The sequence below is a fragment of the Calliopsis andreniformis genome, chromosome 9, assembly GCF_051401765.1.
Source record: "Calliopsis andreniformis isolate RMS-2024a chromosome 9, iyCalAndr_principal, whole genome shotgun sequence".
Classification (NCBI taxonomy): Eukaryota; Metazoa; Arthropoda; class Insecta; order Hymenoptera; family Andrenidae; genus Calliopsis; species Calliopsis andreniformis.
The window spans coordinates 19,051,423-19,121,928 of NC_135070.1; the positions used below are offsets into that span (position 1 = coordinate 19,051,423).

A 70,506-nucleotide genomic window follows, 5' to 3' on the forward strand; every position below is an offset into this window, starting at 1 on the left:
AACTTAAGGAGCAGGGACGATCCCCGAGGGGGGACCATTGATAGAAGAGAGCGAAGACGTGCGATCGTTTATAGGCTCGGTTCTTCCCCCATATTACGCTAATAATAATACCTACACAAACTTCTATGCAAATATGATTACACTGCGCAAGTTTACGCAACCTAATCGCTCCAATTGGCCGTTTAGGACGCTAATATTTTGTTTACGATTGCTGTAACGCGGGCTATTATACGCGCACCTAGACAGCTAATTGCAGGTCACTTTTAATTGCACACTCAAGGAACTTCGCTACATGGCGAAAGAGCCGTAACCGATCGCGTGCATTGCTGCTGACACCATAGCGAATGGTGCTCGTATGAGAGATCCCAGGTTCCGATCGGTAGCGAAGAACGCGTCTGGCTGCCACACGAGCACCACTACTTGTTATCCTTGCAATTTTTCATCCCTGCAACCAGCCCGCGCTTCATCCCCGCCGTCAATCGAACCTTAATTCTTTCTTTGGCCATGAATGAAAACGCTAATAAAACACTGTCGCGTATATCGGTGGTCAATAATACCTCGACGCAGTCGAGCGGCGCACTTTCATTTTCATCGCAACGCAACGCCGACGTTTCCCCTGTGTCGCGTTTCAAGCGTGCGACAGAGCGCGTGGGCGGCGGGTCTTTAACGGAACCGCACGTGGAACATTGTATAATACACGCGCAACCAGCTCGACTGTCAAGGAGATACTGGACGGAAGCGGGGAACGGAGAATGTTAGCTGCAGCTATGTTTTCGAGCACCGCTTACAGGCTGATTATTATTAGGCTATTGTTTGGGAGGAGGATACATTTGCGATGCGCCTGGTGGGTGGATAGAATATAGTGGAGCTGTGGGAAGGGTAGGTTAGTTATTTTTAATATGTAAATTTCGGGCAGCTTAAGGATTTGATGAAATTCAAGAGGTTCCTCATGTTTTAATTCAATTTATATTTCTATTTGTGTAGACAGTAGGAAAAAGTTAATGTCAAGCACCTATTTAAAGTCAAGTCCTATATACCTATTTCCTCTGACAATCCTGAACTTTTTGAAATTCATAAAAAATTATCTAATCTTTTTGTTAGTACAATTTTTCTCCTATCTTTTATATTTCAAACAAGACTGATAAAAATAAAATTAACAGACATCTAAGAATAAACAGAAATAATCGAGTTAATAGAGTAGGTAAATACATTGACTGGCCTCAACCGCTTCGTTCATGATGACACTTTGAATTAATCTATCTCGCGTCATGGCGTACCGATAAGAGTGTCCATATATTATCTACGAAAGCAACGGGCTCTCCGAATTCCGCAATATCTGTACGGTATGACGTTTTTCTTGCATCATCTCCGAAGTGTCAATACTCAGAACATAGCTTTCGTGAAATATCAATTTGAGTCGTGACAAATGGTCACAATTAAAGAGAAGTGCAGGCGATCCTGGCAGAATTGCACGCGATCGTGCATCAAAAGAACGACGTCCACAAGGTAGTCATTCGAGCGGACGTCGTCGATAAAAATCGTTTTGCAACATTCGCTATCGAGTGGCCCCTATGGGCAAACTTTAACTCATTCCTCTCTTCCTCCATTTATTATGATTTCTCCCTATACCGCCTACGTAACCGAAAACAGCAGAATTGCTCGTCCAACGAAAGTCACCAGCGACGAACACGTAAGGTCTGACACAAAAAAACAAGAATCTGGTTATATGTAACTTCTTTTACTTACAAAATTAATTCAGTTAATTATGGCCGCCTTTGGAACACATGTGTTTCCTTGCTATACGCATGCTCACGGCTCACTGCCAACAGGCTTATAAAAACGGATATTAAAGTCCCCTTTTTAGCTTAAAAAGCATCTCTGCGCTTCGATACACCCACATTCCCTAGATATGTATATCACAGTTCCCTATAATTTTTCTGTTTTTCTAAGATTAAATCTGTACTCGAGCACACTTTTTTTACCGCAAGTAAAAATAGAAGCAAGAAATCGTCTTGACTAATCCAGACCTACAGAGAATTAATTTTATACTCTATCCGTGAAGCAGCCAAACGAAGGGGACTGCACCGATTATAATTGGCTTAATGGCGAAGCTAAAAGGTGTAACCAGATCGTCGTTTTTGTGGTCACGTAAACGACAGACAATTTTTGGCTCCGAAAGACGAAGTCGTCTTCTCGGCTGGCTGGACCAGGACGCTCCTCCTGGCCGTTCCTCGTCCCTCCTTCTACCTGTTTCTCCTCTCTTCCTCTGTGTCTCCTGCTCTTCCTGTCTGTCTGTCCTCTTCTGCGCTTCCCTCTCTCAGCGCGTTTCTCTCTTTCCACCCCTCCCTCTCTCTTTCTCTCTGGCTGCCTCCCACCAGATAGATCAGAGAACGATGGGCGATTAGCGCCGCGTGTGAAAGGGAAAGCGAGCGGTCGGCTTCACGGAGGAGGACGATCGACCCGGCGCACGATTCGAAACGACTCTCTCCTCCGTACGTAATGTATTCGTCGTCTCTCCTTCGCCCACTCCTCTCTTGTTAGCCCTCTTCTTCTCTCCGACAGACCATCTGTCCGCGTCTCTCTCCCTTTTTTCCTTCGAACCGCGTAAACCCCCCCCTGACAACCGACCGCGCCACCCTGATCGCAGTCCAACTTTTTAGAGGATGATTTAATTGCCAAGTTACCGCGAAGCCCCTTTCTTCTGTCGTTTTCGATGAACCGACGATGTGGGTCACGACTCGCTGTGCAGAACTGCTTGTTTTTCTTGAGCTTCGCCATATATTTTCGAAATGGGCTCCTCGAAGGATAGGAAGCTTCTGCTCGTGCTATGATACTTTACTTTCTCCCTTCTTTCGGTCATTTTTAAGGAAATCTCGGTGGTCTTAGGTTACTGATGGTGATGGAAGGTAATTAATATTCTGGGCGTAGAATAGTTGCTATATTTCTTGCAATTGTTCTTTCTGCTTCTTCTCAGTTAGGAGTTTATAGCGACTAAGTATGGCATTGAGGTTCAGATACTCCTATGGTGGAATATTTTATGCGACCTTCCTCTGGAACGTGCTAAAATCTGCCGCTTAAAGTCAATAGTAGTCATTAGCAACTACCATGAGTACCATAGGCACTCATTTTATCCCTCATAATTAAATCATTAAATTAACTCGATATTATACTCTGTAAAGTAGATCCATAAGTGAGCTTCCAGATCGATAGCTGAGCATTCTAGCTGGTAATTAGCTCTGAATGCCGCGAATACTCCACAATTACGAAGATTGTACTTTCTTCGAAGCACGTGCCGATCATTGCAAAGAATTTGAAGTGCGCGTAGCATTCTCGAAACACGCAGAGACAGCTGTCCCTCGCATTGTTGCGGCACCTCGTTTCTACGATTTCCAATATCGACATCGATGATCGATCGAGCATTCAGGTTCGTCCTGGAAGAGGCACAAAGAGGAGCTCGCGAGTTTCATGCGTACGTCCACGCTAAGAGACTGTTTCCGCGTTGCTATGCTAATGAGAGAGCGTCGAGGACCGAGACCATCCTTGGACGATCTCGAACTGAGGAGGACTCCAGCCCCGAATTTGTCCATAGAATCGAATTCCGAATGCAAGAGTCGACGACAAATGTTCGCTCATAAATAATGAACAGAATGAAACCAAAATTGGACAACAAACATGATTTGGTTTTAAATGAATTATTAATATTTCGTCGCCTAGTTCCAAGTAAAATCTGTAAAATAGATACCATTTCCGGTAGTTAATTCTTTATTCCTTGGTGTTATTCATGAACGGAAGCTGCGGCGAGTATTAGAAATAGAATGAAAAAGAAATCTCACTAAAAAAAAAATCCTTCGTGCATTCATTTATCGACCTTAATTAATGTATCATTCATAATGTTTTATGAATGATTATATCGTATTGTAGGATCTAAATTTATGATGTATCAAATTTACATTAGATTACGACCTCAATGTAGGTCTACGTTTCGATTCAGTCTAGGTACCATCACAATTGCACATGCATGTCAATAGAAATCACTTGCTGCTACATTCTTTTCTCCTAGATGTAACTGATTATCTTAATAATGCGTTTGTAACTATGTCACTAGAGACCAGTAAGCTACATGCTCAGGCTTCCACTAATTCAACTTCACGTGCTAACGACTTCTCTCTACAAAATGAAAGTGGGTCCATCATGAAACCAACCACCGCTTTACAGCTCAAAATCGGAGATCTATACATAAACCTTGCCACAGTACTCCGCCTACACCCATGAAACAAACCCGAAATAAAGTCTCGCATCCCATCAGCTGTATTCTATCCGAACGATTCAATCTACTCTAAAAGTAGGAAGTCCTCAATAATTCACGCCTCCGTATCGGAAATCCCCTTCCCCGCGCAGTAGCTCAGCGAGCCCATCTTCGCGAAGTGAAACCGAGGAGAAAACAGTCTTAAACTCGCTTCTACACACACCTACGCGGCCGTGTGTCAGCGCAAGAAGGCGAAATATGCGATTGAAATCGCGACATCAATTGTTCATTACGATCTCCTCTCGCGACCCTAAGCTTTTAACCTACAATACAGCGGGTTCACAGTTCCCTCGGCGTTCACCGACGGTTTACGTCGGATCTATCGACGATTTTCTATCGATGAGAACGGCTTCCCGATCGGCAGCGCCGCGGTCACGATTATAACGCCATATAGAGAATCGACGGTTCGTCGTGGGGTCACACGCGGGGTCGTTCGCGGATTGTACCAGCGTCCCATCCTCGCCCCCACCTTCCGTGATCCAGGAGGAAGATGGAAAAGGGGAATAGCCCTGTGGGAGACTCGATGCACGACCCGCGACGACCACCGTCGGGTCCGCGCAAAGTCGTTAACGAGTCGCCTCGTTATCTCTAGCCGTGGACTCGAGCGCGCGCGAGAACGCCTGCTTAGGCGCGCAGCACTTCGAGTCGCTAGGGGGACTACGAAAAACAGGGGGGCCAGGGGGAGAGAAAGGAAGGAATCGTGAGGAGGGAGGGGAGGAAGGAAAGAGAAAGAGACGCTGTTGAACACGATGCTGGAGAACCGCGGGAAGGTCGTCCCCCTTCAGCCTTCGAAGACACACAGGTACTTTCTCCCATAGTTTTTCGGTGTGTCGTCTCTTTTGCATGCTCCCTGCACCGTGCCACGACGCCTCCGCTCTACGCCGACTGCCTGGACGGTCCTGTGCTTGTACCAAGATTGTTTATGCCCCCTTGGACAGCGGTACGACTTGAGACGACTCGAGACGAGGTGATCCTTGTTTAGGTGGCTCAATGGTCCGTGCACACGTGGAGAAACTACTGGTTGGTTGGTCGGAAAAATAGAAGGATCGAGAATTTATCGTCAGCTGAAGGGTACTGTTATGAACGTTACGATTTCGCGACCTGTAAACTCGATGAGGAAGAAGCAACTGGGGAGTCTGACCATGAATGTTACATTCTACTTAATCTGGGATATTAGGCAGAAAGTGATCGTAATGGAAAAGAATTTCAGACTATCACAGAGGCATCGAATTTCGCAGAGGAGTATCAGTCATCGAATCGTTAACATATTATTTATGTAACACGAATTTCTCGTTACGCAAGACGGTGACTTCTGCGTGTGGGAGTGCACGCTGCCATTCCTAAACATTTCTTCTTTTCTAATTAACCCCAATTCCACCGTGTTTCAAGTGAAAAATCATCGACAAAGAAATTGTAGAGACTCGTAAAGGTTCTCTCAGCAAACATCCAGGAAAAAAGAATCCTAGCGTACAAGAATCCAAGAGTCGCGTGACTAAATCGTAGAGATTTGTCTATGTGTGAGTTTTGACCAAAGGAGGGTTTTAAGTTTCCGTTACGCCACTGTGTAATTTCGCTGATTTACGATCCACTCGAGACTATCGCCCCTGCGTTCGATCATCTAGCGGAGAACAAAAGGATCTGCGACCGGTCGCTGCCACCAGCGCGCAGGGGGAAAATGGCAGAAGGCCCGTTAACGGTTGCGTGAAATCGCAGATATATAGGTTTATCGTACACGCGGACGAGGCCTAGGAAGACGCGGAGAGCCGAAGGAGAGCCGAAGGAGAGCCGAAGGAGAGACAAGATGCGATCTCCTCGGTGGTGACTCGCGGATGCACGTAATACGGGTTTCATCGTGTTTGACTGATGACTAATGCTGAACCGGCGCAGCCGAGCACCGCTCGGTCGAGTCTACAAAGTCGTTAACAACATTGCTTGGCCTTGGTCAGGAATAGTTAACGGGCTGAACATTTTTTTAGATTACGTATCTACTTCCTGCTAACCACATTGTGACTCCTGCGCGCGGTTTGTCATTGTCTTGAACGTTTATCTAGCGAACACCGCAGATTCATAATTGTCTGATTCTTTTCCTTTCGTACGCGAAATTTTAGACCTTTAACTTTCTTTCCTAGCAGTTCTTGACCCTACCGATTACGTTTTCACGCGGCTAGTAACCTTGGAGAACGATTTGTCGAGGTTTGCTCTTTGACTCTGAAGAAGCATGAAGTTTGACTTTTTTAGGTGACTTTTTTGAACCTATAAATGATTGTACATCCTGCAAAAAACACTCAGTTCTCAAAATACGTGCTACCAGAGCAACTGCATCAGCATTTCCATTCTCCTAATTTCGCTTACAGTTTTCCATTCGATAGCTCGTCTAACAGTTAGAGATACGCAATATTCCACTACTGGATACCCAGTACGGAGTGCACGTCGCTTGATTTCGCAATGAGCGTGTCAACGTTTATCGATTTAACGTATATAACAGCGTTTTAAATGTTCGCGTCGCAAATAGTTCAAAGCAGCCTCCGCTCGGAGCCAGACCGACCAGGGCCTTGCATTAAGTAATATTAGTTGCTGCTCTTGCCAATTACTTACATTAAGTAATCGTAAGAGATTCCATGTGCACCGACTTCTGATCGTGCCGACGCAGAGACAAGCAGTAATTATGCGTTTACGAGGACGCGCGTATCCACCACTTTCGCCTCTCTAATTACGGCGGAAGATAATCTTTAGCGAGCTCGGATTAGAATCTAATGGGACGTACAGGAAATTCATGGACGATCGACTCATCGATTGTTAATCCATCGTTTACACGCTGCGTATCTGCCACCGACATCGCGATGGATTATTGTAAAATCACTGTTTACGTCTGCGTGGATCGGACTACAAAGTCTGCTATAACGATCTAAGTATGTACAATGGCAGTAGAAGAAGTCTAAGTAGAACAGACAAGTCCCTTCTAATTAATTTCAAGTCCCAATTTTCCAAGTAGCATTAAATTCAGTTCCTCTGTTTTTCCTCAATTTTATGCGAGATAGATCAATACTTTTCGGTACACTGTATATATGTACCTATCACTTGAAACGAAGTGACCAATAGAGGCTCATATCTAACGATTAATTTATGTACTTCGTAAGCTATATAAAGATATATGTCGCCCTGTCGCGACACTGGTACTACCCAGTTAAGTACCTTGTTCGGGAAGTGATGAAAAAATCAGCAAGAACGACAGGATATCGAGAGCAGCGAACGAAATCACAATTCACCCTGATTCATTCGCGACATTTCCCCCTGGTGTACAAGCTATCAGATCCAGTCGATATCGGAATAGTACTATATCACTATTTTCGTATCGAAAAGCGACTGGGAACACATAAACCCTGGTTAGTCCGTCGATAAATTATATTCCTCTGATCGCGAGCGTGTCTTTAACGCCAAGCTACGTTTTTTCCGTTTTAAACGCTCGTTCACCGCTAAAATCTCCTCGAGAGGAACGGCCACGGTTTCTCCTACGCTTCTGAAGCATTCTCGTCGCAAGTCCTCGATCGGTTCTCTCCTTTTCTCCGGAATTAGGTATCCTCAGCGAACGGTGCACGACCTCGCTGTCCTGCACGTATAGGTCGTTTCACCTGTCACCTGCGCAGAAACGAAGGAGAGAGGACGATCGCTGCGGGCGACGAAGGAAAGGACGCGCGGACACCAAGATCGACCGGAATCGGGGATGCCTCGGCTACCTCGCTCGTTCCTCTCTTCCTTGCTCAATGTTTCTCGCGTGATCGCGCTGGAAAGACTTCCAATTATCTTTTTTAATAAGCTAGTAAAAGTATCCAATAACACCAAAACAAAGAAGTATCGTGTTTATTGTTTTTCTTCAATTAAAGCTGTTTCTACTTAAACCTTCCAAAGATCAACTTGGAAAGAAGGTCAAATAAAGCAAATATTTATACGAACTTTTCCCACTGTTATCTCGATTCTCTTCTACACCTCTGTCTCCACTTTTCCAGGCATGTAAAATTCTAAACCACAGTCCTTTTACTTATCCACTATAAAAAGGTAGCAAAGTAGGAGTATCATATATCGACTGCCCACTTAGAGCAGCCATCGAGGACAGCAGAAAATAGCCACGTCCACTTATAGAAGTACAATTCCTAAACGCTGTTGGCCAGATGCGACTAAACCACTGCCTAGCTAAAATCCATCCCTAAAACGTTTCGGAGCCGTGAAGTGCGGCATCGATGAAAAATTCACGCGGTTCAAATGGAAGCATGGTGATTTCCATTTGGAGAAGAATTTCCATCCTGGTGCACGGAGGCTGAACGGAACACAAGCTCGCGTTTCACGGCAAGTTCGGTGCCGGGGTAAGACCTATTCTCCGGTATTTCGATATCGTGTTCGCGAGGTTGCTTGCGTGGGACTGGGTGGAAGATCGCGGTGATTAATGGCGATTAAACGGAGAAAGAGAGAGCTCCGGTATACGGCACGAGACCGCGAGCGTGTGTGCGCGCAGAAAACGGCTCTAGGAGCAACAACATCCAGCGTCGCACCCTTGCGTGGCCCGCGAAATCACTCTACGCGGTATGCGTATTGTATGGTAATACCGCCCGTGTACCTACTCCAATATTTATTCCCCGCAGTTATAACGCGCTTTTACCACGACCGACGCCATCTATCTTATCCAGCCGCCGAGGGCTCTTCTCCTTGATCTATAGATCCGACCGTCCGTCTGTGAGAACGTCCCCCCAGTTCCACGATATTTATGCACGTTTCGATTTCGTTGCACGTGCTGCCTGGCAATCTTTTCGATCGGACTTTTGGCCAACATTTTATATCGATATTTAAATATAGATACGGAAGGCACGATGAGAAAATGGGGCTACCTAAGTCGTGGAGAAGGGTTGAGCTTTTAGGTGTTTCGGTTTTTGTTCATGGGCGTTGAGGTAGGTTTGAAAGATCCGGGATTTAGGTATGGAAACTAAGATGTAGTTATGTGGTTCTTAGAATGGCTGGAAAGACAAAGACAGTAGAGTTATTAACCCTGTTTATGAATAAGAGATCCTGTTTGAAGAATTTCAAAGTGTGGGTCTGTCACTTCAGAAAGATCTGTGTGGATCGTAAATTCATGACTGTCTGATTATATCGTAACATGTTAACGAGTAATTCTTGGATTGAAGAACATAACACTAAAGATTATAGAAGTATATGCTAGACGATGTTCAATAGAGTACTATTAAAAATACACCTCCAGTCCAATTGTAATAAAATCCATAAGAATTTTCAAAACGACTACGATTTTTTTTCACGTAGATGCCTACCATGCAAAGAGGGAACATGCCACAAGTCTATCTTTTCCAGCCCACATGCCTAAGAGGCTCTTACAAGCTCTTAAGAGGCGAAAGAATGCGTTATCATCCATAAACGGTACTCCACACCGAACACGTGTTCAAGGGTGCATCCTCAATACTCCCACGACGACATGGTCGCCTCTGAACTCGTAAGTCCTCAAAGGAATGCTGGGGATGCACCGCGTGCTGTGGCGCAGCTGCGCATCTTCGCAGAAAAATCCTCCGCTCAGTAAATGGGAAAAAACGAAGGCTCGTTGTAATATCCCCAATAATGACCCGTCATTCGCGAGGCTTTCCCAACCCGTGCGTGCTGGAAACTCGAATCGCGTGGCCGATGCGTCGAGGATAATCGGCTGAGTGGAAGCGAGCATCGCGTCGTCCCAGGCGACCCAATCCGCGCGTCTGTCCGCGACGCTAGATCCTGTTGGCCCGTCTTTTACAGGAACGAACGAACGGCTGCATCGCGGGTGCGAGCGCGCGACAGAGACGGAGAGTGCTGGCAGAGAAGGAAGCGAAAAAATCACAGAGACAGACAGAGCGGCGAGAAAACGAGGCGGAGAGAGAGGGCAGGAGGAGAGGAGTGAAAAGACAACGAGAGATCAGCGTGGAGCAGCTCTCGAGCCGAGAGGTGAGAGGATGGGGGACAGGAGGTGAAGGGCCAGGAGGGGAGTGGGTGAGCCAACCTCTGACCCGGCGAGGGGCGGCGGGGACCTTGCGGCAACCGTGCCATGCCGGCATAGCTCAGGCATAGCTCAGGCATAGGCATAGGCATAGGCTTAGCGCGGCATAAACTAGCGTGCTCGCCGCGACTCGCCCGCCTTTCACTTCGAAGACGAAGGCGAACGTATATAGACAGGACCCGCCGTGGGGAGTGCCTCGCGCTATTATCATATTATGGCCAATTCACCGATGCCGTACGACGACGCCGGCGTCGTTGTCAATCCTGCGCCCTGAAAAATACCCTCGAACCTCCCCTGTCTACTGCCCACCGTAGATACAATCAATCACCTGCGACGCAACGCACTATCACCGAGGGAAATAAACTAGTATTACGAGAAAGATTAATAGGAAAACTGATGAGGAAACTCTCGGGTGGGACTTAAACCAAGCTTCCCGATCATTCTCACACTATTAACTCCTGAGAGAAGGTACTGCGTGGGAAAACAGTGGATTCATTCTTGCCGAAAATGTATCGAAGAAACCAGCCTCCGAGGATAGAAGGCCTCTAGCCTAGGAGCTCCTTTTAGATAGAAGGAGAGGAAACGGTACAGAGGGTCGATTATGCGGCGCTAATCGCGACGTTACTCGCGCGAGGGCTCGCCGATAGCGTGATACAGAGGTCGCGAGCGGTGCACAGCGCGCGCTCGACCCCGGTGCTTACCGGTACTACTCGTGGCGAGGACACGGACGGTCGGCGATGATAGTACAGAGAGTACCGCACGGTGTCGAACGCCTGGTCGTGGCTCCCAGGACCAGAACGGGACGAATAGCGTGGCTAGAGTGTCAGAGGGAGTGAGAGAGGGAGAGGCGAGGACAGAGAGTACCGGTGAGAGTGCACGGCCGTAACGTACGGTACGATACGGTCGTGCCGGCATGCCCGTAGGTCGACCCGCAACGCGACGTGTAATTATCATCTCCCAAGGGCCTATCCCACGCTATCCAAGTTAAGTGGGACACAAACGATTACTGCGTGAACGATTAGAGACGGCCAGCTATAACGGGGGTGAGCTGGGACTGGTCTCGCTGGAAAGGCACCACTCGCGGATCATTCTACTGACCGTGCCAGACTGTCTGGCTCTCGACGTTTTTCAGTGGAAGCGGAATGGGTCTGCTATGGACAGACGGTTCAGACATCGATCGACGATGGCACATCATTTTTCTGGAAGATGCTATTCCTTATTTTCTAGGAATAGTTCTTTGGGATTTAACGGGTATTTAAAAGGTAGAAAGGAGTTTTCTCAGAAACTCCGTCTATTGGTGGCACGTTTGTAAGAGATTGAAGAGATTTATGCAATTTACTGGCATTCTTCGCGATATTGGGTTCTGATTGCAACTAGTTCCGAGCTATCTTTGAGGGAGCTTCTACCCAGTGTACTGAGAGAAAGGATTTGATTGGTGTAGATAAGAGTTTCTTAAAATTCGAGTGCGATATCAAAATTAGTGGTAAATAAGGGATTTATCTGGAGCTGATAAATTCAATAGCAAACAATTATGAGGGAAGCAGAAGTAGTGGGAGGAAGAATAATTCGCTACTTTCGCGACTTAACGACGTCCCTGTTTTCAAACGGGCGATGCGCCCATCCTGTTAAAAGCTTAATTAACTGATTAGATTCCAGATAACCGCGAACCCGGTCACGATGCGAATCCGTGCTTCTAAGACGAGATGCACGAACACCCGGAAATGGCGCGGCGGCTTGAAACGGCTCAGAGGGAATCGAAATGAAGCCCGATTGCGAAACGCCGGCGTAACCCCGTTCGTTGCGTTCCCTGAAAAACTTGCGAGCCTATCTGCCCGCTGATGCAACGCCGCTACGTGCTATTTATTTTCACCTGGCAAAAGTAACACGCGATCGAAAGCCGACCGAACAATAAGATCGTTTAAAGAACGAAGCGCAACAACGGAGGGCGGATCGAAACGCGGGCCGAACAATGTGTGAGCGCGTTCGCCACTTAACGGTTCTAGGAACACCGTCCCCAATGGGACTTTCGAAGTCTCTAAACTCTGTAAATTTACGTAACCTCATCGATGATAGGCGTACCTAGACCACCGAGATCTGACGTGTTGATAATCGACACGGAAAGAAATCGAGGAGGCACTCCCACGCGCGTGAAACGACAGTGACATTGACCAGTTTCGTAGCTATGGTACTCACGCGAAATTGTGTAACACAGTGATCCCGTTTCGAGGGTCGATGCACTTTTTGAGGGACCAGAACCGGGAAGGCACTTCTCCCTTTTCATTCGAAGTCATTTATTTTTCACAAAAATGTATGACTGAAGAAAACAGATCTTTCGATCTGGTGAAATGAATCTATTGACCCACAAAAGCGGTAGTAAATTGAAAGAAGCGAAAGAATTTGAAGAAATGCGATCGGAGGATAAGACAATTGCCCCCGAGTTGCAAAATACACGTTCGACGCTCTGCCTTTCGTGAAAGTCTTTCGAGCTCGCGTTTGACACGAATATCGTGTCTAATTACAAGCCACAGTGGTTCGAGACGATTGTTAAAGAACTGTGATACGTTTAGAGCCGACGATCGCGCGGCTACGGTAGGTGGGAACCGTCGAGCAGAGTCGTGCTCGACGTTGGTGGCCGCCACCCGGCGCAACAAACTCCAGTCACCAGATTTCCTTGTGTCCCGTTCATTTATACTATCTATTGTTATTTGTACACGTATCTACAAATTATTGAACCCAGTTGCAAGGGGATTTTCGTCGTGCGAAACCGAAGACACCTATAGGCAAGGGAAAAGATATGAAAAAGGATAGCTGTTTTAGAGAGAGGAAGCCCATTGTGACGCAATCTTACTTATGATTTATTTTGGAGTATTTTAGAAACAATTAATCTTTTTTGTTTCACCACCTCTAAATATCAGAGCAAGCGCAGTATAGCCATTAAAAATTCATGCGATAGTCGGACAATTGTCTAATAAAAACACCGAAAAGGTTTTAAATATGAGTTTGCTTCGGATTAAAGAAACATTAAGCAAAGGGGAGCAATTGATTTGTCGCCTGATATATACGAAATGAAGAACCCGAAATACCCAGACTTTCCTGTTTTTGGCTGATGTAACTGCGCTATCTTAATCCATCTATTCACACAACCATCCTCTGCATCTGTCGACTTTCATCGGTTCGTCTACTGATAAGCAAATGACCACCAATGGCCATTAATAGGCTAGTCGAAGGAGACGTGATTTATTTTCATGATGCAGCTTTGTAAAATATTATCACTTTTTTAATAACCATTAAAAAGCAAACGAACATGAATGGAAACTTCCTACGACCGATTATTTAATTTTTACTATCTCCTCGATGTCAACCGCATCTCGAATCCAAACGTAAAAACAAGTTAATGCCGTCATCATGCATCCATTCACTTTTCGTTTCGCTGAATAGAAACTTTTGCTAAATAAAATACAAACTGTTTCTTACGACTCGAGAACGTCTCTTAAAATGAAATATTGTTACAAAATGTCTTACGCCACTTTTGAATATGCACGTAACAGGTGAACTCAGAAATGGAAAAAGGGAAAAATGATGTTGATCGCGCAACGATTCCACTTTCGTTTCGCGTATCGTAGACGCGTCCTTCTCTCTCGCTCAAGGAAATGGAATATCGGAGCATCCCATGGCGAGAAGGGGTCGCGGCGATGCACGTGGTGCGCCGCGCTACAACCGTAGGCAACTCGCGTCCTTTTTCCCGCAGCGCACGAAAGTTAGAGACAATAGGTACGTGGGCGCAGCATCGCGAACCCTAACCTTAGGTGATCCCATATTCCGTTCTCTGCCTTCTCTCCCGTTCAACGCTCTCCTCTCCGTCTCTCTTCCCTCCGATTCCCTTTGCCCCTTCTGCCCTCCTCCTGCCCGCTCTCTTCTTTACGCGAGTGCTGTGCTGGGTCGTAGAGCGAAGCTATCCTCCTCCTCCTCTCCCCCTCGCCGGCTGGTTGCGCCTTACCTCACCTGCACCTTCTCAGGTATTTCTCTTTATCTCCGTAGTGGCGAGAGTGCCGCTTGCGAAATCCCAGAAGTCTGCGCACGCTGCGCTATGCAGCCGCCTCGTGGCGTGCCACCGATGCAACCGAGGGAGGGAGCTATCAGGGCCGACGATCGGAACCCTCGGAAAACTCTGCTGTATTAGGTTTCGAGGCGAATCCATCACACCTCTGATGAATTTCCATGAGAAACGGTGATACAGCACTGCAGGCGTTGAAAGATTTACAATTACGCTGATGTTTGGTCTCTTCCGTAGGTTCTTCTATGGTCCACATGGTTCGTCTTTGATCTTCTGTTTGGTCCTGATCACTTTTTTTATGGTCTCACTATAACATACTGTTAAATCTTAAAGAAGTTGGGGAATATTCCTCGAGTTCTCTTCGTACAGGGATTTTATTACTATCAACATTGTTAGCAACACGTCTACAAGGTGTCTGAAGGGAACAGGTATTCTCTACTTATCTTTCGGACCAACCTCTCTAGAATCTAAAAACCACTTCTCAGCCATACGCAGTGTACACAGAAAAGTGGTCATCTGATATTCCCACTTGCTCAAGTCAAAAAACCCGCTTCCAAGTTAGTGGAGTCCAAGACGAACGACTGTCTCAAGATGTTCTCCCCTTGATTCTTCAACGTTTCTCGAGGTGATAAAGAAGCCTTGGTTTTCGTGTTTGAAAAATCCCTGCACGATTCTCGGAACGAGGGATGTTGCAGTGACAAGGTACCAGGGATTCCACTTCAGTCGGGCGAGTCACGACCAGACATTGTTGCAAATGCGACGGGGGTTATCGTGTCAATCGGCGGAGGAACTTTAGCCGCGTATTTGTCACGGAGTCGCATCACGGCCAATTTCTCCTAGGTAGTCATGAATTCCTAATGCAGGCTAAATTCAGTCGTGTTGCTGCTTCGGTTTCTTTCTCCCCCCTTCACCCCTTGTTACGTAACCGAGCCTGTTAACCATCTTGGAGACCGCTCGAGACGCCTTATTTAGAATATTTCGTAGCCGCGGTAATTCGATTATCGCTGATCGACCGCGTAATCGCGAGGTATAACAAAGGGTGGCCAGCCTCCGACTGGGAATACCAACCACGAGAAAGCACTGTTGCGTATTAGATTTCAGGTTGGGAATACTTCGAACGGACATTCTCAGACAAAGGAGCCTAGAACCACACGGCGGCAAAAGTCAAGCACCTTATACAATGCACGACTATTTCCAATTTCCACAGGTCAAACGCGTAAGCTACCATTCTTTTGCTCTTCTGTTCCACCAGAGATCTATCGGGAGCAGCTCGTTTCACGCTTCATTACGCCGCAAACCGTCCCCAAATTTTAGTTCTCACAAGCGTGATCAGTGCTTACGCAAATGCCATCGACTGAACGACCCGAACTGCTCGAAGATTTGCGGGGGTGTCTGGATCGAGACGAATCGATGATCCACCGGTCGATCACCGTTACGTTCCGCTACAATGCAATTGTGCAAAGGTAACGATCGGTTCTCTTTCCGCGTGTGGAATGCCGCGGAGAAGGTGCATTCTGAGCGCACCCACCGACCCGCGCGAACAGCAACGCGTCGCGCGACGCGAGAGGGACAATGATACACAGGCACGATATAGAAATCGCGGCGAGTACGCGAATGATTGTGCGGATCGGTGGTGAGATTGCCATTGCCGTCGCAGAAGAAGGAGCGAGGATGATCGCGATAAAGAAACAATCGAACCGCGTCCCGCCCACGGGTCCGCCAACATTCAATTGTGCCTTTTCCCTCTCGTTCCCCTGTTCTCTCCTGCTCGGACCCGTAGACACGTCGTGCTTCTCTTAACGGTACAACCCCCGCAGAGAATGGCCTCGCGGACTCATTGTTCCAGACGATTCGAATGATTTTTAACCCGAGTAGAGGTAATCCTGTTTCTTTCTCTGATCACCTGCTAATTCGCTGCGTGGATACCGAAGAATGTAGACGAGAAAATGATGACTGTTTATAGGCAAAAGAGAAATAGGGAGGAGGAAGTAAAACCAGATCGAACGTGAACGAGAAAGGATGCCCTGTACTATGGGGCGAGATGCAATTTCTGGCTAGGTGGATTACCCGTGTTACACAACCTGGAAGCTGGGCTGGATGATCGAGTGCAGTGGAAGATTGTCATCGTGGCGTGCTCCTCATTTCACTTTACCTGGCAGACGTAATAACAGGGAGAGTGGAAGAGGAAGACTATGAATCGACGTTTGCGAGCATGAGAGGGATGCATGGGTACTCTGTACTTTTCTTTTGCGGCCTTTATTTGTACTTCGCGCCACTCTGAGACCTTTCGACCGAAAAAACAGACTCCTCGGCTTCGGTACTCATTACTCAGCCGTCAGCTTATAAACCACTGGCTGATTGTCTCTATTCTACACTCTGTTCAATCCTCATGAATTACAAACAGCATCCACTGGCTGTTAAACTTTCACGGAGAGCCTATCCATCACATCCCTCCTCGACGTCTTCCACGACACGAGAAACGCGTAGACTGTTCGCGTGAGCTACACCCTTACGACCACCCATGGTCTTCAGCATCCCCTATTTCTCTTTCAGCGACGATAGAACGGGTGACGTCGATAGGCAAACGAAGGGGAACGTTCCTTTCGGCCTTCTACTTGTTCTTCATCATTATCATCATCCTCTTCGTCCCCGTCGTCTCACCCCGACTGCTCTTCCGCCGCGAAGAGACTTTCGAAATCGACTAGTCGCGTTCGATTCGTGCCACTCGCTCGCTGCTCACGGAGCATCGGCGTTTTCCGCGACGTGCAAAGGTCACCGCAACAGGCCTAGCGCGGCTTAGCTACGCTCTCGGGAAAGAAGACGCGAGTCACCGGCGCGTACTCTTACGAGGGGAGGTCAGGTAAGGTAACTGGTAACCCGGCTCTTCCCTCTTGCCTCTCACCTTCGCGTTTTATGTTGCAAACTAGTACTCGTCTTTAGTAATACCCGATGGGTACCTAGCGCGCGAGCTTCTAGAAGCCTTCGGCCGCTGGGACGCGACTGGAAACGCGTCTGTATCCCTAATCCGCGATTCCTATCGTTACCCGAGTGACCCTAGGCCCCTATCTGACCTAGCATCGACGTCCCACCGACGATGTCTTAATTCTCCACCGAGAAAGCTGTCCTATGGTACACAGAAAACTGAGGGAACCTTTATTCTTGCCTCACCGAAGCCTAGGTGTTCGAGGAGGATGAACCAACGACACCTGCTAACGAGATTCTTCTGTGTTCGAGAACAACAGAGATCCTGAACGATTCGTGACGACGCTCGCTGGGCTTCACTCTCCCCTCGACCATCGTGCTTTCCGCCTATCGAGGCAACGATGGTCCCGAGAAGGAAAAAAATGCGAAGAAACGGCGCGATATCAGGATGCAATCATCGCTCGTTGAAGCGACGATGAATCTGCATTATTCAGAGGCACGGTGAACAGAATACACCGTGGCAAGGAGCCTCTTGTACTTACACCGAGGGGTCGGGGCACCGTCATCCTCATCCTAGGCTACATCCTATCAACCTTGCAACCCCCCGCTGGCCGAACGCCTTTTTCGATACCGATTATTGCGCCGATCGCACGTTCTTGATATAAACAGCGGTTACGATAGGCGCATTGATGTGGTTAGAACGCGTGGGAACGCCTCACAGATATGTCTGAGGTGTTTCTTTTCATTCATTCCCACGTTTCCGCCAGGTTAAATTGACGAATATCACCCATGGCCCACGAATCACAAATATTTCTGCGAAAGCAAGACGAGCTATTGCGAGCATCATAGACGAAGAAGAAGAATATAAATTACATTACAACGTAAGGATCGATTAGTATCATCCTTGTATTTTTATGGAGTACAACAAAAAACTTAAGAACTCTAACTCATACTGGGTAATTAAATGAAGCTTGAATGTCGCGAGTTAGTATATCACAGAGAGATTTATACGGAAATTCACGCACAGCGATATACACGTAAAATATGAAACGCGGGTAGCGTGTAGGATTGGTGATACCGGTGCAACAACTTTCTAGAGTGTGGTGGAGCCCAAAAAAGAGCAACCGACACACCGATGACGGTGGGTGCACACACCGGCTACCTGCTGACTGCTGGAAACGATTTCTTTGAGAATATCTAGGCGTTACGCAATCGGGGCCTCGATTGTGCATATTCAGCGTTTACAATGCGAACGGGACGGTCAGAATCGATTTCATAGGGAATTGCTCGCGGAGGCATGTCGGGGGCCAGGGCATACCGATCTGTCCGCGATTTTTCTGACCCGCAAGGATTCGATTTGCGTGACGTAATACTCGCGGCAGAATCTCCACGCCGTGCGGCTTTTTTCGAACGGCGGCCACGATACACCCGCTTGCTTTCACGCGCGATTCGAGCCACTCGTTTCGAGATCACCCTTTCCCCTTTGCTACCGTGACTTTATCGGTCCCGCAGCTCGATTATATAATTGACTCTGGAAGCTCGAAAGCCAAAGATTTTAGACAAAATTGGAAAAAATCGGTGGAAAAAAGTCGCGACAAATTGAAGAAAAACGTTACACTTATTTTTTGTAGATTTCTTTCTTTTTTTTTTTTTTTTTTAAACAAAAAGGCGTAATGTGGAGGGTTTACTGAAACTACTTGCATGAGATATACGTAGAGGGAAAGTGCTGAATAAAAAGACAAAGCAAGTAGTGCAATATGAAATGTTATCGGGACGGTAGTGATCACGTCCTTTATTGTTTTGTACAATAGAATAATTCGTGAGAATTTTAATGCTAAGATGAACACCGATAAATCAAACAGTACTTGAGATTACATCCATGGTTATTTCTTCTATAGGGGTCTCTTGTGGAAAATGCCAGTTCCTGCACGCGGCCGTCGATTATTGATTAATCGAGTTGTTGACTCGTCGTTTGCAGAGTGAACTTCATCGAATGGTTTTCCGACCGAATAGGTAAAACGCGTAGGTAGATCGTGGTGCATGCTTTATAGGGTAGGGACACAGGTGTTTCCTTTGAGGCACACTTCCTCCTTTATATAGTACGATTACGAAGGTATAACTAAGTTAAAGGTACTGTCGATCAAGCCTTCGCGATGTATCGTCATATCGACGAGGCCTCTCAGCTCGTTCAATTCTCTAAGAAAGACACAAACTGAGTGAGCTTGTGCAGCTGGTCCTCCGTAAGGCAAACCTCGTTGTCGAGTTTACTCTCTTCCTTCTCGATTTTGCACGGCTGTACCATCGTTCCCTCGATGGTCCAACCTCTTTCAACGGCGACCTGACGTGCTTCCTCCAATGTTAATCCCGTCATCGACGCGAACACGGTTAAACCCAATGACGAGTACGCCTTGGATATTAAGGTGATCGCTCTTTCACGAACATTCTCTAAAAAGGTGACATTATTTAAAAGTTGAAAGATCGATACCCCGACTAAAAATGACTCGAAAATGGATAATAATAACCTTCCATACAAGTCACCGAATTAAAAAAGAAAAAGAACAATTTTAGAAATAAGGTAGAGCATAGACGAGACTTCTCTAATAAATATCTCTATAATCTTTTTAAGATATATTCATAAATTATGTATCTTTCTGAAAGAAGACTCACATAGATAGATTTAATCATACATATTCGAATCACTTTTTAAGGAAGATGCATCTTAAGTATGTTGAAGCATCCTTTATACCGTGCAATACCTTTTAGAGCAGCCATAATATCGGAAACATCTTCACTCCATTCTGCGTTAAGGGCAACGTGAACAGCAGGCCAGTCCCGTTGCCACATGCGTTGACCCACAACCCATATTTGTCCAAGTTCCGCATTTCCGGTTTTTAGATCCGATGGTATGCGCTTCCATAAGTATTTAGCGTTGCATCTGCATCGATATTTCGATCAGACAAGCACGAATCGAAATTTATTCGTGCACATGTTTCGTGGGAGTGTATAACTTGTAGTGTGAATGTGCCGTATTAACAGAAATATAAAATCGAACTTTGACTTCGATCGTCTGGTGAACGTAAATCAAATGAACCATTCCAAACATCCATAAAGTGAAAGATTAAAAAGCGGATAGGACGTATACTCATAAAGTTAAAACATTAATTTGCAGTAAATGAAGTTATAACGAAGCACACGATGCAGTAAATATGATAGCGTGACTGGTGGAGTTCACAGTAAATTATATGGTAGGAGCGTAACAAGAAACTTAAGGTAAAGTATGCAATTTCGCTGTAAAATGTTTATTCTATCGTAATAAATATGAGATAAAAGCGACAGAATTCTTGCAACGCTTGTAATAATAATCCATAAAGTCAATTATGAGGAGAATGTTTCCCAACGCAGATAGACTAATAATTTAAGATAAATATCACACCGACAGGAATAATCGATATTTTAAATTTCCCATCAGTAGATTAAAACAAAAAATGTATTTAAATGGGTAAAACTAGAAAAAGTAAAGTATAAGGAACTCGTATATCGTATAAGAGCAATTTGAAAATCCCGCGTAACAATCATAAGTACCGACAAGGGTCTACAGGTGGCATCCGCGCACGAACAAAAATTATTTCATTGCATAAATAAGATAAATAAATTGTATTATGGCTATATAAAATACTGGCGAATGTTTTCTTAATCAATTGTTTTGTGCAATGTTCAAAAAACAAGAAATGAAAAAAAAACAGATACTATAGTTTTGTACTTACAAATCATTCTGGTAAAGATATACAGCCAGCAATTGAGCATACGTCTGTGTCGATGCAACTCCGTCAGGAGCCTATAAGAGAATATTAAGCTTTCATAAATAATCTGATCAAAAATGTTCAATAAAGTCGGCATAACCTATACTCATCGAACTTCTTGACTGGAGCACTTACCTCCAATTCAGCTTTCTCTAGTTCTTGTAAAAATTTGTCCACTTCGTTGAACACCATGACGAGAATTTGTTCCTTTCTCGATAAAAAAAAACAATTTAAAACTAGACCTATTAACAGCACGCGGCAACATTTAAAAACGTCAAACGAGTAGTAGTTTAAACAGCTGATGACCCAAACGCATCATGTTCGCAAATTAAATCTTTATAGAGGGCACCACCAGACGACCCAACTTTTGAAATTCTCATATGAACAATCGAAATAAAATCAATCTCAGTATTTCGTCGAGAATATATGAATGTAATTAATGTCTAATAAATATTACGTATTATCATATAATTTTTATTCTTTTGACTGTCAGTGTTCAATCTCAATTTATTTGAAAACGGAGTTCCATATGAAAAAATGCTACTCTATTTTTTCAACTTTGCTTTTCTATTGAGTCATCTCTCGAGAATTTCTAAGCAAACAAGACCCCGTTTCCTTGATAATTATTTCTAAGTCAATCATAAATGTGTGGCAATGTATGCTTTATGTTCAGAATTAATTAAAATAACAGCTATTAATATAAACGTGAATACTTTCAACTTAAATTAAACCTACGCCAAACACTATGCACTACCCGATACGATAACACTCGGAACACTGTTGCACCTTGCAGATACAGGAAGGTGTTCTATGGTAAAACTGTTTTATGGTCCGTCACTGGTGTGATATTTCTATTGTCACGACTGTCAGCGTTTCTCTGTGTTAGTGGCCATGAAAAGGCAAACGACTAAACGAGTAGTGAATAGAATGTTCATATCATTGTAGGATATGTACCCGAGCACGATGATTTGTTATTACTGATGTTACTTTCGTATTTCGGTGCAACCGGCGAAGTGACATAAGCCGAACATGGCTACTGTTAAAGTGACAGAGCAAAAAGTTATACTATGCGGAGAATACGGAGTTGGAAAGACGTCTCTATTTAGGCGTTTCGCGAATAACACGTTTGTTACGAGCAGTGATCGAAAGTCAACACTCGGTCTCGACAATATCAACAAAGAATATGTGGTTGAAGACAGACGAATACGGGTATCGTATCGAATATATGTCGACAATTTATGATCCATTCACCCTTCCCTGTACACATACCCTGTACTTATGAGGCATACGTACACAAAATACATTATTTATTCTGACATTATGATTGATCTACGTAGTTTTTATTTGAATTAAATGTTCCAGTTGCAATTATGGGACACTGGGGGTATGGAAAGAGTCGCGTCGGTAACATCGAGTTACTATAAGTTTGCAGAAGCAGCTATTTTAGTGTTCGCGTTAGACAATTCGACGTCTTTTCACCTTTTATCTCAGCACTTACTCGATATTGTAACATATGCTGAGAATGCAAAGATATTCCTTTGTGGGAATAAAAGTGATTTAGAAAGCGTAGCTCCACAAGTCACGGATGCAGAAATGGAACAATTCTGGTAAATTCAATGATAATTTGTCACTATTTATATACAATATAAGGTACACAATAATACAATAATGTATTGTCTTTTACAGTGAACAGTGCCACAATTTAATCTCTGGTATATACAAAACATCCTGTAAAACTGGAGAAGGAGTACATGAGATGTTTGAAGACATAGCTCAACATTTGGTTGAAGCTAATAGATCGCGTATGGAATTGCATGAAATGGACAAAGACAGATTTAAAATTTCATACATGGATGAAGCTGCTGATCCATCGTGTTTGTGCTAAATGAGGAGCATTAGAGAATGCTTGTGATGCAACGTTTTTATAACTTAAGAAACTCAACACACAGCAGTAAAGTGTGAAGAGTAAGGGTATCATTTTTTATATCAAATAATTATCTTGGATAACTTTTTTATGGAGGTGTGTCATGAAGTGAAAGGTGGAGGAAAAGGAGGAGGAATATTAATATAAGCTTTATATACCATTATGGACGAACTTCGAATTCTCATAAGTGAAGGATTTTAAATAAAAATTTATTACACATTGCGGAGTATTTTACTTAACTAGGCTTGATCTATTTCTGTGACTTACGGTCAGTATCATTGTATGTTTAATCCACGCTATCTATGTAATTAGATAGACATGGCTATGTGACAAAGAGCCTTTAGTGCTGTGTCCATTTGATAGTCTTTAAATCGATTCCCTCTTCAACCATCTCCCATAATGGGCTGAAAAATAAGCAATTCAAATATATAATTACTACATAAGAACCATAGTTTATATTTGAGTATATTTACTCAAACACTGATTTTAAAAAACGTCCAATACTGAATCTGTTCCCTCCGTTTCTAACAACTAATGAGCTTTTAATACTCGTGGCTGAATATACGTAAATAAAATAATCATGCTTTCATATTAAATAAATATTTATATTGTAACTTAGTATGATGTACCTCATTTCCCGGAGTCTCTTAACATGTCGTATCGTATTTTCCGCAGTGAAGTCTACTTCCTCAACTGTCGTAAAGCGACCAATACCAAATCTGTACGAATAAGTAGAGTAATTATAAAACCATTTAGTAATAGTATTTAGTAGTAGGTTAATGTAATTTACCTAATACTGGAATGTGCCAGGTCTTCCGATGTTCCGATTGCTCTTAATACGTAACTAGGTTCCAAACTTGCGCTAGTACAAGCAGAACCACTACTTAAAGCGACATCTTTTAGTGCCATTAACAGAGATTCACCCTCTACATATGCAAAAGATAAATTCACACATCCAGGATACCAAGAAACAGCATCTCCATTACGTATAACGTGCGGCAGATTCGACATTATTTTTTTAATCAAACGATTTGAAAGCATTGTGATATATTTGTGATCATACTAAAAAAATATAAAAAATTTATTTAAAATTCCATGTAGAATATAGACTATTTCTATATAGCATTACCTCCATTTCTGCTTGTGCTAATTCGCAAGCTGCACCTAGTCCTACTACTAAAGGTGCTGGAACAGTACCGCTTCTCATTCCCCTTTCTTGTCCACCTCCACTTTGAATTGCTTCAACACGCACTCTGGGTCTTCTCCTCACATATAAAGCTCCAATACCTTTATTTTCAATATATTATAGTAATACAAATGCTAAAATATGTCCTATAGTAATATGTGTAACTTTTAAAATTACCTTTAGGACCATATATTTTGTGACCACTAATAGACAGTAAATCAATATTCATAGCATTAACATCCATTGGAATTTTTCCAACAGCTTGAGCTGCATCTGTGTGGAAAAACACCTTCTTTTTCCTATAAAATTAATAATTCAATACTTCCATCAATTTTTATTTTTGTAGTATCACTTTTTAACCCTCTCACTACTGATCAGAAGCAGGAGTCATTTCTGACTCATAGCAGTGAGTCACCAGTGACTCCCGCATCATATTGGGAGGATTAATATCTTCAGTTTTACCTGCAAATAGCACCAATTTCTTTGATAGGCTGCTTGACACCTATTTCATTGTTCACCGTCATCACAGAAACAAGAGAGGTACATGGTCGAATTGCATCTTCTAACTCGTTAAGATCAATAAGACCATTTGATTTCACTGGAATATAAGTTACATCAAATCCTTCTGCTTGCAAGGCTCTACAAGAATCTAATACACACTTGTGCTCCTGCATGAACAAAATTATACAAAGGTAAACTCATAATTATCCTTTGATCTTTATTTTTAATAATTCGAAAATAGTTAACGTACTGTCTGTGTTGTCACAATATGATTTTTCTTTCCTCTATAAAACCTTGCCACCCCTTTTATAGCTATATTGTTACATTCTGTTGCACCAGATGTAAATATGATTTCTTTTTTATCTGCACCGATCAAAGTTGCTACTTGCTGTTAAAAGCAAAGCATTTGATTAGTGTTCTTCTGAATCACTTACATTAATTCATATAACAAATTGAAATCGAACATCCTACTAACATTACGAGCATGTTCGACAGCTTCTTCGGTCTCCCAACCATACATATGAGTTCTGGAATGAGGATTCCCATAATATGATGTAAAATAAGGCATCATTTCGTCCAGCACTCGTGGATCCTATAATAAAAATAATTAGTTTTCATTTGTTCAAAATTCTGACACCTAATCACATTGAATTTACCAATGATGTTGTTGCTTGTACGTCCATATAAATGGCTCTGCCTTTTGCAGGTCCTCTTTTGTACTCATCCGTGATGGCAGCTAAAATTTAGTAAAAAAACTTGAAGAAATATTCCTTACACCAAATGAGTTTATAATGTGCAATATTTACATTCATATTCTGGAACTTCTGACAAATTTTGAATACCAATATGCACTGCTCGACATTCCTTGACACGATTTAAGGTGGATAATAAGCTTCTCACCGGTCGAAACATTTTAATTCTTATAAAAAGACAAACTCATTTAGATCATCCACAAATTCCAGGACACACCATGTTCTAACCTTTAGTAACCTAACTATAATAGTGTATAATTTTGTTTTCAATTTCTATCGAAATACTTTTAGATCTACCTATACAAAAATTATATTTTTTCTCCTTTTTGTTATTGACAAGCGTAATCTACTTGATATATCCGAAATATTTGGTAATCTATCGTCTACTAACTGGCATACTAAAAAGACATGTCTACATACAGCAACTGTTAAAGCATATGATGCAATGGTATTCACAACTTCGAGTGTATACATGTCATAAAATGTACATCTACATTCTGCAATTTTATATGCAGATATAACTCAGTGTAGAGATGGTTAAGGATACAGGGGGGAGGTTACATTTCTGTAAATAAATGAAGGTAGCTGGTAAAAAAACCATTACTTTATTAAGTAACGATAAATGTGAAAATGATAAGATTTCGATTGTTTCACAGTTACAAAAAATAACTTAATTCGCACGTAAATATTGCGTGAATTATAAACATAATCACGTTGAGTATCTTTATATAGACAGACAATTTTAGGTATACAATATAGTGTATAAACATATAGAAATAATCACAATTGCAAAATACTGATTAACGTGGTCAGTCTACTAACGGTCTTTAGATAAATTTAGCGAATCACCGATGTCATTAGATTGTGATTGTTTTTTATGTAACGCTGTCATATCCAACATTCCACCGAAGTCAGATTTAGCGCTCGAAATAGATAGATCTTCGGTCCCTTGATACTCATTCGATCGATTTAATTTCGTATTATCATTTTGTACGTCTATCTTTTTTCGATCGGTCGAATAATCTTCAGGAGTTGCAGAGAAGTTTCTGCAAGACTCTGAAGATCCTGTGGAAGCCTTAAAAGGCGATTGAATTTGGTCAACTATTGAAAAATCGCTTGGTTTACGTTCATTCCCTTCAATATCTCTCGCGGGAGAAATTTTACCAATGGGACCAAACAAATTCGCAATATTACGCATGTACGCTGATGTTGCCGGCGAAGGCGATGATGTTCTCGTAAAATCTGCAATAGAAAATCCGGAAAGCTTCGCCAAATCTGTCGTAGAGAAATTTGCTAACTTTGTCAAATCTGAAAACTTCGAGATTTGTTGCGTTATGTCGGCTAAAGGAAAGTCGGGTGCCACTGAAGAACGCGTCTTGCTACCACCGGTATCTGACCCAAGGGGATTGGGCATTTTTGAAAAGTCAGCCGGTGGAAAATCAAAGTCACACTTTGTATTTTTCACGGAAACTGTGAGCTCTCCAGATTGAAAGCTAGGCATCACTTCTGGAGGTGATATGTGCTGTTTAGATGTAGAGTTCCCGTCTTTTATTTGCGTGATGGACGCAGTGTCCGTGGCAAGAATATTGTCTTTTTTAATACTATCTCTAGAAGTAGATGGTTGCATTACAAAAGGTTTCGATGTTGGTGTAATTATGGCACCATCAGGTTTAAAATTTACAGGAGTTAGGAAGACTGCTGCATTGTTAGGTGTAAGACCAACTCCTGGTGGGACTGAAGAAACAAGTGGTTCTGAAACTGGGACCAATGGGAATTTCATTGCAAGGAATTCTGGTGTTGTGCCATCTTCAGAACCAGGACAGATCATCTCTCTAATGACATCCCAATAAGAACCATTCGACCTATTACGTCCAGGTAACTTAGACGCGAGAGAACACTGTTAACAGAGTAAAGGTAAGTGAACATCATTATTTTATATTATTATTTTTACATGATTTTGTGTACATACCCTTAGACGTTCAAGATAAGTTGTATTGTTGTTAAAATTGGCAGTAAAGTCAATACCTCCTTCACTTCTATAATATTCTATACATCTCCTCTGCAGTGATAGATATTTATTTAATTATTAAAAAATATTTAATAATTATTACGTATATACAGCTGTGTACTTACAATTTCTTCTAAGGTATCTTGAGAAAGAAAATGCTCTTGGGACAAAGTATAACTTAGTAGCATTGGTCTGGGGTATTCATGAGGTCGATTTTCAGGAGGTGGCAAAGACCAAAAGACATTAAAATTTGATTCATAACAGCTACCATCTGTGTTGTAAGGGGCTGAAAGAAATATTTTATTACAACTTGCATAATTTTTAGTAAAAAACATTGTTCATGAGTTAGAAAGATAAAAAAAACTTACAGCATATTAATCCCACGCATGGTGTGTAACCATTATCACTAGGACCTTTCATTTTAATTTGATAGTCCAGTTGAGAATCAACATCTCGAAGAGAAGGGGAAGCATGAGACCTAGGATGAGAATGATACCATCCAACTAATGTCACACGCTTCCATTCCATAGCTCTTGCAATTTCAGCTTCAACTGCAGCTGCAGCTGATTTATCTTTGCCAGAATATCGACATGGAAAGGCAGTTGTTATAGATAGATCTATAATTTAAAAAAATTTTAGTCATTGCAAAAGTACGCTAATTCATATTAATTTTCATGAAGATATTTACTGTGTGAGTTAATGTCCCAATGACCACCTAAGTATCCACAAACTTCCTTGTCTGTTAAATGACAGTGTAAGTCTACTAATAAAGCTGCAGTAGTTGTTATTGTAACTAAGAAAGGCTGTATTTTTCCAAGTGTACTAAAAGAAGTCAGTTCAACCATGGTACTCATATCCCTAAAAGGAAAAGTGTGATTAATATGATATAGGTGATGTCTACTGTATATTATTTTCTTACATGGCATGACTTCTTATTCCAAGGTTTGCATGTTTTACTGGTACGCGTACCACTTGCACAGGAGGACTTGTTTGAATCTTCTCAAAGCTATCCTCCATAAGTTCTGCAGTTGTTACTTCCATTTTGCAATTTTTTTAATTATTAAAATATATATTTTTATCTAAGCAAAATTGCAACTTTCAAAGTAATTATAAATTCATTATTTTCTATTAGTAAATACTTTATACTAGGAATAAAGTATTTATTAGGGTCAAACCATTATTAGTGATTATAAAACACACTACATTGCACAATAATAATGACTAAAAGGTAATTAAATAGTAGAAAAACAATCTAATACTGTATCATAAGCATTTTGTATACTATCAACCTAGCTCAACCTCAAGCTTCAAGCACACTGTTATTGATAAAAAAAATAATACTAGTATAATTGAAGAGCCGGTTAGGATAGTGCCAACGATGCAACCTCATTTGATCAAAACTGGTGAATATATTGCTAAAGTTGGTACTGCAATATATTTTAGAACTAGTATCTAGTGACATTATATAAAAAGCATAGGGGAAAAAAAGATACTCTGAACAAAAGTTTGTGATTAAACATTCTCACAAAAATTACAAACTTAATAATAAAAAATCTGTTAAGATGTTCTTGAATGAAACACAACAATTCATGGGTTACAAATATGTTTAATAAAATGATTTATTTACAATGCATAATTATGGTTTTTTGGCACATGTCAGTTTATGGTGAAATAGAAAAATTAATTACAAAAGATGAAACGATTTGTCTTCCCTAATAATAAATAAGTGAGCAATAATATCATAAGGCACCTCTTAATTCCTAATGAGTATTTTATCTAGAAGGGTATTACAAAATTGCTTATACTATCACATTTATGTAATTAGGATCATATAAAATAGAGTAGTTCGTTGTATTGCAAAATGAAATATGCCTAGATGGTATAAATATTAAGTCAAAAAATACTGATACAGTGTAAAAACTGGATTTGGTTTGTGCATTTTGATTGTTTGGCACTACAATATTAATAGTATACTACTCTAAAAATATTACTTCTGTGCATTTTATGTAAATTCTAATGTGCACAAAGTTAAATTGCATTTACCAATTTCACTGAAAGATTTACATCCTCTGATCTGGTTCTTGGCAGTAGTCATAAATGGGTATCTCTGGTGGTTCATCCATTATGAGTCTAGGTGCACAGTTTCTTGTAGCAGCTACTACACATAGTGTTACAGCTGATGCAGCAGCAACATGCCAAGAAAACACAAGAGCAACACCTTCTGCTGGCATTGGTACTGTATGATACATACGTATCATGTGTGCTATCCAGCCACCATGAAGCAATGTAGTACATGCTCTCAGAAGTTTCAATTCAGGCCATACAAGTTCTAAAATAATGGCCAGAGATGTTGTCCACACTATGAAGGCTAAGATCAAATTAGCAACTTCATTGCTTCCAACACTTCCCCATAGGAAAAGAAATCCTTCTATAAAAAAGCTTTGAGCAAGTGCTAGTTTAACTAATCCTTCGCTCACATTGTGGGGAAAATAGAAATTCAGAACATCAACAAGACCAGAGAATGCAAAGAAGAGATAAATCGTAGCAAGTACAACTTTCGGTGAAACAGTGCCAACTTGTTGTAAACCACCAGTTATTGTACCAGTTAGACCTATAGCAGTTGCTATTAACTTCAAACTTCCTTCTATGGGGTGTCTGTTCAATAATTTCTCACATTTTTCTGCAAATTTTAGTCCCTTTGTTGTATTTGAATCATCTCTAGATCTTAGAGATACCCAGTACTTGGCATATTCGTAGCACCATTTCAAGCCAAAACTGTAGAAGATGAATCCAGTGAGGATGCAAGGCATGTAGCTATCCATGGAGTATGTCAAAAGTTGAGCTGCTTTTTGACAAACTGTCTATAAATCATATAAAATGTTAAGGCATTACAATAGCTTCTAACATTCTAGTGAACTAATGCTTATTTAAAGTGTCTAGTAATTAACTGTCCTTAAGTACTAATATATATTTATTATCTAGTTATTTCTTAGTACTGTAGAATATCTATGGTACTAGGCAGCTATTTCTCGACATAGCAACACATTTGAAGAATATAGTTATCGGAAATTACTCACTATGTGCTAGACTGTGTAGTCATGCAAAATCTACCTCCTGGACCGTCTCTTTCAATGGACATAGATTTAGGTATTCCAGGAGGCGTACAGTGGTGTACTGTGGTATAGAAGAGAATTACGTCGTACTTAAGTCATGCTTACCATCTAATGGTACGTTGTCGCACCAAGGGTTAGTCCGAGAGCTAGACTAAGAGCTAGGTCAAGGGCTAGTCCACTGGACCCAACTCGGCTTCAGAGTTACTAGCGGGGGCGGATGGACCTGGCGATCTTGTGGAGAAACTCCCTAGACATTCTTTTTAGCTACCCCTTGGCTGGTCCAGGATGATCCTGGTCTATCCACCCTTGCTGGTGGCTCCGAAGCCAAGTCGGGTCGAATGGACTATCCCTTAGAGTAGCCTTTGGACTAAAGTCCCCAGTCCCAGAGAATGATAGGTGCTTTCCATACCTCGGTAATGCCCCAAATGGTGCGACAACGTACCATTAGATGGTAAATACGATTTAAGAATTTTGAAACTTTTTTGTTTGATGTTCAGGTCGCGCTGTTTCCGAGATCATTCCTATAAATTGTTGCTTTTCAGAAGATGCATAAATGATTAACTAGTTAGACTTGCAATTGCTTAAAATTCCGATTGGCGGAATTGATTTTCAAACAATTTTTACTCTAGAATTATGTCTCAAATATTTGCGCAGTGCTTATGATTTACGTGTATAAGAAGAAATGTTTAAAGTACCATTCCTCAATGAATCCATTTCGCGGTGTCCGAGATGTGTCCAGTTCTGCATAGCCACTGCGTTGCTGCGGGGAATATCGATACGCTTTTCGAAATTCAAAGCCCGTTTGCGGATGGTATTGCCGAGACTCGGGAACGGCCTTTCATGTACGTCTCAATTATCGTTATGTAAATTGACTCAGTTTTGTGATGTGTGTTTTGCACAGGATGAGCATGAACGCGTCGAAGCCTTGAGGGTCTATTGCCGTGTACGTAGGGGTTTTCGATTGGTTGAAATCAAGACCGAATTTCAATCAAGGATCAAAAATTTGTTATTCAACTAGTAAGTTAAAGTGAAGTTTGTTGTTAGTATCAAACATGTTGTTTTAAACAAACGCGTACAAAGTTTAATGAGCGATTCTGGTGGGTCACGCGCGTGACACAGCCCATTTAGGGTTCCACCGCAAAGGAATAAGCTCAAGGCGGATTATTGCAAGTGGTCCGATCGCATCTGTCATATACAACGCGTTATTATTCCATTTCTATACGTATCTTGCCCTTTCTCTCTTTCCCATTGTCGACTATCATGCTTCATCGATCCGAATTGCCGTGTAATCTCGCAATCGGATTATCTCGTGGCACGGCAAGCAAAATCGAATCACCGCATGTCGATAGATACATTGGCCCAATAAATACTTCGTCATCTTAATATCCCCAAAATGAAGCAGCATCGTGATATACGTGGACTAATCGAGAAGTCCGCAATGGGATCAATGGACGAGATAGAAATTGCCCTGTATTTCTTGTTTGCCAGTTATAATATCCTTAATGTGGGTACATCGACAGTGTCCGATTTCAAAGGGGTAGTTCAATCTTGATCCTCGAAAAGCCGCAGACTTGTCGCGCCGTAAGAAGTATAGCACAACACGTTTTTTCCATTTTCATTTGTCGGAACGATAAGAGGAGAGGTAGGAGCAGGAGGAGAAGGAGGGTGGGAGCATTGGGGGTGCAATTCATATTTGTCCGTAGGCAGCAGCGGAATTGCACCTTTAATCAAGATTTCTACCAATTTGCGAGCGCCGACGGCGCGAAGACAAAGCCTATTGTTGCCGTAACTGGTTGGGGCTTCAAGTGTTCCAACGCAACGGTGAGAGCCCGATGCGCGTACATACCGGGTGTGCGTCCAGACAGGATTCAGCGAATCGCACAATTGAACAATCAGCATCAGCAAATTCTTAAATCCATTGCTTGAATATCACTCTATATCCCCAAGTATTTCAATAGAAGGATATCAAGCTCAATTCGAATGGTAGTTAATCTTACCTAATTTCACCTATAATCTAGCGTCGTTGGATGAATTGTTAAGAAGCTGACTCAGGATTAGGTGCTTCTTTTGAATTGAAATTTGTGAATAAAGTGTCTCATAAAATGTTCAAGTATCAGTGGGAAGCTGAACTGCTCCAAATTGAATGGTCGAATGGCAATTGAAGAAATGAAGATATGCCAGTCAGTACACCCGTTATCTCCAGAGCATACATGCGCCTTCGCCGGTCTCTGTCGGGCCGGGAGTTGAGAAGAGTATTCTGGAGCGGAGGCTGACGCTCAGGGACTGCCAAGCTAGTCGCTTCGCATCCCAGAAGTCTCTACCCCACCGTTTGCTTCCGGCTAAGCCCGTTGCCACCGCGTCCCAAGCAACTTGAAGCCACTCGTACTTCTGTTTGTGTTTGCTAATTGTGAATTGTCTACTTCTTGCCGGTGGGCCGCGTGTACGCGGCAAAGATAGAAAGAGAGGATGGAGGAAAGAAGGCGAAAGGATGAAAGGGTGGCAGAGGGAAGAGGGCAGCCTGAACTGAAGCAAAAGAGACCGAAGACGCCCGTGTGTGCGTGGAAGCCGCATGCGAACCAAGACGAAGTGAGCCAAGCTGCTGGCATATCATCCTACGGAATGCTCAGACTGAGGAAAAACCACCCTCTCTCCCACCCCCAGGGCAACATCCCCGGTTCACTGCTATCTCTCCTTCCTTACACCCGCCAGAACGACGACCACTCCTCTCCACCAACCCCCTCCGTCCCTCAGACACTCGAGTTTACCTCACTAGTCACTGCTTACATGAGCACTACCCACCAAGAGGCCCCCGCGAGCAAGAGGGTACCAATTTTTAGTCATCCTGCATCCCTCTATCCCTCGAGGTAACGCGACGCTACAGCCTCTTACCTTTCAAACGGAGAGTACTCTTTACTTAGAATCGACCATTTCTCTTATTCGCAAGGAAACAGGAATAATTGGACGAAGGAATCGATACAGCTCCATTTCACAGCAGAGTTTGGACACTTTTGGACCCTAGCGACAGCGGAGTGACATAATTGATCCAAGGCAATTCGCTTGGTCAACGACAGTGAGTCCATTTTCAGCGTTCCCGCGGTGGTATCGCCCTCGCCTTGATATAAAACCGGAATCGCTGCGCATTGTAAGGAAAATATGTTGGCACACCCTCCGTCGGATGCTGCCGGGCTGCTCGGTCGAAATATACGCCGTCTCTCCAGAGACGAGGGACATATTGTTTGGTTCAGTAATTCCTCACGTTATTTCCCGTGTTTGCTTTTTATCATTGTAAACTGATATATTGTCCGGGGTAGCTCCCCCTCGAAGTTGCGCGGAGCCTGGAAAGAGGACGGCAAAGGGAACGAGACGAGATGTGGACAGGAGACAGCCGCTCGGATGGACGAGACCGATGCTACTCTTGGAGTTTAACTTCGTGAAGCGGCGGAAACGAGATTACTCGCCAACACTCCTCGCTGGCTTCATTCGGCCGAGACACAAATACGCGTTGCCGTGCAGACAAACAATAAAAGTATACAGCGCGAGCCAGAGACTGAAATTGATCTCATCAAGAAATGTGAAACTGGAAGGAGAGCTTGGATACTTTTTCTGTATTATCAGCGTTTGAGAAATTTCCGCAGTCTCTGTCTTTTGAAATGTGATATAAAAATAGTTCGATGAGAATGGACGCGCCAATCGACGGTGTTTGAATTGAAATTTTCTTTTGTCTCTCGAGTGCTTGCGTATGACACTGCGTCGCGCACGGTTGTCACATGACATGGCACGTGTACCAGCGCCGAACTCGTCGCGGAGCAAACAATGAATTAAGCTTTATTTCCCTCGCACTTCAGCCGCAAATAAAAGCCCGTTCAATAGTAGATTTGTAAATAAACGCGTACCCGCATGGTGTGGATCCCTTCAAGAAGTTAATGCCTTCCGGCACTTTGCCAAAAGACAGTCTCGTTTCATTTGTAACACTGATAGAAACTAATGAAAAATTATCAATGTATAAAATTTAGCATTAGAATAAACTGGAAATTGTGTAAAATGTAAAAGCATTTTCGCGATCCTCACAACTCTGTGATTTATAATTCTATCTCTCAGAGGCGTGTAGGAAGACACCGTGAAAAAAACGCGCTCGAGTTTCCCCGATTTCCCTTCCATCCAGACGCGAGCTCCATAATCTGTTAATCACAGTAGACGTGGAAGAGGGTAGGAAACAGGCGCGTAATCTAAGAAAAGGCGTCGGAGCATTGGCGTCAGTGGAAAGTGGTTGTAAGTGAATGAAAGTGGATGCAAAGGTGGAGGTGTGGTTGCTACGAGGTCGTCTGCCTGGTAAAGCTGGCATGATCCGGCACGGGAAGACAGAGGTTTGTCTGTCTTTATCAGCCAGCCAGGTAGAGCCCTCGAAAGCCAGCTACGTGTCTCTACCACCCCTCGGGGAAAGCCTAGAGGGTGACGGACGCCCCCGATTGGCGTGGCTCCCTCGAACGAGGGAGGACATCCTGCACCCCTATTGGCTCCTCACGAATCCATACTCGGTATTCATTCGCTGCCTCATTCGTCGACCCCTCGGTCTCTTCTCTCTCTTTCTCTTTTCTCCTCTCTCCTAACCCCCGTCAGATGCCCTATGCGACGACTCACCCTCTACATACGCCACGGGAATCTTTTGAATGCACTTCACCGCCAGCTTTCACCTTTCGCCGGATATTTCTAAGCAAATATTTTTTTAATAAGTACGCGCACCAGGTACATCGTTAATGCGTTCGAGTGATATTCTCTGGATAGATCTTTGTTTCTTGATTTAATCTGGTCGTGGAAAAATAAAATCTTTCTCTGAATCTGTGTGGATATTTTCGTAATTCCCGTCGGCTGAAGCAAATTATGGAAACTGTATGCATTTTGAATTTACTGAAAGCTGGAAAGCTTTTTTTCAATCAGACAAGAATTTCCTGATTTAAATTGCGGAGTAACGCATGTGTAACACCAGACACTTTCTTTACGAGAGTTAATCAGTATACCAGACGAGAGACGATAGACTCCCAAGCGGGTCAGTGACATCAAAGGAACTGATTTGGAGGCTCTCTAAAAGGCTAGAGCGACGAAAATCGCGATCGCGATCCCAGGGAAGCTGGTCAAGGGGCCGGGCAGCCAGGGATGAAAGGATCGATGAAAAGTGTCGAATGGGGCGAACAAGGAAGCCGTCGTGGTTCGCCTGCACTTTTAACGTCGCCGCGCTCCGTGTCGCCTTCGTCCCAATTGAATGGGAAAAAACGAAAGGAAGAAAAAGGTGGCTGGGCTGCCGCGTAGGAAAGACGAACGATGGAACGGGACAGAGGAACAGGGATGGAGCATTCCTTGGGGTGTTGCAGCCTATGATCATGCAACGAGATGGGCGTGTTTTTAGGTTGCTCTTTGCTCCGCCCCCGTACCGCCCCATTGGTGGTTGCTACTACCTTCCACTGACCTCCCTTCACCCTGCAGCTGAAACCTTCGTTGGGTTTCGCCAGCAGCCACCGCACACACGTCAGCAGCGGCAAACGGCGCCTCCAACGGCCAACGGATCGTTCGTGATCTCCGTCGATCATCTGCCAGGGGATCACCAGTTGAACCGTACGGAAATCGCGACGAAACTCTTGGAAACTGATCCACCAGTGATCGTGTGTTGGGTGATGGAACCAGGACGTTGCTGAAGACCTGGTGAGAGCGATTTTCGAGCGCTGTATGCGCGAGTATCTCGGCTGTGTACGACTGACAGTGTTGTTCCACGATTAGAAGATGATGCAGAAAGGATAGAAGAAAGTGTTCAGATTTGAAGAAGAATGGTCCTGGGCGGGAAACGACAGGATTCGGAAATTTCTTCTTGAATGCTAAAGGACCTTTCTTAGAAGTTCATAATAAGCTGTTAAATGAAGCATTTCGTACACGATAAAGATTGTCGCTTCGGAGGGCCTACTAGGTTGACATGATGAACGTGAGTCGAGTACAGAAGGAGGAAGTATCAATTTGTTAAAAGGTTCAGTGTATCTTTGTCACCGAGAAGATTCAAGAGACTTCTGGATGTCAAGATATAGAAGGCCGTCGCTTGTCAATATGAAGATCGAAGACTTCTGGAACTAGTGACCCCATCGTAACTATTCATTCTACAACAACGTCGCCTACGTCGGAAAAATTACAAAATCTAATGCAGCAACGTCATCACGACTTTTGAACTTTGTCTTACGTGAAAGTCTTCAGGATTATTGGAAGGCCAGACGTCGGAGACTGATTGTCTGGGATTGGAGCAGCCGTCGCCAAACTTGCGTTTGTGTGGTGAGTACTTCATTTATTTCTATTTGGAAAATGTCTACTTACTTTACGATTCAAGTACACTTTCCTGGAAGTTACCATACTGGGTACACGGTAAATTAGCTGCTACTCGTTAGGTGGTAATTGGGTTGAACATTCAGACGCAAGGGATAGCAGACTTTAGACACGAAATTTGGTGGTTGGGGAGGATTACGAGACGAATGACTTAGCACAATTAGCCAGATTTTCTAAGTGGATGAAACGGAGGAACCATTCCTCCTCGGTCTGCCAGCTAAGTGGATTAAAACGCCCGTCGCGTTCGAAGGCCTTCTGAAGCTGGTGTGACACAAGTATTTTGCTTATAAGAGGCTCGTTTCAACGTTTCGGTCACTTCAGGTCACTTGAAGTTACGTTCGTACGAAATAGAAATTAGAAAATCCCTAAATTTTATAGTAATCTTAAGGTAAACAAATTGGAGTAGGTACCTACTTATAGTTGAGAATAGACAAATCTGGATACAAGGAGTACCACCAGTAGGAACATTTCCCAGCTTTGTCTCATATAAAAAATTTAAAGTAGAACCAAGTCGAATTTCAATTATTTTAGTTGTAACTCGTTTTCCAAAATCTATACATGAGATTGTCAAAAATTACCCATGATATGACATGTAAAAGCAAGTATTGAAGCTTCTCAAAATTTCACACTTTCATCAATTACCATCTCCATGAAATAAAAATTGCGCTATGCACTAAATTTCCTAGTGAGTCACGACCCACGAGTAGTCCCCACAATGATCAGTCAAGCCACCGAAACGCGAATCCAATCGACCCGGATGTTCACGTTCGAGCGATTCCCAAACCGGGATAAGCCTCGGTAGCGACGGGCGCGGTAAGGTCGGTGCAGATCAAAGACGATTTTCCAAGGGCCATGTAAGCTATGGCGCAACATGTATCAGGAAAACGGCATATGCGTAGACTACTGTGAGCGACTTGGTATCGCAACCCTAACGCATTACCCTGAGAGCGGCCATACAAGTGGCACTGGAAATTAGCGAACAATTAGCTTGCCCCGTTTATGTTTTATAAACACAGTGCCTATCGACAGGCCATTATTTCGAAGCATTCGTGCAACGCGCCAATCAGCTTACCTACCTACCTACTACGCGTACACCGTAGCTACCTAAGTGGCTCAGTTCGAGTGTGTCCGAAGTATCCGAGCAGTATTCGAGCGTGGTAGTACTTAGGCTTTTCGAGTATCACGGGCTCGAATGAGGAACACGTTGGAGGGGCTGTAGAAGGGGTCTTGTAGTGTTTCGTTGCGCTTAAAAGGAGGGGGTTTCACGGAGAGGGTTTTTCGCTGCAAGGCAGCTTTGGTGTTGCAGCCTCTTCAAACCTCGTGCAAACACTCGGGGACAGGGCGTTCGCCTGGTACGACGATTAATATCCCAATAAGGCCTCGTTCACAGGGCTCACTCGACCAAGCTGCTTCGTTCCTTATTCATTGTATCGCAGCTCCTCCCGCGGGATAAACTGCCCGATACCAAGGTCCCGTCACGTTTTCTTTTTCACGAGCCTTCACGGCTTCCTTTTCTCGCCGGGAAAACGTGTTCTTCACGCGACACACGTGCGAACGTATCGCTTCTGAATTATGGCTTCCTCGTGCCGTATCATGGCTGTCTTATACTACTTCGAACTCGTCAATTAAATTTACTTTTTTCTGACATTAGAGGCTCATTTTGGAAGTTGTAAAAGACAGGAGTCAATTGGCTTTGCTCACAATTTTGGTCTGGCTGTTACATTTCAGCGACGGAGAGGGAAGACATTATCGGGCGCGTCAAATTTGTTGGTGATCGTTGCGAGGGCAGCTGACGAGCGAATTTTACAGCGCCCGGCCGATTAGCATACCTATCACGCACGGTGCGTGTCGTTTATTTGGGAAAGAGCCGATGCTGAAACGCGACTATACAGCGACATTAATTGCCGATCTGACCGCTGAGATGTGGCCACATATCTCCACTGAAAAGATGAGATATCACTTTATTAGCTGATCCCGCGGTTTATGTGGCCGTTGCTTTCACATGTTCTGTGCTAAACGCGAATTTTATTGACAGTTAAACGGAACTCTAAAGAGGAAACCAGAAATTTCGCGAGTCTGCTGTTAATTAACAAGCAATGAGAGATTAATAAAATGAGGAAGGCAATAGGGCCATTTGTGAATTATAAACAATAAAATACCGCGCTTAAATCAACCAAAATATTGCTTCCTTAATTGACTGCTCGACAGCGTCTTTTCGCCAGCTTTTTAGGGAATGAAAACCTGCGTCGAGAGGTTATCGTTCGTTGAGACCAGCTCACTAATGTTTTGCCTTCGTAAATATTTGAAATAAGAAGGCCAGGGGGTACAGACGGCGAGGTCCTCGAATCACAGGGTGCCCATGCATTTTCCTTCTTTTTTTCATTTTATTTTCCCCGCTCTGGATGCTGCAGTATTCCAGCATTATTACGCTACTTGATTTCGCATCGTGCCAGCTGTCTCCGATTATTCACCATAGAAATTTCGGGGGATCGGAGCTCAAAGGGGACCCCGCGGTCCTCCGCTAATATTTGAGGAGGCCCTGCACGATTTGGGCCCTACTAAACGCTAAGCTTCTGCTTCTGTTGTGCTCTTCAACGTTCTTTACCTTCTTCTTGAGATTACAAATTTATCCAACGTCATGAGTGTAGGAGTACCTCCATTTCTGGGCCTCTACTGACGTAAGGTTGCTTGTAGTCTTTTTTCACGAATGTTTGTGAATGTTACATTGTCTAAAATTTGATAAAATTATTATAGTAGAAAATTTATTCCACTATTTGTGACTCGCAAAGTAAAATGTGGGTAAAAAGGAACTTGCTGAGGATGATGAAAGTTTTAAAAAAAATAGTTGCTTTATTATATACTTTATTTGGGCACTCTATGATATATGTAAGTACCAGAGAATTTTTCTGGTCATTAAAAAAATGCATCTTTCGACGTCAAGGTCCGTCGAACCCCTATTGAAGTGCCTTTTATCGAGATCCCCTGAGACGCGAGCGAAACAATGAAGCTCGAGGGAGATTATATACTGGAAGAATAAACTTAAGCATTCGAAGTATCTAAACGGGGGTTGAGGTACTCCTAGCTAGTTTCAGTCTTCTATAAATTGGCTAAGCTACGCTTCTATCTCATATCAAATCATCTTGCTGACATTTTGCTTCGTTCTAACCCTTAACCCTCTGTATTTCAAGTATGCCTTCAAGCTGTAGCTAGATCATGCATCAGCGCTATCTCTCGTTACAATAAGTACGCCCTAATTTATGAAAAATGAAAGGATTAATCTCAGACGTTCTTCCTGTATTAACTTCTTTCGCCTGACACATTTAGCACAGTCTAAAAATAAACCCAAGTCAGACCTCCCCCTCCCAGTTTCACACGTTCATTACACTTCTTACCGTATTTGTTAACTCCCTGCGGTCCAATTTGTCTCTTCCCTATCGCGCCGAACAATCAACGCTGCTCAACAAACCAAAAATCAGGGTTAAAGAAACAATAATGGCCCCGAACGCCTACGTCATGGTCGAAGAATTAATACCTCCGCAGCGAGGCAGAGTTTCTGAGCAGAATATTTCATGGATGCGCGAGAGGCTCTCCGAGGCGTCGTTCCAAGCTATCCGTGACTCGAAGACCACCCCTTCCGCTTGCTCTCCTCCCTCCGCCACCCCGTGAGCCCGTCTCGCACCAAGGATCAGCGATAGTTAGCCAGATAGCACCAGCAGCGTTACAGCGCTCGCACCGTGGCGAGTGGATGTCGGTTATACCAGCCCACCCTCGCCTGTCTTGGTGTCTTCCGTCTGTGTGGGAGGCCGTGCGTGAACACGTACGACGATATCTGGCTGGTGAATTCGCTCACGTGTGGGAGTTCGTGTTGGTGTGGCACGTTAGTCATTCCTTCGGTGTGCGGGTGGCTTCGCCTGTGTCGGAGGCCGCGCACATTTGCGCGAGACGGTTATCTACCCTCCACCCTTTGGCCCCCGTGTCTCTGTACGTGTGACCGAGAAGTCGAGAGGATGGGGCTGAAGGTGGTTGGTATCTTGTTGGAGGGCGAGAAATACGAGCCGACCACGAAGCTCTTCCACCAGGTTGCGTGCACGATCGAGCTGCTAGAGAGAGAAAGGGCGAAGCAGGGGGTTGCTCTGCCTGTTCGCACCCCCTTTTCGCTGTGCTCTTTAAAAAATTAGCTGCTCGATGCGACGCCGCGCCGCGTCGCCTCGCGGTTTTTTATCTTGTCGCATGTCTCGCTTCCTCGTCGCTGCCCACTGCCGTAACCGCGTTTTTCCGCCGGTGATTTACGTGCGATGAAACAATCGCGAGATCTATGGCAGTGGGAGAGGTTTGCTGATCTCGTAGCCTTTAGAATAGAACGCGACCAATTGGGGTGAACGAATGTATTAGGGGCAGATTAATTTTGTTTTAGGTTGTACCTCCGTTTACACTAGTTGCAAAATAGTAGAATTATAGTTACGTTTAGCAGTTTTGAATATTGATCGTATTATTAATGAAATGAGCAGAAATTCTGCTGCAATTACTTCAATTAATTCTCCTGCTATTTCTACCCCCTGAAAGTACAGCTTTAATTTCCCTTTTGAAAGTATGAAAAATTTATTACTACATGATCGAATATTTTGCTCTATGATAAGAGGATTAATCAGGAACAAGATGATTATTCCTGTTTAATTTCTGCTTTAATTCATGCGCGTGTAAATACGTCAAAGGGAACGTACGAACGTGCGCGATTGGCGTTACAAGAGAGGTCGAGCACCATAGCCGCAATAAATCAAGATAAAGTTATGATAAACAAATTAGTCGGCCCTGCCGCCCCTCGTCGGTGTTATTGTCTATCGTATATCTACCTACAAATTACCAGCCGTCCCGAACACCTCAGGGTAACTGCTACTCGCTAGCCACGATTGCCTCTGTGTCGGTCACATGTACGGGGGTTGAAGGAAATTCGAGGGGTAACTCGAAATTAATGCACCACTTCCTCTCGGCGCAACCTCGAATTGCAACGTGCCAGCGTGCCCTTTATGTATTCGATCGCCCGAACTTCCTGGGCCTTTTCGACTCTTGGCCCGAGCCTTTCTTCTATTCTGTCTTGTAACTTAAAGGCACTGAAATTAGAACAGGAAAAAAACAAGAAAATGTTTTTCTTGCTTCTTCTAAATTTGGAAAAAATCAATTTTTTCTAATTTAATCTTCTATTCGTTTTTTCTACTTCCTCTCAGTTCTAACTTACAATACTTATCCGAAATGCAAGTTGAAGTATTAAACAACATTCCTCGCCAAAAATTTCCAAACTCCATTATCAGTTTCAATTTCGCTAATCAATACGTATCTACCCATATACCATCGAACATTCGAAAACATTCGAAAATCACTATGCAGACCGCAGCACTCATGAAAGCTAGAACGTTATAACATCACTCGTGATCCTTCCAGTTCAACTGAAGTTCCATTCCTACTTCCATTTCCACTCCCATTTCCACTGAAGTGGGAAACTTCATTCGAAGCGATGAAAAATTCATCGAGACAGATTTAATCGTATTCGACGCGAAGGGATCGGTCAGCGTTCGAAAAACGTGGGAGATGACTGCGGATACGCAGCCATCGCATTGTTCGCGAATCCATGCAGAATTGATCAGTTGCTCCGTTCGACTGGGTTCAGCAGACTCTGCAGCATCGAAAACTCATGAAACGAGGCGCGTGTTCCTGGTGTGAATTTTTTTCCAGCGAAACGTTCCACGCGGTCGTTTAATTGGGCGTGGATATTTCGTGTCCTGCGTCATTATCGACTGCAGCGAGGGAAAGGTGCGATATATTCAGTCTTTTACACGAGATAAGGTGATATCGATTATTTGCCTGGCCCCCGCCATCGTTACGAGAAAACGACGACATTAATTTGGGCCCCACTCGGGACTGCGGAGTTTATAGTAAAAATATACGAGTGGGCAGGTGAGGCGACGCTGATGATCCACGTGTCGTCTCACCTTCGCCGCGATCGTAAAACATCGTATCGAGGTCCTGGGCCTTTTCGAAACGTGCACGCGCCTTGCATGCACTACCACTCCGAAGAAGGAAAATCGCGACGTCTACAAATGGAAACACGTTGCTCACGGGCACACAATGTGGCAAGCATTTGCATAAACGTGCTCCACCGTGCAGAGGGAACGCCTGCGAGTTTCTATGTCGAAACGTGTATCAGGTTCGTTTATCAGCGTGTAAAGAATAAACGCGAGACGTGCGATCGCCTTGAGCTTCGTTAAAAAAAGGAACGATGGTACATAAGAAGAGTAATATAACGCTTTGCGTTTTTCCTTTTAATTATAGAGTGAATACTGGGTGGAGACAATGAAACGTTCTGGTGTATAAAATTTGCGAGTTTCCGTATGAAATAAATATCAGTTTTTTAGTGTGCACTTTTATTGCTGCGTAACAGGTAAAAAATAAGTAGAAGATCGCTGGAAACGAATTAAGGAACGAGAAAGGAAATTATGAATTTTGATGTCGGAAATAAGCAGCAGGGTTGCTATGCAGAACTCATAAACAATATAAGAAAAACTCTTCTCACTATGTTGAAGGAGCAGTAATTCGAACGATGTGTATAGGAAACAAAAATTCAAAGTGCATGAAACACGCTACAGAATCTTGTTACAGAAATCACGTTTCTACATGATATGCAAAAATGTGTGCAGGGGAAATTGTTTTCTCACACCTTGCCAAGGGGGTACGAACGCAACAAAATGCTTCCTGTTACACGCTGAATTATGGAGCAAGTGCAAGGGACAGAAATTACACGGAGGACCTGAGAAAATAATAAATTCCCATTTATAGGTGTTAACGCGATGTTGGAGGGCACCGGAGGAGTGTCCAGTCACGCTATGGAAATTATGACGTATTACACGATTGCCTTTTCAACGTCGCACGCGGCTCGCCCGTGCCGTGACTAATAAGCAGATGTAATGCAATTTAGCACGCATCCTATTAACGCCTGTACAAGTCTCAGCATTCCTCAGACGCGATCATTCGAAGTCTCCCACGAAGTTTTCCCACTTTTCTGAGCACACGACACATCTCAGATTGAAAGAGTATTTTTTCGCAAACGTTCCTTCAGCTGCCTCGGGGAGATCGCATTACCGCGACAAACGCACGCTACTAATTACTCGCACGTTCGGATTATCACGATTACTTTAATTAACCGACCGTTTTGTATGAACGCTCACATGAACGCGATTCGTACACGCGCTATGCATATGCAAAACCGAGAGGACAGTCGTGCCACTAATTTGCTGTTTTAATTTTTATGCGCGCCTCCATTAGCCGATGACCTCGTTCACGCGACGTACATATCTCACACACTCCTCTGATACCGTGGATTAGAAAGGATTATAGCGGTACTTGTTCTCTTTTGAATTTACAATTTCATTGCCAATTGGAGTAGTATATACCTTGTTCCTCGGAGAATATATGCTTTCTAATTTTTTACAATTCCTCTGTAAGCCTGTGATCTTATCGCTAAAAATACAATGGTCTATATTTGTATCAATTTTAATATTTCTGCAGTGAAAGAAAACGCGCTCAAGTCCGATCGGTGCAGGGCAGCTAGAATGCAACAGAAGTTTACGGTCACCGGAAGTTCATGCTTATTCACTGAGCACTGAAAGGGCGGCCGGGTATAATTTACGTATAAATTAAGCGGAATGAATCAACGGCAGACGATTAATCGCAATGGCCCGACCCGGTGATAATAACAATGCCCAGCTTGTTTACGATCGGTAAACGAATATATTAACGTTTTCATTATTCCGCCACGTGGACGCGTTCGTCTATCGTGCCAACCTTTTGCCCGCGATACCTGGCTTCTCCTGGCACAGCCTCGTCTTCCGTTTCCTCGGTTCCAGTCGACGAGTGTAACCACGAAGGAACCACCGCTCACACGATTCCATAAGCAGACGATCCAAGTCCAAATAAAAAACAAAGAATCGAAAACAATTTGGAAGAGTTCGATCGACGATCGAAGTTTGATTCTCACGATTCGTCGTGGCTGGAGTCGTGTACATAAGAAGGGTGGAAAACCGGAGGGTGGATCGTACGAAGTAAACAGGCCGTGAAATTACCTTTTAAATATTAGATTATGATTAAATGTGTACCTACCTCGAAGGCACTAAATGTTCAGAACCGCCCTCTGCCCCCCGCCTCAGCCGCCAGCTCATAAAGCAGACTGATGGGGATGGTTTATGGTGGATGAGACTCGAACCACCCTCTCGAGGCTATATCGTGATATCAATCAGCTCTCAGGATCAGATAAGATTGGCTGCTCAGGAACTGAGCGCTTTTCAAAACGTGGACGAGGTTTTTCGTGTCCTCGCGGCCCATCAGCCTGCGAGGATCTTCATGCGCTTTTAACGGACAAAAAAGGCTGCTGATCATTTCTCCACTAAAGAGTCAACGTTCGATATGCGATATGCTCGCCATTCGATGCTCCTCGTAATTAAAGAATATTTACGACGCGATATAGCGGTAAATCTTTATTCTGTCTTAGTTAATTCAGTACAAATTGATGAACAGAGCAGACAGTACTTAGAAGCGTTAAGGGCACTACAATTAAAATTTAACAGAGTACCTACTGGGAGTTACTCCGTAAAGTTTATTGCAGCCTGTCCTGGCTGCTCAACGAGCAAATTAAAAATATCGTTCCAGTTTAATGCGTACAGGTGTTCTCGCAGGATTAGCTGGACGAAAGAAATCCACGTCTCTTAAACACTAAAAGATTTCTTCTGCAAACGATCCTGTTCCACTTAAAAAAAAAAAGAAAGAGGAAAATATCTCATACACTAAGGATCCGACTACCAAACTACACATCGATGTAGCGCAGGCAGCGCACAGGACGCAATCATCCTCAGCTGCAAGATAGCAGTGACAATGTCGACTTTTGTTCGTGGCTAATTAGTATCGTCAATTCGGCAGAGGATCATAAATGCTCGCGGCAGCACCTTCGGCAATAAATATCCTGCCTCCCCCGTTAGAATTTAAAGGGCCCTCCACGCGTGGAAGGAAGAGCCAGCCGTAAAGGCGAGCATGATGGGCAGGTGTTTATATCCGGCCGGTGCCGCATGCGTACGCATACATATGCATTCGTATGCATAAAAAGAACGATGCCCAGTGGGCGTTCTACGCCCACGCTCTCTCGCTCGTCGAAAACTTTCCGTCGCCATAAGCATATGCATTGCTCACTTAGCAAGATTGATATAACCCGATATATATCTGCGTTAGTTGGCGATAAACGTACACGCTGAGGGACAATACGCGCGGGCGGCTGTACACACGTACGTACGTGTCCCAGCGTGTAATTGCGTGTGGGTGAGCGCGCGTTGCCCGACCGTGCGTGTGCATCCGCAATTACGCGCGAGACGGAGTACAGGCGAAGGATAATTAATGCAAACGAGGTCGGGAGAGCCCAGGGAAATTTCGGTTCGAGGAGCCCGCTGCGCGAAGGTGAGAAGTGGAATACTTTGAAAAAATATTTACGGGGCTGGCCGCGGCCTCGTAATGCTCGGCCCCGAGATAAGAGAATTATTCGCGGACAAGTTGCTACGGGCATGTAAGGAGACCGATATCGATCTGCCCCGCGACGCTCGTAACAGAAAAATATCCGCTGCGCCACGGCGGTTCGCTTCTCGTGATTGTGTCTATCCGGGAAAATAAGGGTGGCGTTTGCATCCGTTAAAACACGGCTTTACTCAACCCCCCGTCTTTTCTACCGTCACGTTTTATCCGCTGACTTCTCGCATGTCGCGTGTACAGGGACCTACAGGCGGAGATCTTAAAGTATAGCGGCCGTTGCGATATGTCTCGTGTACGGAATATTCCTATTTTTCGGTCCAACTTTAAGAGCACAGTGTACTAATCGTATTGATAAGAAATGCGGTAAAAATGCGATTAACGGTGCTGCTCCGTTGTGGATGTAATAACAACGTTTCCGGTGGTAACTTTTCATTGTACCTTGGCATCTTAGGAGATTGTGTGTAACAGTTAGTAGACAGCTTATGAAACTTGATACTTTAAACATTTCCTCTGGGTGTAACTAGAAAAGGAAGCACATATTTATCGTTTTACATCCCACTATGAAACAAGCTGTATATTTATGACTCTTAGCATGTAGCAATAAACTTAGGAGTTCGTCTTGTATTTTTTCGGCCAAGCAATGAACCGCTATATTCGAGCAACGAAACGTTGTTGAAGCTTTTGACAGTGTTTCGTCGGCATTGGCCGACAAGTAGCTTTCACTCGAGCCCCCATGTCACCATCCCGTTTAACGGCAACGAGAACTTGGAAGTCTCCGGGGAGAGTTTGCCGACTAAAACCAACCCCTGCCGACGATTTGAGGGGTTGCGCCACAATACAAGCAATAACACGTACCGCCTTTCTTCCCCCCAAGCTTCCCGTTGCACGCACCCTCTCTTACCTTAATCGACGAAGGATGATTTGGTCTTAAATAAACTTCTCACCTCCATCGACGGAGACCGCATCCCTCATCCCCGACCCCGCGCCGTTTATCGCATAAATCGTCGAGTGGTCACTTTGATTATGGGCTCACCACCCTCGTATTTCTTTATTTGCTTCCTCTTTCCGCCCTTCTTCGAATTTTGAATCGAATTCGATTCCTTGGGATCGAGGACAAGGGTGCTCTGAAGTGCTTGATCTTATTACCAACTGTCGAAGTTAGTGTTTCACCTTGTGACTCTTGAAATACGTTTATTGCCAAATTTTGACATTACATATTTGACTATAATAGAAGACATATTTAATTCTTCAGTTTTTAAACACCCTGTGTCGAAAGATGTTCAGCAGTAATTAAAGAATTCATTCCTCCAAGTTGAATACGACTGCTATTTTTATTTTGCGCGAGGAAATTAGAGGGATCTCGAGTTCCATGCACCTTTGCGATCGTAAGGACTCGGCGCAGTGAACAAAAGATCGATCGAAAGACGAGCGCTGCGGTGCGAGGTGAGACGGTATTATTCATCGTCGAGCGGAAACGCTTGGAAGGTAGAGCCGACATCCGGCCACGTGTCCTAGCAAACATGGACCAATGAGATCCGAGATACGGAGGGAAGAGGCCAATCTCGCGGCGGATCGAGCCGAAGGTCCAGCCGAAGCGTCGGCACGCGCCTCGGGACCACGGAATTATTCAAATGGAATTCACGAAACGAGCCAGCTGCCCCAGGCCGGATCAAAATTGGGGGAGTGGGTCGTACGCGACGTACCAACGACACTTTTTGTGTCGTACGCCCGTGTTCATTTGATTCCCTTCCGCTGTTGCCCGCTCCATTATGCGGCACAGATTTCTGGCCAGACGGGAGTCAAACCTTTACCCTTTCGCTGGTCGATTGTTCTCCACAGGAATTAACCGCGGCCGTGGGAAGTTGCTATTTAAATTAGCGACTATTCCGAGGGGCGGGAAGTCTATGGAAAAAGCCTAATGAATAGAGATGAGGCACAGTATGTTACAAGTAAATTGAAACGTAGTCAGGCTTCTAATCGTCGAAATTTGTCAATTTTAGCGAATTCTAAGAATTCAATTATCCTCGACTTGATTGTGCAGAGATATAAAGGGATTACAATTATGCGATAGTATTTATTCGATTCAAACCCCATCAAAGTCGATCTTAAACATTCCAGGGGAATTGCTTCCTAACCGCAAAGTCACGCATGGAAAGCACTTCTCATTTCGGTGGTGAAACGAGTTCTCCCTTCAGGGGAGCGAAGAAAAGCCGAGGATCGTTCCGCGAGTAAATATAACGGACCGTTCGATGCTGTGTGTCTTTTCCAATTTTTCTGAGTAAACCATTTCCGCAAGGGGTTCTCGGTCCTTCTTCCTTCGTCTCGCGTTTCGGTGATTCGCAGCGGAGAGCGTGGCTGAGAGGCGAGGGTAGAAAGCGAATTGCGACATTTAATGCGTAATATCCTATATAATCTTGTATGAAAAGCCTTAGCGCAACGGTTCAACGGTAGAATAAAGACGAGACGGAGATGGAAGAGGAGAGGGGAGAGAGAGAAAGAGAGATGGTTTCTCGAGGGTGGCCAAGAGACGGTTAAAGGCATTGAGCCGTCCAAGCCACTCGCGAGAATTCTGAGCTCTCCGCTTCTGCGTCCGCCGCCGCGCCGTAGGAACCCTTGGGGGTTGGGGGTGGCAGATGGCAGCCGTCGGACTAGTTCTTTCCAACACTTTAACCCGTCAGAATCGGTAGACCCTTGGGAAGGGAGTACGTGGAATCAATGATCACGACTTTTGTGGAAAAATAGAGATGTGTTAAGCACTTTAGAAATTGATAAGCTTCTGATTTATTAACTTATTCAAAGTACTGTTTTCCATTTTCTTAATTTAAGTTTTACCTGACTTTACTTCAGTATTTTTTGGGGGGAATTTAGATCTTCAAAATTCTTGAGTATTTACACCTATTATTTTATGATCAGCAACAGAGATCGTGGGTCACGAGATTAACTTCGAATTGAAGGGAACAGTTCATAATTTCCTTTCCTAAAAGGGCCGAAGACAGTAAGGCAGGTTGAATCGAAGGTACTCCAATCTCGAAAGGTCTCGGTAATCGATTCGAGTAGCGAGGAACTGCGGTAGGGTTTCGAGGGGCTGCTAGAATGCCGTTTTGCTGGGCGAGGAAACGTGTTGTTGGCGGATTTGACGTGCTTATCAATGGATCACAAATGTAATAGGCTGCACGCACCCCAAATCGAGTGCATAACTGATATCTGATAAGAAACCAATAGCCGTGACGGGATTTGCGTGTGACGATCCATGCCTATATTCTCCTTTGGACGGTTCGTGCTGTTGAAAATTTATTTCGTGATTTCTGGTAACACCGCGTGGTGAACTCCCTCGTAGAATATGTCAGAAATATAACACCGTCTCTGAATATATATTATTCTTACTCTTATTCTATTTTCTTTCCTTTTCTTAGTAAAATGTATCGGTTCACACAATTCCATTTCATTGATTGCCCTATTATTAATGAGTTCAGTAATTCATGGACCACCATCCTGACTTGAATTCCCTGAAATCCAACAGTTGACTGAAAGGCAGCGTGATAGGTGATGGGGACATTTGCCTTAATCAAAGCAGAGGTCGTTGGTCTGAAAGGTTTGACGCGATCTGGCGTCAGGAAAGAGGGCAGTCCCCGTCGTTCGGCGTTCCTTTCTTCGCCCCCGAAAAAAAAACACGATCCTTGTAGGCTGATCATTTTAAAGGTAGGCTATAGACTCGTCATCCGGAGGCGGCTGGGCACGCGCCACTCAAGGAGATCCCTCATTCACCGATCCGATGATTCTTGAAGACGTGGATAAGTATGTCGTGGTACGAGGCAAATGGCACGCAAGACTTCCGGTGCCACCCCTATCCATCTTTCCAGCGCGCTACCCCCTCGGTCGTTGGTCGGTGTCGAGTTTGGTCCATTCTTCCTTCGAGAATCGAGACCGCGATTGAATAGCGCGAGCGGAAGCGGCGGAAGGGCGCTCGCAGACGCACGCCGCCGTTTGTGTACGCACCGTGGCTCACGAGAAACCTCTTTTGTAATGCACATTGTCTACATTGGTGGGAGGAGACGGCTGGGAACGAGAACCGTGGACGTTCAACTCCTGGATAACTCGTAAACCTGCCCGCGATAAGCTGGAATTATTATCTTTCAAAGACCATTGCTTCCAATCTCCCTTGCATGTCTCGATGTTACGATTCTTCTTCAATTCTTAAGTCTCCTCTCTGCGAGATTGCAAATTGCTTATGTGATTCTCTGATATATTGATTTGCAATAAATACCAAGACGGAAATCGATAAATGCTCTTATTTGGGACAGAATCATGAACGTCTGTTCTTATCAAGTCGAATATTGATGGACTGAAAAGTAGTAGGTAAATTAAGGGTTTCTTGTGATCATATGTGAGCCTTGTATGCAAACTGTTGAAGAATCATAAGTCAATTGAACGAAGTCGAAGATACTTTTACTTTATTAGTTGCAAATCAATTGTTTGTCATTATTTACATACAACGAGCAGTGTTTACCATTCCCTTGTTATACATAATTTTGCTCCCCAAAGCAAAGGAAAAATATGGTCGTAGGGAATTAATTCACCCCACAGCTCTTGAAAGAGTCTTCAAGGAGCAGTTTGAGCTCCCGAGGACGTCAGGGCGGTTATTACCTGAAGCGAGCCGATAATAATTTGATTTCGGCCATTGTGAGAGCGAACGATTCCCATCGTTCCTCGACGAAACGATCGTAACGCAAACAGTTCTGCGGGGTGGCTGAATGGGCCGCGAAGTGACAATGGCGGTACCAATTGTTTTCCTGACTTTTATCCCACTTATTATTTCGTGAGACTATTATGATCGTCGTTGGCGATCGTCATTATGCTGGGCCGAAGGCCGACGATCTCAAGTTACCAGGGCATTGTCAGCGGGGCGCAGCAACGACGCCGAAAATGCGAAATGAACGTGCACAGACGGCGTGTCGAGGCGCCTGCTGCGGCGATCGCCGACTCACGTAGGCTCGAGGCACGTGTGCACCTTTATGTTCAATTTGTGATTCGGTTTCTGCGTGTACTCCTCGATCAACCGTGAACCCTTGAACTGTGGAGGTCGACAATTATCGCGCGACAGCGATCCTCGCCCTTTTTTCTTCTACTACTTTGCTTAAGATACTAAAATCCTCAATACATATTTCTGGAAATAATACTTGAATTCTAGAACCTTGTCTACTTAAAAATTGTCTAGATGAGCTTTCTGTAAACATAGCAAGAGAGATCCCTTTTTTTCAATGATGATCAGATAGCGAACTCCCTGATTCGTGGGCCTCGTTAAATATGTAGTATGTAGGGCGTGTTTGAAATGGAAGCGCGAACAGACCCGCTCGACTTAAAGGCAGACACGTAAAGGAGGAATCGGTGATAACGAGGTGTTCCAGCCGGGATCGTAACGTCACAGAGTGAGGGGTGGAGAACCCCCCGCGGACTGCGCAGCTGTGAACCCCCCGCCAATTCTGCTCGACTCGACGATACGTCGAACTACGTGAATTCGAGATGCATCGAGCCCAGCGGGACTCGTTGCCATTTTGGAAAGCCGCCCCGTATTCATACAGGCACGCACGCGGGCGCCGATTTTTTTTCGACCCTTCCACGCTTGCTCATACGCAGGGCTCGTTAAGCTCACTTCATTTCCGTTTGAAACAATGCACTTCTCGTTGAGGACTCGTAACTTCAATTTCTCGATGTGCAGTGCTTGCAATATTTTAAAGATTTGTGAATACATATGTAGGAAGCTTTCCTTGTGGATTTAGATCGACAGAAAATTTCCTCTTGAAAGGTACACTATATTAGAAATTTTTTTATTTAAATAATTGTAGTGTATAGCAAATACTGAATACGTAGGTTTATTCTGGAAATGAAATTATCCAGTAGGATTGGAAACGGTAAAAGACTCGAAACAAGCTCCATCACATATTTTAATCAATTCCCACGTTCGCGTTTGCCGAGTGCTTCGGGCTCCACTCGAAGGAGTTAATCCGCAGTAGTCGGTGTAAAACAATCCTATGGGCGTAACGCACGGAAAGCAATTTTCAAGTCGGCGTATCGAGACATGTCGTTGAGCATACAGGGAGCATACAACATTGTTCCGTGGGATGGAATTAAACTTGCCGCAACGAGCAGAAAGTTCCTTAAAATTAAGCCATTCCCCCGGAACGATTTGGGAGCAGTCGAGGAGCAAAGTAAACGGCGCACAACTGAGCGACTTAATTCAGAATACACCAACGAAATATGCCGACCCCTCTTGCCTGATTCGTGCGACTCGCAATTTATTCCTCTTCGCCTCTCTGCCACCACCACTCTTCAATTAACTTTAAATCACTCTCTGCCCCTCTCCCTGCGTTGATCCTCTTCATAACGCAAAACTTGGAAATCGAGTCATGGTGCGCGTTTAAACTCCTGGAAGAAAGCGCGGCGATATCGTTTTCATGCCCCTCCCTTTTGGACGGCATTAAATACAAAATTCCAGCATCCATTTCTCCTCGACGTTCACTTTTTCGATCGTTCTACTGAAATTCATCGATGGTTTCAGAGCACCGAGGAACTCTTTTGAGATTTTAATATTGAATAAAATGTGTACTCCATACGAGTTGAGAGAAATATGTTACTATTATTGTTAGTTATTACTCAGTATTTCTGTAGCTACCTCTGTTCACTTCAACTTCCAGTAATAGAGAGATATCCCGAATTTTGGCGAGAAAGCCAGCGACCCCCTTAGGCGATTAAGCTAGCTAATTTCGAATCGGCTTAGGCGACGCGTTCGTGGAGTGAACAGGACAGGAAGGGCGGGTCTGTGGCCGAGTTATGGTACAGAGGATAACCAAGGGGGTGTGTATTGTGCCTCCTGTCATCTTCAGTCGAGCTTTCGTTACCCCAAATGCTAATTATATGTCAACCGTTCACGCGCCATATCACGGAAGGCCGAGTGTCAGAGGTGGAACAATGAGGGTCGTCTAATGGTCCTCTTCCACGCCAAAGACGGTGCCCAAGTCGCCAGACATCTTGCTAAAAATTACAACACGTCTGTCAGTTCCCATGTCAAGGCTGACAAACGTCACATCATTTAAGAAACAATTCTCAATCCATCCAAAAATAAACTGGTACCTCCTCGAGACATCTTACCCTTTTTTGGCAGAGTCCTTCTCGGAAGGTGACACGTTTCGACGCTATCTGACAGCGGGGGCGTGATCGTAATAAAGTTAAGCAACAGAATTCGTTCAAGCCAGGCTTATTTCCTTATCGCCACTTAAGGGCAAAGAGCGATAGGCGTCTGACCTCATGAGCAGAGGTATATTCGCAGAAGGAGCCAGTGATTGATGCACTCTGCACACGCGAAACTCCTATCCGCCCACTTTCACCCTTCTCGATCCGGAATGTTCATATTGGGGAGTCGCTGATTCGAATCATCGTTGCTTACCGTTTCGGGGTTAACCGTCTTATCTTGATGAGCGTGTCAACCTGTGCCTACAGTACTGCATCGTACGCCATTGACCTCCCAAGGGATTCTATCACACAAATTCTAGCGACTCCTATTGTCCTGGGGAACGGTGAAAAAGCAACTGGAGCGGGGAAACTGATTGATTGTCAGAGGGTAAGAGAGGAGATAATTAACGGACCGACAACGAGGCGAGTAAATTTGCAAAGCCATTTCAAGTTCCTTCGAGCTTCTTCAACTTTCTTCGGTTCCCAACCGTCCGCTCGTCGCTCGCTAATAGTTTACTGGAGGTGATTGGTTTCTTCGGACCATTTGTAACCGCATCGGTAAACTTTGTACATTTAACGCCGGTCTCACCTGACGATGGATCGCGATGGGGTTGTTCGAGTGGATCGCGAGATCAGGACTCCTCTTCCCTCTTGTATCGTGGTCCTACGTTAAAAAAATCTTCATATGCCTCTTTTTCAAGCTATGATGAATAACAAGGTCTCACAAAAAATCCAAATTTCCTTCTCAAAAATTCTTCAGAAGTCAAAGAAGCATAAAAAATAAAGAGCCAGAGTCTCCCCTTTCGAATGACTCGTCAGAGAAAGAAGATAATCTCGCGCAGGTCATTTCCAGTGCAGCAAAGAAAACAAAATGATCCCAGAGTGCACCGTCGGCCATACTTCAGCCGAGACTGAAGCAAATTGGCGGAATTGTTGGCTGCCGCAAGGAGCAATACTGATTACCTCGGCCGCTCGTTAAGCACTGTAACAATACTAACCCCCACCATGTTCGTCACTGCCATCCCCTCTCGCGTCCCTGTTTCGAGGGTGATAGAACCGTCGACCAATCGCGTCGCACCTCTCCCTACCATCCGTCCCCTGCATTTCGCGTCCTTTTGCGCTCCCTCCCCTTCCTGCTCTACCGCGACGGACTACAAAACGCGAGACGGTGATAAGGGAGGGGGTAGGACACGGCTGGAGCGTCGAGGGGCAGGGGGAAGGAGAGAGTGACACCGAGGAGAACGCGAGAGACAGAATCACGCGCGGGGAAAAGAGACAGGGAGGCATTTGAATCGTAAAAGGGAGGAAAACGCGGAATAAGGAGAAGGGAGCAAAGCGGGAAAGTAACGCAAAGGGTGAGAAGGGTGGGAGGGGGGTGAAAAAGACAGGCAAAGACTCGTCGTCGTAGCGGGAAAATAAAGTGCGAGAGGGAAAAGTGCAAACGCGAGAGAGCTGTCCATTAAGAAGGGAGAAAGGCAGAGACTGCGAGGAAGACTGTTTGAAAGGGGAGGAAAGACAGTCTCAGGGTGACGCGGGATGGAAATCGGGAGGGAGGACGAAGTCGAAATCTCTTACTTTTGGGAACACTCGAAGGCGCATAATCATCGCGTCCCTTTGTCGTTTTCATCGACAGTTGCGCCGTTCCATGGCGACGAGGCCGACGTCTACGATTTTCTATGGGTCATAGGGGCGTTTCGGGGGTGCGCGAGGAGATCGTTTCCCTTCTCGAGTCTCGCTTCTCGCACCGGGGTTGCTTTTCCGCTTCTTGTCCCCCGGTTATTAGGGCTGCCTTTGGCCGCGGGACAATCGAAAGGCACCGGGTAATGGGCGGGGCTTTAGGCAGGACCACTGCGTCATAATTCCAGCCCGCGTTGAGGGGTGTTAGTGTTTCCATCGTTTTCTGGAACCATGCATTTTTCATCGCGCCAAACACTGAGCCCATCTCCTCTCTAGATGCGTTCCATCGACGTGTCTGCATGACATTCTACGTGAGTCGTTGTTGGATCCATAAGGGGTAGAATTAAAATTCGATTCGTTTTCCCTTTGCGTCGAAGGATCGCGGACCTCGGTGAACCGGAAACGGAGTATTTCGCGAAGCTGCAACGCCCTATTCAATTCCAACCGTCATTCCAAGTCCAAACATAACGCCATTCCGCGGAGCAAACATTTCTACTTTTGGACGTGCAAACCTGTGGTACCTCGGGGAAGCTTGCTCTTCAACTGTGCTGACCATTTCGCGTCTCTCATTCAGCCCCGCCATTCATCGCCCTTTTGCACATGCTTATTGGCTACCTGTATATTCATGCCGTTTTGCGCGCGAGTCAACGTACAAATTGCGTACGCATACGTAATCACATTGACCCAGGGTCCAAGACCAATAACGTCGAGTGAAGGAACAATACGCGGCTCGTCTATTCTACGATTCGCTACCTTCCCAGTCGATGCAAATTTCCTCGAAGAGATCGAGGACCGTTTAGCTTCCCAGATGAAGTGCGAAGCGGAGCTGACTGTCCCTCGTTCGACGTTTGCCAGCCCCCATCGTTCAATCTCCGTCGTACTCTTTTTTTATGTCAACACGAGGGCCAATTGAGCGGATATAATAGTGGTACCACATGTTTCACTCGGATTCGCCGACATGTGGGTTCCGTTCCGCTCGCTGTGTACACGCACTAAAACACTAACAGAGTTCTGCGAAGGGAGAATCGCGCGGCCACTAACGACACTCCTCGAAGTCATCAAATTGATCGCCATGATTCGGGCACTCCCCCATTATTCGATCGCGAAAGCCTCGCTGCCTGCCGTGCCAGGAATCGCGCGGCTCGATCCAATTACGCTTTAGAAATTGTGATTCTCGACCTGGAAGGCATTAGATAGAAATTTTACGTTTCGATTTGAGTAGCTCCAAAGATTGTCATGCACTCAGAAATCAAAGCTTCCGAAGAAGGCGTTGTTTGATTTCGAAGTAGTTTCTAGTATTCTAGTTATCAACTTATCACTGCTTGTATAATATCAGGGTACAAAGCTCGTCAGATTTCTAAGGGCAACCACCTACAGCAAAAATTACCGTGACCGAATGGGCGGTGTTAAACACCAAGGAGGGATATTCCCCTGACGCACACTCACGCCACCCAGCGTCGAGCAGGCAAATCTGTCCGCGTAGAATAAACTGATCCTCGTCGTTTTCACTTCCAGGCGTACCATGCAACCGTTCTCAACCGGCAACACAATGGCGACCGAAATACCCACCAGCCTACCACTAGAGAGGGTCATCTCGCCGTCGCCGTGCAGGTACTTGACCTTCTCCATCGCGAAGATCATGGAGCCGGATAAGCGAACCACGGAACAGAGCAGCCCGCAGACGACGATTCCTCAGCAGATCATGCCGATGACAACCAGCAGCGTTGAACAGCCTCCCAGTTTCATTTCACTGAAAGCACTGTCATACCCCGCGCATCTGGAGTCCGCGTTCAAGAAGTACGTGCCAACGTTGAAGCCTCAGAACCTGCTGCAGGACTACCCTTTTCTGTACTACTACCCGAACCCATTGCCGAGAGTCTTCCCAACGCTGCCGCCGATGGCTCCGACTGTCCCGCAGAACCTGCCGCCGCTATCCTCCGTCCAGGACACTTCCTCGAGGGTGAATCTGACAGTGAACAACACTGAGAGTCAGCGCGGCAAGAAGAGTCCACCACCTCCTCGCAATAACGAGCTCAGCACGACGAACAAGCCAAAGACTTTCGTCTGTCCTGTGTGCAAGAAGGTGTTCAATGCTCATTACAACCTGACCAGACACATGCCTGTGCACACGGGCGCTAGGCCATTTGTCTGCAAGACTTGCGGGAAAGGCTTTCGCCAGGCGAGCACTCTGTGCAGGCATAAGATCATCCACACGGCGGAGAAGCCGCACAAATGCCAGACCTGTGGCAAAGCTTTCAACCGTAGCTCGACATTAAACACCCACAAGCGCATACACGACAATTTCAAGCCGTTCGTCTGCGAGCACTGTGGCAAAGGCTTCCATCAGAAAGGGAACTGGAAGAATCATAAGTTGACGCATAAAGCCGAAAAAGCGTACAAGTGTAAGATCTGTAATAAGGAGTTCCATCAGATTTATAATCTGACCTTTCATATGCACACGCATACTGACAAGAAGCCGTATTCTTGCGAGATCTGCGGGAAAGGGTTCTGCAGGAATTTTGATCTGAAGAAACATAAGAGGAAACTGCATAACCCAGAGACACCTGTGCTCAATGAAGTGGCTGCTGCGCGTCCTCCTGAGAACGGGTCTATTAACCATTCCTTCGTGAACCACAGGTTCGTCGCTTCCTTTTGTGTCCAGTGCATTCACCCAGCTATCTGAGCCAGATGTGACAGGGCAAGAGCATCCTCTATCAGAGAAAGACTCAGTGTCTTCTCGTCCTTGGCCCGCTATGCCACATCGGGCACATCAGCCAGCTGGTTTAACCTTTTAGGTGAAAGGTTGTTAATGGCACCTGTGGTCCGCAGGAGAGATTTGCAGGATGAGGGTCAATTCGATCACGTTGCAAACCTGAAATGAATCTAGAGATGGAGATCGAAGGAGAATCGAGGCGATTGGACGCATTGCTCGAAAGTAATGATTTGTTCTGAAAAGGTCAGTCGAAGAGTGTAGACGATGGTTTTCATAGTCGTATATTATTGGCCGCAAGGGTAGCTGTGCAAATTACTGTGATACAGGTTTGAAATTAGAGTTGTTTGTGTATTCCAGGGCAATGCTTTACTTTCTACACATCTAATTAATGACCTAATCAAAATCCTCACAATCTATATCTCAGCAAAGTAAGAACACCGCGAACATTGTTCGACTGATCCCGTTACTCAAAGACCAAGAAGAGATACCAAAGACGAAAATGGACAGCGAGCACCGTGCATATGTCACTGCATGGTTTCGAGACAACCAACTATGTACCTCATCACCAAATTGTGGCAGCGATTATTCCTGTCTTACCTTAAGATTAGCTTCCAGTTTTCAGTCGAGCCAGTCGAGCGACCTGAATTAAACTTAAACTCTGTTCTGAAAAGAAAACGAACAAGAATATACGAATTTTCTTCGGCAGAATACACGAAGCGATCGTGTAGCATGATTCTCGTCCCGTACCTCGTTTCGAATCCATTCGAGTGCGCGAGTTCAGTGAGAATTGCCGCACCTGTGCCGGATCAAGTCTCCATTATTCTTTGACCGCTGCAGTCTGGACCTTTCCTCGTATTCAGCTCGCGACTGCGACTCAGAAACACGTAAGCAGCCGATCGAAGTCCCAATTCAAGGATCATGGATACCTGAGAGCAGAGGGGCAATCGACGGGCAACGATAAAGGTATCTTCGACTTGGAAATCGACGAGGAGAAAAACACGGGGTAAACAGCGCGAATGATCGAAGTAGACGATGATTCGCCGCGTACAATCCCGACAGGACAATGATATTTTAATCGAACCGAACAGTTGTCAGCTGCAAAACATCGGCCGAGCGTATATACGTCCGAGAACGCAAATAATCGGTCGCGGTATCGGCGAAATAAACCACGCTAGAAGCTAAATCAACAGAGAGAGCGAATCGTGCGTATTGGCGCCATAGTTATTGGAAAACACGGATTCCGTGGATATCGGTTTAATCGTCCCATGAAAGCTCAATCGATGGTGTCCTCCGAGATGATTGCTTATTCGTGTAAATATTTGTACCTGCGGCGGAGACGTGTAACAACGAGAATCATCGGTGAAACTGTAGCGAGAGGGATTCTTGAGGATTTAAGGATAGTTGACTCAATTGCATCGGGTAGAGGAATGGTCTCTTCAATTTGATCTTGCAAGAAAAAATATGGTAAATTCCATTGACTAAATACAATTGAGAAAGTAAAGATATTAAAAGTGAAATATTAGTTTCAATGGATACTAAGGTCTATCTTCTGTTCTACTAAACTGATGCAAATGAGTTGATGAAAGTACGAAATAAGTAAAGCTATAGGAATTTTATTCAAATACGTGGATATGGAATTCGCGTAAAAAAATTGAAGGGAGTGCATAGGGAGGTGGCATGGCACGTCGATCGCATATCTATCTATCCTTTTAGGCAAAATGTATAAATTGGTGTGATAGTAGCTTTAACCGACGCGTAGATAGCGAACGAAATGTTGATCATTATCATTACCATTGTAATTATTCTAGTTACATCCGCGGTCGCGGTCATCGTGATTACACGCGATCAGAGCTTTGCAATAGAAGACGTTTCAATACTATTCTTCGTTTTTGCGTGTATCTGGTCTATGCATTTTTATTTACCTCTCACGATCCGAGGAACCGTGTCGTTTTCTTTTCGTTTTTGCCGAGAGAAAGGGAATGGTATGATTTTATGTTTTCTTCGAGAACGTTTGTAACTTGTATGCGTTGTACATTTTTTTACGCGAGGACAGATTTCTCGATGAGGACTCAACGAACTTGAATTTCACGTTTCTACTGTATGAATTAGGTGAAGCCGCAAGTAACGGCGATTTCATTAATTAAGCATAATTAACGGCGAAAATAAAGAAAACATATACATGTAGATAATCGGTAGAGTAGATGAAAATGCATATGTATGTGTCCCTTGTTGTAAATATGAGTCGATCCAATGCAATAAAACCGTCGGTACCTATGAACTACCTGTCATTCTATCTTACCTTTTCAAGTAGCTCCTTCCGTTTAGACAGACACGATTTATTCTACCTAAGTTACCTATTAACATGGAACGTACCTAATTCAGACCTAAATCTAATTCAATACAATTTGAGTTCTGTAAATCTTGAGACCTCAGTTTCTTTACCAGAAGAAGATATCGGTCACTCCATGCTCATTAATACAAAGTCCCTTTACTTAAAAATAGTAACCAAGCTCGAATCATCCACACGAACTGAGGCTCTACAAAAAATTCATAGTAGCACTTTAAACCTCCACCCATCGATTGGCCAAGAGAATAATTTAACCCTGGTATAATATACGTAACGAGGGTACGAAGGACCTAATCTTCCAGCCTCATCATCCGTTCGATCCCTAATCTCCATAGAAAGAACTGACCCTTAAGCACATCGTCCTCCTCGATTCGATCTTTCACCGAGAGCGAAAGAGATAGTCGCGTTATCGAAACGCGAGAAGTGGCGAAACGGAGCGACAGCGGGGTGTGGCGCATCATCTGCCATTAGATGCGATGCAATCAGCGAGCGCTAGAAAGAGGCGACCACAGGTTCTGCAGAGAAACGAGGTATCGATGGAGCGTGAGCGAGAAGGGCCAAAAGTTAGTCAAAGGTGGTAAAAGAGACGGATCGATATTAGAGGGTGGTCGGAACGGTCGAGGGTCGGGAGGGTATCGTATCAGAGGGACAGAGAGAGTGAGAAAGACAGAGGACGTGCTTCTGTTCTGATTTGCGCGAGAGATATCGCGCCGGCCTTCTGATGTATCTGCAGAATCTGTCCTCTATCCATTAAATCGGGACTCATCCAACCCGCCATCCTATCAAAGTCGGGCGTCCCTTATCAAATGCTGGTCGTTACAGTGCAGCCTCTGTAGTGCATCTCGTTCGACGTACGTGTCAACAAGGAATTTCGTGTTTCCGGGTTCGCTGCGGAAACTCAACCACGAATCGGTTACGATCTAACTTGCGTGGACGATGGAGGTCGTTTAAGTTAAATTAATGGAGAACGAAAAAGAATTGGGAGTACCGAGGGTGCTCCTATGTTGACTTAGTTTTCGCGTTTGGGAGTTTGATCGCGATCTGAAGTTTTAATTGGAACGGGATAAACTGGAGCTAATTTTCGAGTGAGAGAAAAATAGAGGAAATGAAGAGCCCTTTTAGCGTTAACGTAGTTTTCAAATTTTGCGTTCGGTTTGAATTTTTAATGGCTCAGAAAAATATGAATTTCCACCCTTTCTCGTGTCACTTGCGAACGGTCACATTAGCGAGCGCGTGGAGAATGTTTCTTAAAAACGGCAGGAAGTCCTTCGTTACTTTTCAAGAAAGGTGTAAAAGAGTCTGGTCGATCAGCGGGGGTTGTATACAAACAAGTATTTAGCGACGTTTAATGGGAATTATCGAACCCGAGGCGGGACAATTAGGGGAGGATTATTAACACCTGGAGTCGGCATCACGCTGTTCCTTGAGTCTCTGCTTCCTCGCCCTTGGACGGGCCGGGAGCTGCTCGAGAACTTTTTCCTCGACGATCGAGGGAGACCACAAAGTAACCGCTCTGTGCCTTCCCTTCCCTTCAACGCCGACTCGTTCTACCGCGATTCCGGTTTTTGAATTCGGCCCTTCGCAGGAAAGAAAACCTCGCGCTAAGTCCGTGGAACCGTGAAATCGTTTGAAAACGCTGCCACGATGCCTGCAACTGTTCGCGCAACTTGCCTCAACAACTCGAAATTAATCGCCATTTAAGGAGAATCCTTAGTTCTAGTGGAAAATTTCGAAAGACTTCCTTTTTCCACTCGGATAATTTTGTGATGAATATTCATTCACAGTAGTGTTCAATATTCAACTTCCAATAAAATTGAAATAATTTCAGCACGCATACAAAATGAGTAAAAAATATTCAACAGTGAAATTGCATTAATTAATACAGTAGCTCACGCAGAATAAGTTGTGATCTATACCTTTACTTCACATATTTGCTGCTACAGAAATAAATTTCGACGACCAGTGCATATTAGCCAACTCTCCTAACGTAAAGAGTTCGCCCACATAGAAGCTTCCAGCGAATTAACGGGCGACTGAAGCGGAGTACCAGTAAATTCGATCAAAACAAACAAATATTTCCGACGGGGGAGCGGAAAATGCGGCACAGCAGGACGCACGAAATCCCCTGCCGCTCGATATCACAGCGACGTGCATAAATGAGACTCATCTCACCCCATAACCGTGTGTGTCCTGTGTTTTGGGACACACAGGATCGCGTGCGCCGCGCGGCTGTCCCTCGTCGGACCTCCTCCCCTCTCAGCCCCCTTCAACCCCCCATTAATATCCCCGTAATTGGTTAAAACCCGTAACTGATGAGTGAACTGTAAGTTATTATGCATAGAGACCCTTGGTTCTCGCGACGATAGGGGTTTATGGGATACGGTTCAACACCTCTTCATTACCCTCTTCATCCCTCGATAGATCGCAGTGTATCGGTGTGCTACACCGGCATTACAAGCCGCCCCTGGCGTTGTCATTGTATCGAGGATCGCCTGTGCACGCCTGGCTCGTTACGGGGTTCATGAAAGAATTCAGTCGACTGAATTTACACGCCTCGAAATACGTCGCGCCAAGCAGAATTCTGCTTCGTCGAGGAACCAACCGATCCCTGGTGAACTGTTGCACACGTTCCTGTGAAATGGATGGGTATGACTGACTTGTAGGGTTAAACTTTGACAGCGTGTTCTGCTAATCATAGCCTTGGAAAGTGTCAAGGGATGAGGGATTTGTTTGAGCTCCCTTTTTAAGGCATCTTGTAAAGGTATTTAGGTACAGAAAAATCGATATTTGAGGGCTGATATATTAAAAATTTGAAAATTTGAAAAATCGAATATTTGAATATTTGAAAATTTGAAAATTTGAATATTTGAAAATTCGAATATTTGAAAATTCAAATATTTGAAAATTCGAATATTTGAATATTTGAAAATTTAAATCCCTGAGTGACTAAATCCTTGGTAAACCAAGATGTAAAATACTACTCTTTAAGAAAATCCTATCTTAACGGACTCATGAACGTTGGATCGAAACATTTTACTGCAAATGCAGAAAAGTACTGTCAGAGGGTTTCAGTAACTCTAGAAGAATGAGAAAAGGAAAGTCTAACGGAAAACGCCTTCCGATTCTTGAGTTGCACGTCGATCGTCGGACTTTCAGCCCCTGAATCCAGTCCCCACCTAATTACGCCGTATCAGGTGTCACCAGCGAAGAATCGAACTTTCTCCCTTCTCTCGATCATTGTGCTCCGGTCGATCGTTATACACGGTTCGACGCCTACGTAAAACGCGGGGGGACCAGACGATTCATCCCCGAATCGGTCGACTCGGTTCGAGTTAGTCGACTAAACGGAATACTTAGCAATCTTCGGATGGTCGAGGGTGAGGAACGGAGGAAAAAGAGAGCGACGGACCGTTCAGCGCGTATCCATTTCAGGGCGACACCGTTTTCTTTTGTTATCACGCGACGGCCTCGATTCCTCGTCCTTTCACGCGATAACAAAGCGATGCTCCCAGTCGCGTGTCCGTCTGGTCGACGCGCTAATAAACGAAAATTCATCGTTACTTTACTCCAATCGTTGGATTAATTTACTCTGGATAAGAGTGCTTTCGAAAAAGGGGACTATGGAAAAATATCCCAGCGTGCATCAAATGCGAAAGCTCGTTCAGTCTGTTTCCGCTACCGACTCGACGCAGTTTCCAGCGTATACGAGCTAATGGAAAAATTCTGTCCGCAGTAATCGCGGTAGATGGAGGAGTAAAAGGCTCGTCTGGCGAGCTAACGAGGAACCGAGCACATTATAATGACGTGCTTCTGGCTGTCGGTGGAGCCAGAAACGAGCTGGATATCATGATAATCAAAGTTTATTGTGTCATAACGGCGGGGCCAGGCAAATTGGATTGCAAGCTGCACAAGCAGGTAGAAGTGTCGCCGTCGCGGAGCAAGCTCAAAGATATAGGAGGAGGAAATAGCGAAGAAAGTGGTCGAGTGCGAATTCTTGCGTGCACACCGACTAACGAGCGGAGTACGAGAGGAGAGGAGTGGAAATGCGACGTTTCGGTATTATAATGACGGCCCTCTTCGACTCGCGGCAGCAAATGTGAAGGGCTCCCATTTCCCACACCACCCCAAACCGACATCTCGATTCTCAATTCTTCCTCGCGGAGTGCCATCGATTCGTTCAACCTCCTACATCTGCTCCTCCTCCTTCACCATCTACTTGCTCTCGTTCGTCTCTGCGACCAGCTATCTTCCTCATTACATGCCTGCCTTCAATGATACCTTCCTCGCGATGTCGAACAGCAGGAGTGGGAGAGACTAACAGTTTTTTTTACCTCTGACTTCCATTCGAGGAAGTATGCTATACATTATGAAAAAGGGACTTCTGTGATGGTGACAGAGGCTAGTTAAAATCTAGTAAAGGGACTCAAACTTTCACGGACCATAATTGAATGGAAGTTCCTATTATTGATGTTGAATAGAAGGGTAGAATAGGGATAATTGATGGGACTTGAGTACTTGACGGTATGTTAAGAAATCATTTGGGATATTCTCAAATATTCCACTGCTATAGACCTGCTTAGAACAATGTTCCTCTTACAGGACCTACGCAATACACTATAGCAATAGAATCTAGTGCCTCACCTTCCCGACGTATCAGCATCCACTGTCTCGTCTTGCCAAGCACCTCTCCGTGTCTCCAAGTCCCAATAGCTCCAAACCACAAGGCACAAAGCCCCTGTCCAAATTAACCAACTCCTAATCAAGGCCCAGTCCACGTTCGAATCGACCCTAGACTCAATCGCATTTCTATCGTGGTCTCATTAGCTCAGACCGAGCACTGTAAAAGAGAATCTCCATTACCCATCAGACTATAATTTCCCCTTTCCTGAGAGGAGTTTTTCCCCTTTCCTATCGCACTTTACGATCAACTACGATTCAATTAGAGTTAAGATATAGGTCAAGTTAGAGGAGGCTGGGAGAAAAAACGTAATCACGGCAACGATGCACGCCACAAGTCACGCACGCAGGCTGGAAGGGTTGGAAAGCCTGTCTCGGGAGAGGGTCGCGTCGGGCGGTCGTCGAGGGTGCCGGAGACATTTTCGAATCTGTTTAATCTTGGTCCGCGGTGCGTAAGTGAAAGCTATCTCCGTGAATGCGAAATCAAACAAAGCGACAAACAATCGGGCTGTCTTTGTCGCTCGTGATACGTGCCCTCTGCCCATCTCCCTCGCTCTTTGACCCGAGGATCGGGAGCAGCCAAAGTCGGGTGCGGGCTGGCGCGAGATTGGGCGCCCCTTGCATCGCCGCTTTGATGTGTGCACTCGACACCATCGTGTCACACTCCAAGTGTTTATGAGGCGAATCTTTCTCTCCTTTCTCTCCGTATGCGCCTCCCACCCCCTCCCGTCGCCCCCTTTTTCCCTGCCCTCGCTTCCGCTGCGCTCTTCTGATCGTTCGGTGAATGGGCCTCTCTTTCGCTCTCTCTTTAGTCCACTTTCGTTGGATAATTAACCAGCTACCCCTTTGCGAGCCGTGTGCCGCGGACCAACCGCTGACGACGCTGGTAAGGTCATCGAACCGGAAATAGCCCCGACATTGGCTGCGGGAGAAAGAGAGAGGACGTCAAGGCGAGAGGATCAAGTGCTGCCCTGTAATTAATCGGGCCCGCGTTGCGCGCACAATGCTGCAATCGTGCATTGCTTTTTACGTTTTCCCTCGATTCCTCTCGCGCTTCTTTTTCGACGCGGCTCCCAGCGTGGGAGTGTAATAAAGTTTTATTTTCAATGTTACGTTGCAAGTACATATTTGAAAAATTAAATTCAAATTTGAAGTAATTCACAAACTGGATGAATTCGGGAGTCCTCTTTGACACAGGACTGTGGCGATTTTTATGATGCGCTGTGCTCAGTAAAATTTCATTTATAAATTGGAAATTTATAACGCTGAGTTTATTCATGATTTTATGTTTGTAGTTATTTTTCCATTAGTGAGAGCCATCCCATTACCGTATTATTTCGGTTTTTGGTGGAGGTCCAGAGGAGAGACTACCGCACGATTCAATTATTGCGCCGACATGGAAATTACGTATTTACGAGCCACGGTCGTTTCATCCTTTCTTCTCGTCCTTTTTCCCGTGCCGGCAGAGGCGGCGCGTTCGAGTCGGCGAATGAATGACGAACGAATGTGTTCCTGAAACTTGTTTCGACAGCGGCGATAATAAGGGCCCATTGAGTTGTTACGAGGAACACGGCAACAGACGCCATTGTGTTTGCCCCGGCTTCGTACCTATCCCTAGCGAACATCCTGAAAATCTTCAATGGACCGGACAGCGATTCAGGAAGCGGAACTCCGAGCCTCCACTCAGATGAATGCGTTCTGTTTGACTCTCGTATCTTTTTTTCTCAATTTGAGCATCGATAATGACCATCCCTCCTAGAACCTTCAACTCTATTTATCTTTTTGCGGCACTTTCGCATGAGGATCGACAATATCTGCCATTTTACTTATCTTCTAGACTCAGTTTCTTAACTTAGAGAAGAATTGAAAATTATATGATTTCACTGAAGATCGTTATGCAAGGTGTAGTAACACTGAGAGCAGAGGTGTTCTATGTTTAAGACGTTTTGTCGAAGGAGCACGAATGCGACTGGAAACCCTTTAAAATCGAAACTAGAGAGGTTCAGAGGAAAGGAGTAAAGGCTGGCATTGTGGGCGACAAATCCCCGGGGTTTCAGCGTCAATTAAAGCAAGCAGGTATTCCTGATGGACCAGGGTATCAATGGCTAGGAGAGATCTCGCTGGTGTATAGGAGCAGGGCCAAGAAACGATCGTCTCGACGGACTTGACGATAAAGGAAACCGACATCCTTGGAGTAGACTTCACAGTGGCCAGGGATTAGAGGACCCCGACCGTCGACGGCAATCGCAACAACAAGCCGGCGTGACGACAATGGGGGCGTAGCCGAGATTATGACCAATAAATTGGCCCACGGTTCATTTCACTAATTCCCATAATAATCTAATAGATTAACGATTATCTGTTTAGTGCGGCTCGTTTACGTTTCGCCCGCCTTCTCGACCAGGCTAGTTCATTCAAAATTCTGAATGAACCCGTCGGTGCTCTCCTCCAAGGCCTGGGATTACGTTGAAAAGCGGAAGAACGCGTGAATCGTGTGAACGAACATTTTTTTCTCGGGGCACTTGCACAGGGACCTCTTCATGGGCGAGTGTTAAAAAAAAGGGAAGGAAAAAGGGCGACGCGTCGATTGACAGTACCATATCCCAATTAATAGACTGCGCCGCTGTCTGTCGTGAAGAGAAAATGCTGGGATAACGCTCGATGGCTGTTGTCCAATCAAAATAACAGGTGCTTATTTGCAGGGGATAAATCAATGATACGAAAAATGGAGGAGAGGGGCGTCGGTCTCTTTGTCACGGCGAAGAGGCGGCAATTTTAGGGTCGAATTTAATTTAATAACTGGAAGGGGGTGAGGGCGAGCCCATCGAGGCTGGGAGGGGAAGCTGAAACGAGCAAAGACCGTCGATCGGTATTTAATGCCTTCTGCGATTGACACGTAAGAGTTAACCAACCCCTCTACCGTTGGTATTTTGGATAATCCAATGAGCCCTTGATGCGTTTTCACCGCGACGACATACGGCTCGCTTTTTAAGGGGGTTAGGTACTTTTGCCCCGAGATATTGCGCCTCCATTTGACAATTTTCTGCGCAATCTGCACACGGTCTATGCGTCACCTCTTCCACAAAAAGCCGCCTTTTAAATCGTCGGTTTTGCAGAAGCAAAGAAAAACGTAGGAAAAGAATGGTCGTGGGGATGAAAGGGGAAGGGGGTGGACAGAGGAGCATCAGCCGCGATCAGGGACGATGGAGGAGGGAAAAACAAAGCGGAAGGCTGGCGACGTCGCGGTTCGCCACGGCAAAAGAACAAAAAGCGCTTTCTGCGGTGGGTGGACCATATTCTTGAAATCAAGCAGCCGCGCGTGGTGCGCGCGGGATGTGCGTGACGTGGGTGGACAGGTTAACGCGTACGAGGGATTTCTGTGTCCCCGTGAAACGCTTAGCGAGATTGCACCCGACAATACAACAATACAACGTGTATGACACGCCCGTCGGGGATTTCGTGGGGTGAAGAGGAGGCAGAGCAGCCAGGAAGAGCCGGGAGACCAGGAGGAGGAACGCGAGGGAACAGAAGGGGTGGATTTCGAGCAGACACTGAAATCTCGCCAATTCCAGAGGGATGGTTCGCCACACCCTCATGCGTGTGCGTGCCGCTAGCGTGTGTGCGCGTCGGAGGCCATCCGTTTTCATCCCGCGAAATCCTCGTCCTCCTGCCTCGCGATTTTCACCCTCGTTTCCCTCCTTACCCGTGATCTCCTGGTTCTTTGCGACGAGCCATTGGCTAATCTGTGAAATAAAAAACTGTGTCTGGGGTAGTAATAGGCATCCAATACTCCCAGGTAATAGTGATAGAGTAACTTATTTAGAATTAGAATTTCGGAGAGGTATCAGCGGAAACAGAAAGTGTAAAGGAAAGGAGAAATCAGTGCGCTTAATTTTGTGTATTAAATTATTCCTTATTCCTTTTTAGCCTATAAAGGAGGGGAGAAATTATGACGTGGCAGCGAAGTTTCAGTCACAGAGGGGCATCGAGGATGTACAAACCGGATGGACAATGAACTAGCCCCGATTTAGAAGCAAAGTGGCAAGCTGCTGGCACAAAAAAGTGGTCCCGCGTGCATCGAATGCTATTCTAGGCTATCCTCACCCTTCGCTGGGATGCGTGTTCGAGTATGTTTCCCTGTGTACCCATCCATATGTATCTAGCCTATAAAGTAACACACAATGGTAGCATTATAATGCTTCGGAAAATGCACAAGTGCACGGCCTCTTGAGTTTACACTGAAGATTTAGTATCCGCCTGTCTTTATACTATCGCGACGATTCAAATGGCCAATCCGACGAGAACATTGAAGATATCTTCATCTCTTGTTATTACATAATTCACAAGGTTTCTAGCTGAGAAATTTTTGTTTATATGTCATGGTTAAGTTGGAAAATTATTTAACTCCGAAAGTAGAAGATATTCTAACTATATAAGAACTTCTTTCTAGAGTAGTGGAATTTATGCTGGCATTCCCTTCTTCTCGCTTTAAGACAGACGATTCTAATGGAAAAGTATGACCCACTTCTTCTCCATTAAAAATCAATATTACGTCCGGCGAAGAACCGATCGCTGCACGTCAAAGCGTGATCAAACTTTTTCAATCTCGATTAATTCCGCGACGATGGTATTGCCGTGACAGGACAATTGTCCGTTGTTAAAGAGCGCGGAAAACTGCGGTTGAGTGACACGAGCGCTTGAAATTTTAAAAAAAGACCCCTATGAAAATAAATAGAACGTGATCTCATGGCGTGACAGGTACCCACCATCGTTTCATGTCCGCGTCGGGGCAATTGGTCTTTGTCACAGACTATTCTCCTCGACAAGAGGAATTTGGAAAACAAATTCTGGGGGAAGCGATGAAATTCGCGGTACCTCTGGTACATGCACTAAAATCAGCTAAAATATTCTAAACGTTCATTTACCTCGACATTTCTATAAATCTAGATATTCAAGATTTTAAATAAAATATCTCTTTTCGCAATATATGTACATGTGTATACTTCATTTATTTGAAATCAAGACGGTTAAGACAGGTTGATTCACTGTAACAGAACTGTCCTAGTGGTATAGCCTACTATTACTTCGCCATCCGACAAAAATCGCTCCATACTTCTGCACAATTTAGATTTCAATTTCCAATCGTGCAACTCGACTTCTTTATTTTTAAACGTATTGCCCTACTCGATAGCGTATCAAGGGAAGCATCGTTCCCATTGCTCCCTAAAAAATTCGTGGCTCCACGCCAATGGGCCGTAAGAACGGTCTATAAATGGTTAAGCTGGGCTTAGTAAGTTCGCCACTGGGGATAAAGGTTATAGACCAATGATTCGGTGCGGTTCCTGGATACGTGTACACACGC

At 44.7% G+C, this 70,506-nt stretch overlaps 6 protein-coding genes across 7 annotated transcripts; 2 read left to right on the plus strand and 4 right to left on the minus strand.

Moving 5' to 3' along the window:
- Positions 1–19,055: 19,055 nt before the first annotated feature.
- Csn8 (COP9 signalosome subunit 8) lies at positions 19,056–22,124 on the minus strand. 2 transcript variants are annotated; one of them, XM_076384359.1, is made up of 5 exons: positions 22,059–22,124; positions 21,240–21,311; positions 21,069–21,139; positions 20,061–20,239; positions 19,056–19,749 (listed from the first exon to the last, which is right to left on the minus strand). In XM_076384359.1, exons 1-5 carry the CDS (start codon positions 22,122–22,124, stop codon positions 19,493–19,495), a joined length of 645 nt encoding a protein of 214 aa, XP_076240474.1. In that variant the 3' UTR covers positions 19,056–19,492. The 2 variants fall into 2 exon arrangements, with proteins under 2 accessions (XP_076240474.1, XP_076240475.1); XM_076384360.1 differs by lacking the exon at positions 22,059–22,124 and adding an exon at positions 21,891–21,907.
- A 9-nt stretch (positions 22,125–22,133) lies between these two features.
- Rabx6 (RAS oncogene family member RabX6) lies at positions 22,134–22,989 on the plus strand. Its single transcript, XM_076384361.1, has 3 exons — positions 22,134–22,313; positions 22,467–22,711; positions 22,791–22,989. Exons 1-3 carry the CDS (start codon positions 22,134–22,136, stop codon positions 22,987–22,989), a joined length of 624 nt encoding a protein of 207 aa, XP_076240476.1.
- A 227-nt stretch (positions 22,990–23,216) lies between these two features.
- Positions 23,217–25,869, minus strand: Nfs1 (Nfs1 cysteine desulfurase). The gene is made up of 11 exons (XM_076384358.1): positions 25,696–25,869; positions 25,522–25,634; positions 25,372–25,451; positions 25,191–25,307; positions 24,966–25,103; positions 24,677–24,882; positions 24,392–24,513; positions 24,158–24,315; positions 23,819–24,090; positions 23,658–23,747; positions 23,217–23,432 (listed from the first exon to the last, which is right to left on the minus strand). The coding sequence occupies exons 2-11, from the start codon at positions 25,625–25,627 to the stop codon at positions 23,369–23,371; spliced, it is 1,353 nt and encodes a 450-aa protein (XP_076240473.1). The 5' UTR covers positions 25,628–25,634; positions 25,696–25,869; the 3' UTR covers positions 23,217–23,368.
- Positions 25,870–26,053: 184 nt separating this feature from the next.
- LOC143183048 (uncharacterized) lies at positions 26,054–28,726 on the minus strand. Its single transcript, XM_076384424.1, has 6 exons — positions 28,395–28,726; positions 28,164–28,333; positions 27,844–28,092; positions 27,601–27,761; positions 27,437–27,526; positions 26,054–27,364 (listed from the first exon to the last, which is right to left on the minus strand). The coding sequence occupies exons 1-6, from the start codon at positions 28,514–28,516 to the stop codon at positions 26,285–26,287; spliced, it is 1,872 nt and encodes a 623-aa protein (XP_076240539.1). The 5' UTR covers positions 28,517–28,726; the 3' UTR covers positions 26,054–26,284.
- Positions 28,727–29,141: 415 nt separating this feature from the next.
- LOC143183280 (transmembrane protein 45B) lies at positions 29,142–30,616 on the minus strand. Its single transcript, XM_076384805.1, has 2 exons — positions 30,553–30,616; positions 29,142–30,336 (listed from the first exon to the last, which is right to left on the minus strand). Exon 2 carries the CDS (start codon positions 30,295–30,297, stop codon positions 29,536–29,538), a length of 762 nt encoding a protein of 253 aa, XP_076240920.1. The 5' UTR covers positions 30,298–30,336; positions 30,553–30,616; the 3' UTR covers positions 29,142–29,535.
- A 5,550-nt stretch (positions 30,617–36,166) lies between these two features.
- LOC143182982 (uncharacterized) lies at positions 36,167–58,105 on the plus strand. The gene is made up of 2 exons (XM_076384332.1): positions 36,167–36,894; positions 56,923–58,105. Exon 2 carries the CDS (start codon positions 56,930–56,932, stop codon positions 58,088–58,090), a length of 1,161 nt encoding a protein of 386 aa, XP_076240447.1. The 5' UTR covers positions 36,167–36,894; positions 56,923–56,929; the 3' UTR covers positions 58,091–58,105.
- Positions 58,106–70,506: the final 12,401 nt, after the last annotated feature.

What these genes read in the sequence shown, in the direction of transcription:
- Csn8 (XM_076384359.1), bottom strand. Translation starts at nt 22,124, where the DNA reads ATGTCACTTCGCCGGTTGCACCGAAATACGAAAGTAACATCAGTAATA. An exon ending in TAACAAATCATCGTGCTCGG is followed by an intron (nt 21,312 to 22,058) that starts GTACATATCCTA and finishes TTATCGAGAAAG; the next exon opens with GAACAAATTCTCGTCATGGT. An exon ending in TATCTTTACCAGAATGATTT is followed by an intron (nt 20,240 to 21,068) that starts GTAAGTACAAAA and finishes ATATCGATGCAG; the next exon opens with ATGCAACGCTAAATACTTAT.
- Rabx6 (XM_076384361.1), top strand. Translation starts at nt 22,134, where the DNA reads ATGGCTACTGTTAAAGTGACAGAGCAAAAAGTTATACTATGCGGAGAA. An exon ending in TTGAAGACAGACGAATACGG is followed by an intron (nt 22,314 to 22,466) that starts GTATCGTATCGA and finishes TAAATGTTCCAG; the next exon opens with TTGCAATTATGGGACACTGG. An exon ending in GCAGAAATGGAACAATTCTG is followed by an intron (nt 22,712 to 22,790) that starts GTAAATTCAATG and finishes TGTCTTTTACAG; the next exon opens with TGAACAGTGCCACAATTTAA.
- Nfs1 (XM_076384358.1), bottom strand. Translation starts at nt 25,627, where the DNA reads ATGTTTCGACCGGTGAGAAGCTTATTATCCACCTTAAATCGTGTCAAG. An exon ending in CAAAATATATGGTCCTAAAG is followed by an intron (nt 24,316 to 24,391) that starts GTAATTTTAAAA and finishes TTGAAAATAAAG; the next exon opens with GTATTGGAGCTTTATATGTG. An exon ending in AAGAGACTCCGGGAAATGAG is followed by an intron (nt 23,433 to 23,657) that starts GTACATCATACT and finishes CTTATTTTTCAG; the next exon opens with CCCATTATGGGAGATGGTTG.
- LOC143183048 (XM_076384424.1), bottom strand. Translation starts at nt 28,516, where the DNA reads ATGGAAGTAACAACTGCAGAACTTATGGAGGATAGCTTTGAGAAGATT. An exon ending in AAGATACCTTAGAAGAAATT is followed by an intron (nt 27,527 to 27,600) that starts GTAAGTACACAG and finishes CTATCACTGCAG; the next exon opens with AGGAGATGTATAGAATATTA. An exon ending in CTTATCTTGAACGTCTAAGG is followed by an intron (nt 27,365 to 27,436) that starts GTATGTACACAA and finishes CTCTGTTAACAG; the next exon opens with TGTTCTCTCGCGTCTAAGTT.
- LOC143183280 (XM_076384805.1), bottom strand. Translation starts at nt 30,297, where the DNA reads ATGGATAGCTACATGCCTTGCATCCTCACTGGATTCATCTTCTACAGT.
- LOC143182982 (XM_076384332.1), top strand. Translation starts at nt 56,930, where the DNA reads ATGCAACCGTTCTCAACCGGCAACACAATGGCGACCGAAATACCCACC.